The 72089-nt window shown below is 41.6% G+C and overlaps 1 protein-coding gene across 4 annotated transcripts; it reads left to right on the top strand.

The window, feature by feature from the left end:
- The first annotated feature begins 26407 nt into the window (after positions 1-26407).
- Positions 26408-65669, top strand: IL13RA2 (interleukin 13 receptor subunit alpha 2). 4 transcript variants are annotated; one of them, XM_045050945.1, is made up of 12 exons: positions 26422-26562; positions 42921-43021; positions 43853-43984; positions 47247-47370; positions 50131-50282; positions 51308-51461; positions 51975-52095; positions 55729-55913; positions 56831-56976; positions 59145-59289; positions 64464-64579; positions 65525-65669. In XM_045050945.1, exons 4-12 carry the CDS (start codon positions 47280-47282, stop codon positions 65573-65575), a joined length of 1161 nt encoding a protein of 386 aa, XP_044906880.1. In that variant the 5' UTR covers positions 26422-26562; positions 42921-43021; positions 43853-43984; positions 47247-47279; the 3' UTR covers positions 65576-65669. The 4 variants fall into 4 exon arrangements, with proteins under 4 accessions (XP_019679751.1, XP_019679753.1, XP_044906881.1 ...); XM_019824192.3 differs by lacking the exon at positions 42921-43021 and having other exon boundaries at positions 26408-26562; XM_019824194.3 differs by lacking the exons at positions 42921-43021; positions 43853-43984 and having other exon boundaries at positions 26408-26562.
- The last annotated feature ends 6420 nt before the right edge of the window (positions 65670-72089 follow it).

Below are 72089 nucleotides of genomic sequence, written 5' to 3'. Positions count from 1 at the left end.
TTCTAGTAGCTTTAATTACACATATTAATTAGAATTCTTAACACCTGGAAACCTTAATTTCAAGTGAAGCAAAGAAGTAAACAGTTACGAACTGTCTGTTATACCAGCATTCCTTAGATTGGGAAATTTATGAATGCATTTCATGATTTCTAGAAACATGTACTTCCTTGTAGTACAGGCTTTCATTGTGGTGCAACTTATGTTTACCAAGAAACTCAAATTTATCTTTAGTTTCCCTGCAGTAGGAAGCCAAATTAGGTAAAGTGTTCAGTAATTAGTGTTTCACTTTTTTTTATTGTTTAAAATTACCTAGTTTGTTTGTTTGTTTGTTTATTTATTTATTTATTTATTTATTCTTAAGTAAGCTCTAGACCCAACATGGAGCTTGAACTCATGACCCTGAGATTCAAGAGTCACATGCTCCACCAATTTAGCCAGCCAGACACTCCAATGTTTCACTTTTTTATGGTCTTTGGAAATGATCTCGATATTCAATCAGTTTCCATCATTTAACTTTGCAAAACTCTAAAGTTCCAAGTTACCAAAAAAGATTTTGGAAGCTTTCTTAAGCACATAGTCCATAAAACATAATTATTAATAAAAAAAAATCACCTAAAATCTTTTATCCCATTTACATCTGTTTAAATTACCTGTTCTTTTATTTTTTTCTTTTCTTTTCTTTTAATTAATTAATTTTTTAAATGTTTATTTTATTTATTTATTTATTTTTTATTTATTTATTTATTTTTGTTTTTTGAGAAAGAGAGAGACAGAGCACGAGCTGGGGAGAGGCAGAGACAGAGAGGGAGACACAGAATCTGAAACAGGCTCCAGGCTCTGAATGTCAGCACAGAGCCCGATGTGGGGCTTGAACTCGGGAACTGTGAGATCATGACCTGAGCCGAAGTCGGACGCTTAACCGACTGAGCTACCCAGGCACCCCTTGTTTATGCTAATGAAAGCTTATAGCATTTGTTTTATAATTCTAGCCTTGGGACAGGTATGATAATGCAAAGCTCACTACTTTGTAAAAGAGAAGTTGGATCCAAATTTTGTTTTTGCAATTGGAATAAGTTCACCTGCTCAGACGGCTGAAGTTTTTTACTAATATTTGTGAAGAAGACATTTACGATTTTTTATTGGCCCAATTTCCAAATAGTTCCTTTTTTCTCCTTCTCTTGAGAAACTTCTCCCTCCCATTTGTATTTTAAAGGATGGCTTTTAGATCCTGGAGATTATGGGGGGATGGGGGAGAAAATCTACATCACAAAGGTACAGGGAAGATATCCAAGTTTTCTCCAAGAGTTTTGGGGGCATATTTGCCTATTATCAGGGGTATAGGGTAATTATTATTAAAGTTTTTCCTTCTTTCCTTAAGTGCAGAATACTTCTGTTTCTAGTGTCCTGATCCTTTACGATACCTGTAAATATTTTGAGAGGAAAAGGTGAGATTTTGGGACTGGTAAGGATGGATGGACTTTAAATTTTTCCTAGAGCTGCATTTCTGGTTTGTCGAGATTTACAAGACAAGGACAGTTGTTCCCAATTCCGTAGAGAATTGAGTTGTGTCCTGAATCGTACCCCAAACACTGATTTACCCTTCCAACTACAGTTTCCTTAATTCGCTTCTTTATATCAGGGATATTTCGAGCTACTATAGAAATCAAAGGATTTCTATGTTCTAGACTTTCAGGATTTGATGTAGTATGCCTTTTTAAAAATCTGTGTAAAGCATTCAGCAAAGGCCTTTGTATGTTCTTCTTTCCAAGTGCGCATGTGAACCTTAGATCAACTCACCTTAGTTGGGGAAGCCTCTACCATTGTTCCTATCAGCCCCCTGAATATCCGCCTTCAGCTGAACCAGTTCCTGGACATTTGAAGGAGGGTCTGGGAGAAATCCTGGCCATCTGTTTTCTCTTGGGGGAGGGGTTTCCCTAGGGGGCCACCTTGCTTGTCTCATAACTATACTATAATCCTAGGTAAGAAGAATAGCCCTTTACAGGCAATCTAGGTGTGAATCTACGTCGGTGGGGTTGTGAATGGCCACTGGCCTTTCCAATTTCTCTCTAAATTTGGTATGATCTTCTGAAGGTGGAGGTAAAAGGGCTTTATAATTTACGGGATCTGCTGATGTCCAGGGGATGTGAATTCTTTGTGGTGGGTGTCTAGGATGCACTCATAAGGGACGTTGCATCGGAAGACCCGAAGCTGGCAGCACCTGATTACAGAGCCCCGGCAAGGAGGAGGAATCGTAAGGAGCAGCAAAACAATGCCTTCCTCCTGCCTCTGGTGCTTCTCCACTGGTTTCCTGGCTTTGAGTCTGTACGTGAGTGATCTGTATACTCTGGGCCTGGAGATCAGGCTGGAGTGCCCTCTGTAAATCTTACAGAGAGGGAAGTCAAACAGGCAGCTGGGAGTTTAAGGGATTTTCGGGGGGAAGCTGGAGGAATTTTGCGATTTCAGGGAATTTGCTGAGGCAATGGAGCTGGATTTTGAGAGGGGGGATTTTAGACCAGGGGCCCAGAGATCCCAAAGCGTCAGGGACAGGGAGTCGGGGATTTTAAAAGTGTAGCTAAGAGGGCAGAGAAGGAATTTACATTAGATGTGGACTTTAAGTTTTCTTCTAAGTCCAATTTCTATTCTTTCATCCTATTAAAGGAGTCCCTAAGGCTAGCTACTCCTTTGAATCCGCTTTTCAACTAGGTCTCTCCACAGGTCCCAATATGACAATTGTTTAGGATGAGAACTCTCTATTTTTTCTTTTTTTTTTTTAATTTTTTTTTAACGTTTTTATTTATTTTTGAGACAGAGAGAGACAGAGCATGAACGGGGGAGGGGCAGAGAGAGAGGGAGACACAGAATCGGAAACAGGCTCCAGGCTCCGAGCCATCAGCCCAGAGCCCAGAGCCCGACGCGGGGCTCGAACTCCCGGACCGCGAGATCGTGACCTGGCTGAAGTCGGACGCTTAACCGACTGCGCCACCCAGGCGCCCCAGCTATTTTTTCTTTTCTTTGCAATCTGGCCACTTCAAAGCATCCATCATCTGACAAGTATGATCTATTAATCTCAGTAGCAGGTCAAAACAATAAGTCTTTTTATGGTTGAACTGTGGATGGAAGAGACATTTCCAAAGGAGAGTGAAAAAGATGCAGTCCTCACAATTCAAAAATTTTAGTTCCAAAAAGAAAGAAAGAAAGAAAGAAAGAAAGAAAGAAAGAAAGAAAGAAAGAAAAGAGAGACAAAGACACACATTTAACCATAAACAGGGTGCAACCCACATTTCTGTCCAGCCATATCTTTTAAAAAATTTTTTTAAATGTTTATTTACTTTTGAGAGACAGAGTGTGAGTGGGGGAGAAGCAGAGAGAAAGAGGGAGACACAGAATCTGAAACAGGCTCTAGGCTCTGAGCTGTCAGCACAGAGCCCGACGCAGGGCTCGAACTCAGGACCAGTGAGATCATGACCTAGGCTGAAACTGGATGCTTAAACCAACTGAGCCACCCAGGCGCCCCTATCCAGCCATATCTAATTGCAAGTGGGATGTAACCCACATTTTCGTCTGGCCAAATTCTACAACAGAGAAAAAAGAAAACAGTGACTATCTCTGGGAAGAAAGGCACTAATAGAAAACAAATGTTCTCATAACAGACTTTTACGAAAGTTGCTAGACTCCAGGAACTGGTTCACCCAGCTTTTTTCTTCTGCTCATCTAAATTTACAAAAAGAAGAGAACTCTCATTACTCTCACTTCCATCAGAGATGGAAGTGCGGTCAGAGATCCATTGCGGTCAGAGATCTGGGCGACTGACATGATAATTCTTTTTTTTTAAGTTAATATTTTTGGGTTTTTTTTGTTTTTAATTAATTTATGAGAGAGAGAGAGAGAGCAGAGGAGGGGAGAGGGAGAGAGAGAATCCCAAACAGGCTCCACACATTCAGTGCAGAGCCCGACTTGTCTGCTGGCTTTTGTCATAGGTCCCAGGATCTCACAACTACAGCAGCCCTGGAAAGAGAAGTGTCAGACACTAAGGATTCCTTTGTGGTCACCAACTATAGGGGTGGAATAATTTTCCTTTCATCCCCTCTAGGTTCTTTGACTGGTCTAGTAATCAAATTGACAAAAGGTAGATTAACAGGAGAAAAACAAATGTCATACGTACGGGAGCCCCATAAAAATATAAGACCTAATGGGCAGCCTGGTAATTGAGGCTTGTAAGACATCCTGAGCTAAGGAAAGAAATAGGGGTCCCAGAATACTAAATAAGGAAGGCCATGCACAAGAAAGTGAGAGAGTTTTGGAAAACAAAGGTTGCCATGTTACGCAGATAAGTCTCTTAGGTAAAAAGATATCTCTGTTAATAATTCTCTTCCTGGTTCAGGCTCCCTTTCAAGTGTAAATTTAGGCATCTGATGGGGAGGTAGAAAAGGCTTTTCCTAAATCTGCTGTTTAAAAAAAAATCAACCTAAAATAAATCCTTATGCCAAAGAAGCCTATTTCAAAAATAAAATAAACATTAAAAAAATTTTGAACCATTCCCCCAACCCCTCCCTTCTGGTAACCATCACTTGGTTCTCTACAGTTAAGAGTCTGTTTCCTGGTTTGCTTCTCTCTCCACTTTTTTCTTCCTGTTGCTCATTTGTTTTGTTTTAAATTCCACATAATAAGTGACAGACATCATATGGTATTTGTTTTTCTTTGATTGACTTACTTTACCTAGCATAATACCCTCCAGCTCCATCCATGTCATTGCAAATGGTAAAATTTCATTCTCTTTTTTAATGTTTATTTATTTTTTGAGAGAGAGAGACAGAGTACAAGTGGGAGAGGGGCAGAGAGAGAGGGAGACACAGAATCCAAAGCAGGCTCCAGGCTCTGAGCTGTCAGCACAGAGCCTGGCACGGGGCTCCAACCCATGAATGGCGAGATCATGACCTGAGCTGAGGTCGGACACCCAACCGACTGAGCCACTCAGGTGCCCCAAAGATTTCATTCTTTTTGATGTCTGAGTAATATTCTGATATATATATATATATATATATATATATATATATATATATATATAATATAATGGATATATATAATATATATTTTTGTGTGTGTGTGTGTATATATATATATCCATCCTTTATCCATTCATCAGTTGATGACACTTGGGCTGTTTCCATAATTTGTCTACTGTTGATGATACTGCTATAAACATTGGGATGCATGTATCCCTTTGAATTATTATTTTTGTATTCTCGGGGTAGATACCTAGTAGTGCAATTGCTGGATCCTGGGGTAGTTCTATTTTTAACTTTTTGAGGAACCTTTGTACCGTTTTCCAGAATGGCGTCTCCAGTTTGCATTCACACCAACAATGCAAGAGAGTTCCCCTTTCTCTACATCCTTACCAACACCTGTTGTTTCTTGTTCATTTTAGCCATTCTGACAAGTGTGAGGTGATATCTCATTGTAGTTTTGATTTGCATTTCCCTGCTGATCAGTGATGTTGAGCATCTTTCCATGTCTGTTGGCCATCTGCATGTCTTCTTTGGAAAAATGTCTATTTGTGTCTTCTGCCCATTTTTAACTTGGATTATTTATTTTTTGAGCGTTGAGTTTGGTAAGTTCTTTATGTATTTGGGATCCTAACCCTTTATCAGATATGTCATTTGCAAATATCTTCACCCATTCTGTAGGTTGCCTTTTAGTTTTGTTTATTGTTTTGTTCACTGTGGCTGACCCATTTTTCCAACACCATTTGTTGAAGATACAGTCTTTTTCCCACTGGGTATTCCTTCCTGCTTGGTTAAAGATCAATAGGCCACATAATTTTGGGGTCATTTCTGGGTTTTCTGTTCTGTTCCCTTGATCAATGTGTCTATTTTTGTACCAGTACCATACTGTTTTAATTACTACAGCTTTGTAATATAACTTGAAGTCCAAAATTGCGATGCCTCCAGCATTGCTTTTCTTTTTCAAGATTGCTTTGGCTATTTGCAGTCTTTAGTGGTTCCATACAAATTTTAGAATTGTTCCATCTCTGAAGAATGTCAGTGGTGTTTTGGTGGGTATTGCACTAAATGTGTACTTTGCTTTGGGTAGTATAGACATGTTAACAATATTTGTTCTTCGAATCCATGAACATGGAATATCTTTCCATTTCTTTGTGTCATCTTCGTTTTTATAGTTTTCTGTGTATAGGTTTTTCACCTCTTTGATTAGGTTTATTCCTAGGTACCTTATTATTTTTGGCGCAGTTGTAAACAGGATTGATTCCTTAATTTCTCCTTCTGCTGCTTCATTATTGGTATATAGAAATGCAATTGATTTCTGTATGTTGATTTTGTATCCTGTGACTTTACTGAATTTGGGTATCAGTTCTAGTAGTTCCTTTTTGGTTTTTTTAACGTTTATTTCTTTTTGAGAGAGAGAGAGGAGAGAGTGTGAGTGGGAGAGGGACAGAGAGGGAGGGAGACACAGAATCCAAAGCAGACTCCCGGCTCTGAGCTGTCAGCACAGAGTCCGATGCAGGGCTCGAACTCACAGACTGCAAGATTGTGACCTGGGCCAAAGTCAGACGCTCAACTGACTGAGCCACCCAGGCACCTCTGTTCTAATAGTTTTTGTGTTTTCTATATAAAGTATCGTGGCATCTGCAAATAAAGTTTTATTTCTTCCTTCCCAATTTGGATGCCTTTTATTTCTTTTTGTTGTCTGATTGCTGTGGCCAGACCTTCCAGTACTATGTTCAATAAATGTGGTGAAAGTGGACACCCCTGTCTTGTTCCTGACTGTAGAGGAAAAGCTCTTAGTTTTCCCCCATTGAGAATGATATTACCTGTGAGTTTTTCCTAGATGGCCTTTATCATGTTAAAGTATGTTTCCTCTAAACTTTGTTGAGGGTTGTTATCATGAATGGATGTTCTACTTTGTCAAGGGTTTTTATCATGAATGGATGTTATACTTTGTCAAATGCTTTTTCTGCATCTATGAGATGATCATATGGTTCTTATCCTCTTTTTATTAATGTGATGCATGACACTGATTGATTTATGAGTATCAAACCATCCTTGTAAACCAGGAATTAATCGTACTTGAGCTTGGTGAATGATTTTTTAATGTATTATTAGATTTAGTTTGATAGTATTTTGTTGAAGATGTTTGCATCTAGATTCATCAGAGATATTGGCCTGTACCCTTTTTGTGTGTTGTTTTTATCTAGTTTTGGTATTAGGGTCATGCTGACCTCATAGAATGGACTTGGAGGTTTTCCTTCCATTTCTATTTTTTGGAATAGTTTGGGAAGTATTAACTCTTCTTTAAAAGTTTGGTAGAATTTACCCATGAAGTCATCTCCTCTGGTCTTCTGTTTGTTGAGAGTTTTTTGATTACTGATTCAATTTCTTTGCTGGTTATCAGTCTGTTCATGTTTTCTATTTTTCCCTGTTTCAGTTTTGGTAATTTATAGGTGTTTAGGAATTTATCCATTTCTTCCAGGTTGTCCAGTTTGTTGGCATATATTTTTTTTCATAATATTCTCTTATAGCAGTTTGTATTTCTGTGGCGTTGGTTGTTATTTCTCCTCTCTCATTTGTGATTTTATTTATTTGGGTATTTTCCCTTTTTGATAAGTCTGGCTAGAGGTTTCTCAATTTTATTAATTCTTTCAAAGGACCAGCTCCTGGTTTCATTGATCTATTCTATTGTTTATTCTTATTGTTTTTGTTTGTTTTGTTTTAGTTTCTATACCATTTGTTTCTGCTCTAATGTTTATTATTTCCTTCCTTTTGCTGGCTTTAGGCTCTGTTGGTTGTTCTTTTTTCTAGCTCCTGTGGGTGTAAGGTTAGGGTGTTTGTGATTTCTCTTGCTTCTTGAGGTAGGCCTGTATTGCCTAATTGTGACCTACATACTTCCCTCTTGTGACCGTTTCAGCTGCATCCCAAAGGTTTTGGATGGTTGTGTTTTCATCTTCATTTGTTTCCATGTATTTTATAAATTTCTTCTTTGATTTCCTGGTTGACCCTTCATTGTGTAGTAGCATGTTATTTAACCTGCATGCATCTGTGGTCTTTCCAGATTTTTTTCTTGTAGTTGATTTCTAGTTCCATAGCTTTGTGGTTAGAAAAGTTGCATGATATGACTTCAATATTCTTGTATTTTTTTTTTTTTAAGTAAGCTCTGCACCCTACCTGGGGCTTGAAGTCATGATATCAAGGTGACAAGTCACATGCTCTACTGATCGAGTCAATTAAGGTCTCCTTCTTGTATTTGTTGACGCCTGCTTTGTGGCCTAATGTGTGATCTGTTCTGAAGAATGTTCCATGTGCACTTGAAAAGAATGTATATTCTCCTGTTTTTGGATGGAATGTTCTGAATGTATCTGTTAAGTCCATCTGGTCCAGTGTGTCATTTCAAGCCATTGCTTCCTTGTTGATTTTCTGTTTAGATGATCTGTCCTTTGATGTAAGTGGGGATGTTAAAGTCCAATACTATTATTGCATTATTATTAATTAGTTCCTTTATGTTTGGTATTGCTTTAGTATTTGAGTGCCTTCATGTTGGGTGCATAAATATTTACAATTGTTATATCTTCTTGGTGGATTGTCCCCTTTTTTTATTATATAGTGCCCTTCTTTGTGTCTTGTTACAGTGTTTGTTTTAACATCTAGTTTGTCTGATGTAGGTATTGCTACTCCTGCTTTCTTTTGATATCCATTTGCATGATATATGTTTTTCCATCCCCTCACTTTCAATCTGCAGATATCTGTAGTTCTAAAATGATTCTTTTTAGGCAGCATATAGATGGGTCTTGTTTTTTTTTTTTTTTAATCCATTCTGATGCTCTCTGTCTTTTGATTGGAGCATTTAGTCCATTTACATTCATAGTAATTATTGATATGCGTGGACTTATTGCCATTTTCTTCCTGGTCTTTTGGTTGTTTCTGGAACTTTAATCTTTTCTTGTCTTTCTTTCATGTTTTGCTGATATTCTTTAGTGATATATTTGGATTTCTTTCTCTTTATTCTTTGCATGTTTATTACTGGTTTTTGATACATGGTTACCATTAGGTTTGTATGTAACCTGTTCTGCATATAGCAGTCTATATTAAGTTGATGGTCTTTACATTTGAACCATTCTTTTTTTTTTTTTAACATTTATTTATTTTTGAGACAGAGAGAGACAGAGCATGAATGGGGGAGGGGCAGAGAGAGAAGGAGACACAGAATCGGAAACAGGCTCCAGGCTCCGAGCCATCAGCCCAGAGCCTGACGCGGGGCTCGAACTCACAGACCGCGAGATCGTGACCTGGCTGAAGTCGGACGCTTAACCGACTGCGCCACCCAGGCGCCCAACATTTGAACCATTCTTTACTCCTCTCCTCCCCACATTTTAGATCTATGTTCTTATATTTTGTATCCTTTTCTGTGAGTTCCTTGACTGAAGTTTTTACAGAAACATTAATTTTTACTGCTTTTTTGTTTCCTGCCTTTATACTTTTACTTTTGTTCTCCCTTTTCCACTCAGCGAGTCCCCTTGAATATTTCTTTCAGGGCTGGTTTAGTGGTGGAGAACTCCTTTAGTTTTTGTGTGTCCAGGAAACTATCTCTCCTTCTGAATGATAGCTTTGCTGGATAGAGTATTCTTGGCGGTAGATTTTTCCATTCAGCGCTTTGAATATATCCTGCCACTCCCTTCTTGCTTGGAAAGTTTCTGGTAAGAAGTGTGCTGCTAGCCTTATGGGTTTTGTCCCCCTGCCTTTTCTCTCTTTTCTTCTTCTGGGACTCCTATATATGAATGTTTTTATGTTTGGTGGAGTCACTGAATTCCCTAAGTCTATTCTCATTTTGCCGAATTCTTTTATTTTTCTCTTTTGTTCGTCTTCATTGCTCTCCATTACTTTGTCATCTAGGTCATCAATTCATTCTTTGTCTTCTTCCAGCCTACTCTTCATTGCATCAAGCCTGTTCTCATTTATTGTTCTCATTTATTGCACTCTTCGTCTCTGATTCTTTCTTTCTTTCTTTATTTGAGAGAGAGACAGAGAGAGAGAGAGAGAGAGCAAATGCAAGTGAGTGAGAGGCAGAGAGAGAAGGAGAGAGAGAGAATCCCACACAGGCTCTGCGCTATCAGCACAGAGCCCGAAGCAGAGCCCCTGAAGTGGGGCTCGAACTTATCCAATGCAGGGTTCAAACTCACAAACCATGAGTTCATGACATGAGCTGAAGTAATATGCTTAACTGAATGAGCCACCCAGGCACCCCTGATACATTTTTTGAAACTCTTTTATCTGTTGTGGTAAGGGTCTCACTGATGTCTTGTGTCCTCAAGTCCGGTGAGTATCCTTATGACCGTTGCTTTAAATTCTCCATCAGTCATGTTACTTATGTCTATTTCACTTAGGTCTGTGGCTGTGACCTTATTTTGTTCTTTCATTTGGGGTAAATTTCTTGGTCTTCTCTTTTTGTCTAAGTCTCTGCCTGTTTCTCGGTGTTAGAAAAGCCCTTTATGTCTCCTCTTCCTGAAAGCAATGGCCTTATGGAGAAGAGGTCATGTAGTGCCCAGGGCCTGGTGCTTCAGGGATTGTCTCCCGTGTGTCTGTGTGAACTCTGCTGTTGTGTTCTGCCTGCTATACCCTTTAGGTCAGTTGTCTGAAGAGACTCTCCTTGCCTGGGTGGGCGGTGTTTGCTCCCTGGCCTGCATGTGATGAGTTTAACCTAGATATGATCTGGTCTGCTTTGGAAGAGACCTGTCACCACCTCCACTGGAACTGAGGCCCCGCAAATCTCTCTGGTGGGGAAATGCAGCGTGGGCTGGGGTTTGTGCTGGTCTTCTCAGTGAGGGGTCTTGCCCTGCTGGGACTGAGGCAAGTGTGACTGAAAAAGGCAGTTCCCCCAGAGTGCAAGGGGGTGGGGCTTAGTGTAAGCAAGTTAGGCAGCGAGTGTCTGTGCTGTGCTCCTTCCCACAGGTGGTTCTGTGTTTATGTTTAGGGGTGGAGGAGGGAAATGGCACCGGCCAACTCCTCTGTTCCTGGAGTAGTGTCATTGTGAATGCTGTCTGTCAGGGATACGCTCAGAGAAGAGCAAATAATCTCCCCACTGTGTGCCCCAGACATTCCTCAGATCACTGTTTCCACACCGTATGCTTCCAGGTTATTTGCCTGCCTTCTCTCCAAGAGCAGCCCAGTGCCTTCAGGGCTCTATCCTAGCCCACCCTACTGACCTTTAAAACTGTAGGCTTGGGGCACCTGGGTGGCTCAGTCGGTTGAGCGTCCGACTTCGGCTCAGGTCACGATCTCGCGGTCCGCGAGTTCCAGCCCCGCATCGGGCTCTGGGCTGACGGCTCAGAGCCCGGAGCCCGCTTCGGTTTTTGTGTCTCCCTCTCTCCCTCTGCCCCTCCCCCGTTCATGCTCTGTCTCTCTCTGTCTCAAAAATAAATAAACATTAAAAGAAAATTAAAAAAAAACAACAACTGTAGGCTTTGTGCCTCCCTGGTTGCAAGAACTCATGAAATTTAACCCCTATCGTTTTTCAAGCCAATAGCTATGTAGAAACATTCGTCTTGAGCATCCCCTGTGTGCTCCTCTCTCTCTGTCTCTCTCTGTCTCTCACTCTTCTCTGCTGTCATTTTCCTCCTCCCAAAAGAGGATGTTCTTTAAAGAGAAGGGACACAGGAAGCATACTCTGGTAGAGGGAGGCTCATACAGAAGATACGTGTTGTGATTTTACAGATGATGTTTCTCTTTTCGGACTCTTCCAGAAAAAAGGATGAGGAGAATGCAGAGGTACTAATTTACCATGTATGGAAATACAAATGGTTGTTATTATGGGAGTTCTCCTCATATTAAATATCATAGACAATAGTTCAGAAATGAAACGTGGCTTGTTAAGAAATTAAGTGTGGCACGGATTGGTCACGACAAGTCCCACTAAACCTTATGTGATAATAGCATTTTCATAGCTATTGGATTTTTTTTTTCTAAGGTGTCCACGTTAAGTAGTATCTATGTAGCTTGGAATTAGAGTCTGTCTGTGTCATTAAGTATTTGCATGGCATAGCCAGTATGAATTGTCAAGCAAGGTGGCAACATAAAAGACTCATGGCAATGTGGAATGCCAATATCACCGATCCATTAAATGAAGGAAAAAGCAGCCCAAATGTGTACGTAAGCCACTTTGTCCTAAAGGAAAGCCACGTTTGCTGGACCCATGTCAAGTTTTGCTTTCCCAGACAACTCAAGTCCTCCCTCATAGTTTTCCTCCCTCTGACCCATCTCTGGCCCCACCAGATAGGCACTGTATGTTAGACTCCAAGGACTCAGAGGTAAAGAATAGATTTCATTTCCTCAAGAAGCTAACTCTCTAGCTCAGGGAAGTAGAGAGATAAAGAGACAATCGTGATGCGTTCTACTTAATTCTATGATAGCAGCAGGAATTTTTCCATATGCGTCTGTGGAAACTCAGGCTATGTGTTTCAGTCACGGGATGATGTCTGAATGCAGTTTGGAATGATACATGGGAAGATCTCGTTATCTTCTCTTTGGATTATTGAAAGTATTCCCTAGCCGAATTTCTTGCCAACACGCTTGCCTTACTACATTTTGAGGGAGCTCCCAGTTCAAAGGCAACGAAGCATAAGAAATTAATGGTGTCATTGTGGAAATGCCAAATGCGTGGTGTGGTTTTCCCGAGAGGTGAAAGGATCCAAGTTGAGAAGATAAGCAGAGGTTGAAATCATGAGGTGCCTTGTATACCATGGCCCTGTAGCATTGACGTTGGAGAGACAGTAGAATATGTTGCAAGTGGAAGACTAACCCAGGCCAATTTGTATTTTGATCTTGTGACTGCTAAGTGAAGAAGGGGTTGGAGGGAGGCTCAGCATGGAGGCAGGAAGCCCAGTTTAGAGGCATCATGAAGAAGATAATGACATGTTCAGCTAGGGCAGTGGTGGTGGGAATAGATGGCTATGGACAGATCTGAGAAGTCGTTGGGAATTCCTATTGGCAAAATTTGGCGTTGGCTTGATTGTGGTGGATGAAATGAAGGGAGAGGACTAGGATTATCTTATCTGGCTTGAGCAACTGGATGGCAGTGCCGTTCTCTGAAATCTGGAAGAGAGGAAGAAGACCAGTTCTGGGTGGGCAAGGAAGATGATGAATTCAGACTTGGACATGTTGAGCTTGATTCACCTGTGAAATATCCAGGTGAACATTTCTAATATGAATTTGATATAATGGTATGGAGCTCAGGACAGTAGTTTGTACTCAGCCTTTCTCTGCCTCTTCTGAATGCCCTTAGAATCTGTCCTCAGTAATTTAGCCCTTGATTCCATACTGTCCCGGAGCCGTCCTTTATTTTCTCTCGTTTTCTTGTACTTCCCAGAGGCAAGTGTTATAGACCCACCTGTACCCTTTGCAGTGCTTACCTGCCTTTTGGGCTTGAGTGAGGACTGTGTAAAGGCTTCTGAAGATTTGCGTGGCTACCTCACCACTGAAGTTATTCAGGAAAAAAAAATGACACTTTAGTAATTATTAAAAGGTGCAATGGCTATTTAAGTCTTTATAAATACCTACAGATACCACAAATGAAATTTACATATGTGACCGATTTTACTTGAAAGATTTGTAAGATATTTCCATGACCCCTTTCCCCTAATTTAAGTGTTCCAACCCTTAGGAAGAAGAGAAAAGAACAGCTTTTCTACGTTGCCTTCCTTACAACCCTTTATTCTATCATCTGAGTCCCTGAGATTTTATAACCCATTCTGGCATACGGAATTGATAAAAAACAGGGAAGGGATCTGGTCATTGTTATTTCATGGTTGGGGATTTGCAATTATTTGTGGATATTGTATCTTGAGATGCTCTGTGCTTCATGTTTTCCAAGGGGGGGGAGTGCTCTGTTGTATCAACAGTAGAACCTAAGGGATTTCTGTTAAGCTATACAGATAATAGTTCCTTTAAAAAAAAAAAAAACGCAGGAGACTTAGGAACAGTTGCCAGGTAGTGAATGAGATCTTTGGTGGTTTAGCAATTTTTCTTTCCCATTTCCTTCCTGTTTGAAACTCTTTCATTATGTTTACCCTCCCTCTTCTAGAATTTTTTGCTTCATTTATGCATGCATCCACATATTCATGTACTCATTCCTTATACATCATTAAAGTTTATCAGTCCTACTCTTTGTACTTTGCAAAATACTCAAGATAAGAATTAATCATGCAGTACAATTGTGAAAAACTAACACTGCTTATTTCCCACACAGACCTGTTGAATACTTTATGTAAATACCAATGGGTTTTTTAGAGAAAACAATTCCTGCTTTGGGAGCTTGTCACAAAGGAGCGATGCTAATATTGGGACTTAAGAAACCCAGTAGGTGGCAAGGGGAAATATTGGCAAGTAAATGGACAGGTGGAGCTTTAGTCTTCTGATCAACACTTGCCGTCACCTAATTCACACATAGGCCTACTGTGTGCCAGGCACATAGTAAGTGCTTTATACCTATAAATTCGTTTAATTCTCTCACTACAATCCTATGATGTAATAAGCCCTATTACTATCCCCATTTTGAAGATGAGGAAACTAAGGCATAAAGATGTTTATTTAGTACATTTTCCAGGGTCACACAGCTAGTAAATGATGCGGAGATTCAAACCCAGGCAATCTGACTCCAGATTTAATGCTCTTAGACACGATATCGAGATATGGAACTAGTATGATCAATTTAGTATGTATATGTGCATTTCTCATAGCTCCTCTTTATCTTCTAAATATGTGTCGGGGCGCCTGGGTGGCGCAGTCGGTTAAGCGTCTGACTTCAGCCAGGTCACGATCTCGCGGTCTGTGAGTTCGAGCCCCGCGTCAGGCTCTGGGCTGATGGCTTGGAACCTGGAGCCTGTTTCCGATTCTGTGTCTCCCTCTCTCTCTGCCCCTCCCCCGTTCATGCTCTGTCTCTCTCTGTCCCAAAAATAAATAAAAAACGTTGAAAAAAAAATTAAAAAAAAATATGTGTCATATGTGTATGCTAGAAGGCAGCTCAGAACCAAGGAAAATGGTATGTAACTTGGCTCTCCACATTTAAACACTGCACACAACAAGTAATGGGGAATGTACCAAAAAGATCAGCCAAAACTAGCAGTAACAGGAAATCAGTGCAACAATTTGGTGATACAAGAAAGAGGAAGGATTTAAAAAAATATTTAGCTATTCAAATTTCTTTTTTCTTTTCTTTTTTTTTTTTTTAAGTAATCTCTCTGTCCGACTCGGGGCTCGAACTCACAACTCTGAGAGCAAGAAGGGCATGCTCTACCAACTGAACCAGCCAGGTGTTCCAAATTTCTTTTTTATTTCAATATAGTCGACACACAATGTCACGTTAGTTTCGGGTGTACAACATAGTGACTCAACAACTTCATACTTTATGCTACGCTCACCACAAGTGTAGCTATCATCTGTCCCCGTACAACGCTATTGCAATATCATTGACTATATTCCCTATGCTGTACCTTTTATTCCCATGACTTATTCATTCCATAACTGGAAGACAGTATCCCCCCTCGCCTTCACCCACTTTGACCATTCTCTATTCCCCTTCCCTCTGGCAACCATCAGTTTCTTCTCTATATTTAGAAGTCTGAATCTACCTTTTGTTTGTTTATTCATTTGTTTTGTTTTTTAGATTCCACATATGAGTGACATCATATGGTATTTGTCTTTCCTAGTCTGACTTAGTTTACCTAGCGGACTACCCTTAAGATCCGTCCATGTTGCCGCAAACAGCAAGATCTCGCGTCTTCTTTATCCATTCATCTATCGAAAGACGCTTAGGTTGCTTCCATATCTTGACTGTTGTAAATAATATTGCAACGAACATAGGAGTGCACATACCTTTTTGAGTTAATGTTTTTGTTTTCTTTGGGTAAATACCGAGTAACAGAATTATCGGATGATAAGGTATTTCTATTTCTAATTTTGTGAAGAACCTCCGTACTGTTTTCCACAGTGGCACGAATTCACATTCCAACCAACAGTGCATGAGCATTCCTTTTCCTCCACATCCTTGCCAATTCTTGATATTTCCTGTCTTTTAGGTTTTGAGCATTCTGTCAAGTATGAGCTGATATCTCATTTGTGGTTTTGACTTGTGTTTCCTTGATGATGAGTGGTGTTGAGCATTTTTTCATGTGTGTGTCAGACCTCTGTATGTCCTCTTTGGAAAAGTGTCTATTCAGGTATTCTGCCCATTTTAATTGAATTATTTGTTTGGGGGTGGGTGTTGAGTTGTATAAGTTCTTTATATATTTTGGATATTAACCCCTTGTCAGATATAAACGGTTGGGACTACAGCCAAATAAAGACCTTTTGCACAGCAAAGGAAACCATCGACAGAACAAAGAGCCTACTGAACACCAAAAAAATATTTTCAATAGCTCAATGAGGTATCATTGATATACAAAGAACTGCGCACATTTAATGTGTGCACTTTGCTGAGTTTGGGGGATTTTTTTAAAGGTGTCATTTGAGTACTGAAATTATGCGTCTTTAAACAGCTTCGTCTTCAGAGAAGTATTCAGCTATTGTCTTCTAGTTGTCGCGTGAGCACATTTTTAAATTGGTCTTCAAATGCCTTTGAAAAGGAATGAAGTGTGTTGTCTAGAAGTAAGAAAGTTTCATATTTTAATGTAGAGCCAGGCAATGAAACGTTCTAGAAAAGTAGATGTAAGGATGTTCTAGAAAATGTAGATGTTCTAGAAAATGTAAGGATGAATTTTACAAAGTGAATAAAGGACCATGTGGCTTTCAGAATGTAGCGTTAGCCTTGCTGAAACTTTGACTATTTAAAACAGCCTAGAATTGGTTAGAGGAATGAGCCTCAATGAGTGCTGACAGGTTACCATGTAAGATAATGCACTTTTGCAATGGAGGATGAAGGACAAAAAGGCGAAAACCAACAAACATGTGATTTAGTGATATTTGCTAATTGTCTCCATCAGTACACGTTCATTTTTCTTTAGTGGCGTGGTAATTCTCTAGAATTCCTCATTTTTGAGTGTTAGAACTACCTAGGCCTTAACCCGTTACACAACTCAAACAAATGATCACCAGGCAATCTCATTCAGTCTCAGGGATTTAAATACCATGTGTATACCATTAACTCTCCAATTTTATCTTCAGTACTAAACTCTCCCCTAAGTTCCAGACTCAGGTATCCAACTGTCTATTCTGTGTCTCGATTTGGAAGTTGAATGAGCAGCTCAAGCTTGTCATGTCCAAAACTGAATTCTTTATTCCCATACCATTCCTCCTTTCACAATATATTTAGAATATGGCACTTCTCACCGTCATAGCACATGCTGCCACCATCTCTTGGCTAATTAATTGCAAGAGCTTCCCAAGTCATCTCCCTGCTACCTTTTTGTACTCATGCATTTGATTATTTACCCAGCCAGAGTTATCTTTAAAACATAACGAATTGTATACATTTCCCTGGTCAAAACCTTCCAGGGGCTCCCTGTCCCACTCAGATCAAAAGCCATGGTCTTAAGTAGCCTTCGAGGCACACAAACTGTCCCCTTTACCTCTCTGACCTCTCCTCCAACTTTCTTCCTTGCACACTGTGCTCCAGCAACACAGGGCTCCTAGCAACGACCCACCAGTTACAGCCCCTCTTCAGGGCCACTGCACGAGCTGTTCTGTCTGCCTGAAACGCTCTCAGTTGTGTTCATGACCCCCCCATCCTTTTCTTCACGTTCTTCCTGTAGAGGACGTCCTAATCTTCCTGTCTAAAAGGGCGTCTTTCCCTCACTTTACCCATCACTATCTAGCATCCTACCCTGCTTGTTTAAACGGCTTCTATCATTATCTAACATATTTTGGCTTATTTGTCTGTGATCTCTCTCCATTACCGGGATGGCAGTGTCCCCATTACTTAGCACAGACTCAATAACCATTTGTTGGATAAATAACTGGCTGACTGATTCCATGAGTAACCTAGGGAAAAAGTAGGTCATCGTCTGAGGAAAGAAAGAAAACGTTTCTTCGAAGATATCCTCCCAATCTATAAAATCACTCACCAAATCATCTCAGTATTAGTGTAAAAGATCCAGCTGTTCTGTTTTTAGGCAATATAGCCCCTTTAAAGTCACATGTTAATATGCGGTGAATATGACCCATAAAATCTGTGGTTTTCTCCTTCATTAAATGTAAAGAATAAGAGACGAGATGGCTTGGAAACCCTATTTACTACTCTGCTTAAGCGTTTTAAAACCCATCTGCCTGCCACTAACAGAGTGACAACTTGAGAAAATTAATACGTGTTGTTGACCTTTATTTTTCCTGAAAGTATGATGTGCCCTGGCTGTTAGGAATTTTCTGCTGGTTGTCCGGTCTCCAGCTGGGACTTAACTTCCTAATTTTATTAAGCCTCAATCTGAGGACACACATGTGTACACCCTGGTTTCCTGCTAAAAGTTCATTAACAAGTTTATTATGTGTTTGTTCCCGTCTCAGCATTGTCAGCAGACAAGTCGGGAAAGATCATGATGTTACGGTAAAATTCTATATGATTGTTTCTCTGGATTCTTTTGATTGAAGAACTGTTTATTTTATTATACATTTACATGTTAAAGGGGTAAATGGGGAGAGTTGTTTTGTAACTTGTATTCTGGGGAAAAAATTTAGGTAGAAAAGACTCCTATTTGGAGAATAGCCTAGTCTGTTCTAAGGGATTGATAGAAGAAAGGCTTTTATCATATTTCATTAATTTTTTTCAAAGGATTCAAGTAAATTGAAGAGTGTTTAACACTAAAGAGTAATGTAGATGAGAAAACTGACTCTTATATAGGCTTATAAATGACCTTGATTAGATCATCTCTTCATTCAGGTCCTTGGTTTTCTTGGCTATAACAAGAGGGTGTTAGACTAGAGGTTTGTTTTTTTTTTTTAATTTTTAATGATTATTTATTTATTAACATTTATTTACTTTGAGAGACACAGAGCACAAGCAGGTGAGGGGCAGAGAGAGAGAGAGAGAGACATACAGAATCCAAAGCGGGCTCCAAGCTCTGAACACAGAGCCTGATGCGGAGCTCGAACCCACGAACCATGAGATCATGACCTGAGCTAAAGTTGGTCGTTTAACCAACTGAGTCACCCAGCTGCCTCTAGACTAGAGTGTTTAGATTTATTTCAGCATTACTAGTTTCAGTTTCTGTGAACATATGGATCTCAGAGAACAGGAATATCCACTGTCATGATATGATCAATAAATATGTTAGCTTGATAGTTGTTGAATCTGCATAATGGGTACATTTTTATTTCATTTAACTATTTCTACTTTTATATAGGGTTTTTTTTTTTTAGTGTTTACTTATTTATTTTGAGAGAAAGGGAGCGCAGGGGAGGGGCAGAGAGAGAGGATTGCGGAGACAGAGAGAATCCTAAGCAGGCTCTGCTCTGTCAGCACAGAGCCCCATGTGAGGCTCAAAACCACAAACCGTGGGATCATGACCTGAGCCTAAACCAAGCATCGGACGCTTAACCGACTGAGCCGCCCAGGCGTCCCAATGTGGTTATGCATATTCTTACACAATAGTAAACTTAGAGATGTGATTGATTAACAAAATGCTTGATAACAGATACTACATTCAAACGGGCAATGCTGTTTTTTTCCATCGTTCTCTGAAATACTTACACAAAATAGCAGACCTTCCTGTGATCATTCCAAGGCAGCTTTTTCAGTTTTTAGATAACTGTGCCAAGGTTCAGGCCAGATCAAAAAATTTCCCCAGGAACATATTTTCAAGGTAAGCGTTTTTTTACAAGCATGATATAATTTATATTGATTTGGCTCTCATAACATGTAATTTAGATTAGCTTAATTATCTGTAACTCATTCTTTCTTTCTTTCTTTCTTTCTTTCTTTATTTTTAATTTTTTTTAACGTTTATTTATTTTTGAGACAGAGAGAGACAGAGCATGAACGGGGGAGGGTCAGAGAGAGAGGGAGAGACAGAATCCGAAGCAGGCTCCAGGCTCCAAGCCGTCAGCCCAGAGCCCGACGCGGGGCTCGAACTCACGGACCGCGAAATCATGACCTGAGCTGAAGTCGGTCGCTCAACCGACTGAGCCACCCAGGCGCCCCAGAAAGTGTCTTTTAATGTTAAGCAATCCTGGGTTAAAATCCCTATTTCAGCTGTTTCCTAAATGGGAGATCTTACGAAAGGTTTTGTTTGTTTGTTTGTTTTTACTTTTTTGAACCTCAGTTATCATTTCTATAAAATGAGAGTATCAGTGGTAGCGTCTACATAATGGGGTCATCGTGCTGACTAAAAAACATGGGTCATCATGAAACATACAGCCTGACAAATTTAAACCAACGGTATCAGCTTGTTCTGTCATTATTAGTTTGGTCATTTAGTTCTCTGCATTATTAGAATGAAAGTTATATGTGGAGGAATTAAAAAAAAAACAAGGGAGGAAATACGGCTGTTTTGGTTACCTTTGCTAGTAGCATTCAATACATGTTTATTGAATATATGCTGTATTCTAGGAACTAGTTTTATAGAGGCAAGTAAGGCACACTTCCTACTCTGAAGAGAATTACATCCTAAGGAGAGAAACAGACATGTGAGAGCTTAGAGTCAGGGCCAAACTTAAAGGCATGACAGAGTGGACAAATATGCTGTGCTAAGATTCAAAGGGAAGTAAAAATAAACCCAAACCCAAACCCAAAACCTCTGGCCTGTCACGGGGTCTGAAACACCATTAGGATATTTTCCCTTTGGACTTTACCCATTCTTGGGTTTTTGGATTCCATGTGCAAACGGCTTTGGGAAGAATAACACTTGCACTTTTGTTTTTAAAATTTTTAAGTTTATTTATTTATTTCGAGAGAGATAGAGATAATGAGCAGGGGAGGGGCACACTGTCAGTGCGGAACCCGATGCCGGCCTTGAACTCACGAACCTTGAGATCATGACCTGAGCGGAAACCAAGAGGGGGAGGCTCGGCCGACCGAGCCACCCAGGCGCCCCTCACTTGCACTTTAATGAAGATTTATTTCTATATTATTTCAGATACAAGGTAAGTTGCTACAGGCAAGAGACCTCAAAATATTGTGGCTCAAGCAACAGACCAAAGGAGGTCAGGCAGCACCGCTGCGGGTAATCGAAGGCCCAGGATCCTTCTGCCTTGTTGCTTTGCCGTCTCCTAGTATGTTGACTTTGTGTGGTGACATACGGTCGAATGAAGGGAGAGAAGGAAGAGGGCAAGAGGTTTTCTTGTCAAACCATGAGCCACAGGTTGCACATATGACCGCTGCTTGCATACCATCGTCCGCATTTCTGTCAGATCTTCCTACAAAACCGCAAAGGAGTCTGGGACATACAGTCTTTGATGGGGAGGCTGTGTCCACAGCTAAAACTCAGGAGTGTCAGTTACTAAAAGGAAGGGTAGGAGAATGGACAGTGAGAAAAATTTGCAATCTCGGCCACGGTGTAGGACACGATTTTATCTTGATAAAGTTTCCCGACATGCCTAGGCCTTTCCAAATAGGTGGGCTATTTGGTGCATAAAGAAACAGTTATAAAGAAGGTTGACTTGTGGGGGGTGTTTTCTGATATCAAGCAATTACCCAGTCTCAGATTCTCTGACACCAGCTGGTATCCTACCATTCAATTCACTTCTGGCATTATACATGTAATTAGATTACACAACTGTACTACATTATACACGGAGTTAGCAAAGACCCCATAGGATAAGGGCCCAGTCCCACAAGACTGTCCCCACCTCAGATGCCGATGGAAAGTCTTAGTGCTTCTGACTAACCAGTTATAAGTTCAGGGGTTCTCGTGACCCCTCTCCCGTTTGATAATTCACGAGAGCAATTCACAGAACTCAGGAAAATACTCTACTTACTATTACAGGTTTATTACAAGGAATACAACTCAGGTGCAACCAAATGGAAAAGATGCTTAGGGCAAGTGGTGTGTGTGTGTGTGTGTGTGTGTGTGTGTGTGTGTGTAGGGGTGATGCATCTTGATTAGCTTCCATTCTCTCTCCAGGCATGTCCCCTTCCTAGGACCTCCCTGTGTTGTCCAACCTGGAAGGCCCGTGCACCTGGTCGTTTAGGGGTTTTTACGGAAGCTTCGTAACTAAGGCATGGACTTGGGTGCCCGGTCTACCTAGATTTTATTTCTCTCGAAGTTTTGACTTCTGGAAAGTAACGTAACCAATTGAAACTTGAATGATAGCCATTTTCAAAGCTGAAATGGTATCTTCTTAGCTACCTCAGGGGGATAAATGGATAAAATTAAATAATCCGTATGTTGCTGCTAGAGAGGCAAGGGATAGCGCTTGCCTACCTTAGGTCCATCCTGGCTGATTACATTCATTTGCCATTGGTGATTGAACTCAACTTCCAGTTCCTTTCCCCTTCCAGAACGTTGGGAGGGGGGTGGGACTGAGAGTTCCAACCCTGTAGTCACATGGTTGATGCCCCTGGCAACTGACCCTCAAGCTGAAGCTATCTGGGGACTCAGCATAAACTCAGGTAGAGTGGAAAGGGGCTCATTATGAATCCAAAAGACACTTCTGTCACTCAGGAATTTCTAAGGGTTTTAGGAGCTCAGTGCCAGGAACTGGAGACAAAGACCAAATATTTTTTTTTTTATTATACCACAATTTGACATCAGGAGCAAGAGTGACCCCCTCCCCCCAAACCATTTCCACCTGACGATACCCTTTTCATCACAAAGTGGGTAGAATGAGTTGTTCTCTGAGCTCCGTTAGATGCCAGTGATTCTGTCGATCCTGTCATAGTATACTGTTCTTATCACACTGTACTGTAATTATCCAGTAGTTTCTAGCTTCTCTAGCTCCAACTGGCGTTGAGCTACCTGTGACAGTGTCTGACTCACCTTTGTACCCCGAGCATCTAACACAGTGCTTGGCACATTGCTGTGCTGTAAACTGTTGCATGAATGTGAGCGAAGGGAAGGCAGTCTAACACTGCTGACCTGTGTTGAAGCCTGTTTGGAGTTAATCCGGGGACTGGACCATGATGTCGTTAGCTGTATTTCTCAGCTCACGTGGATTTCCTGAGAATCTTGGCTCTGGTATTCTGCCGTTCAATCTATTGTAGTCTGGAGGGGAATTCAGAATTCATCAATTAGTTGGTTTCAGAATAAAAAGCCTGGAATTCAGGGAAAGCAGGCCGTCTAGATTCCTTCTGTCTCACAGAAGGTGTTCTTTATAAGACACCGCTTTTCTGTATAACAAGCCAAGTCTAACAAGTAACTTTTCAGGTTAGTCTTCTGGGGGTGTTACGAGGAAAAAGAAAGCTCTCAGAACATTGTGAGTTTGACATTTGCCTGAACGTTTAAAAACTATTCTCAAATCCAGTAATTTTGTTAAGAACCCTGTGTGTGTGTGTGTGTGTGTGTGTGTGTGTGTGTACGTGTCCATACACACACAATAGTCAGTGGTTACTTTATTTTTATTGTGTGATATTTATTTTATTTGTTTTTGCTTATTTAATGTATTCTAGACTTCCAAAGGAAATAACACTTTGGGGCATTAAATACTGACTCTGCTGATTGCTTCGTTTGAACAGCAGGTCAGGAATACCCGTTTTCCTGTTTTGATGGCCAACAGAATAGGAGTTATTATAGCTTTGCACGGTGAAAGAGATATGATGATCCCAGCCAGCCAACTAGTTTGGCTACTGAGGAACCAGAGAGAATCCTAGCAGCCATATGACTGTGTGTATTTCTCTTGAATTTTTGACTTCTAGAAAGTAGCAACCGATTGAAACTTGGGTGGTGTTTGTTTGTAAAACTGAAATAGTATCTACTTGGCCATCTCAGAGGGACAATGGAGAAAATAAAGTAATACTCATGTTCCTGCTGGGAAGGCCGGGGAGAGCACTTTCGTACCCTAGGCCTCTCCTAGCTTCACTTCATGGTATCAGCCTAGGAAGCCTCAGTTCGGACGCTAGCCTTGGCCCAGTGAAAACCATTCTTTTTTAGCAGGTAGAAGTCGGAAAATAGCCTAGTGGGTGCTATGCCTCTGGAATTGATTTGGGCCCCTGGGAAACTGTAAGCATCAGGCTTTAGCTTTTGTTTCTTACCCCACCATCTGCTGTGGGCTGTTTAATTGGACTTTGGCTCCCATCTGGAAGCTTAATGCTCTGTGTCTCTGCTGAAATTCGAGCCCAGGCCTAAATCTTTTTGCCTGGTTTCTGTTGGCCCCCTTCCAGAACTGACTGGCCTGCATCACATGTTGGTTTATACTCTCTCTTGATTTTGGACTAACTTCCAACTAGGGAGGGACTGCTCCAGTTAGACTTATCCAGCCTCCTTTCTCTGCACCGATGAGGTTTACTCCCCAGTTCTCTTGTTTAGCAGTTGCAACATGCCTTGTATCTGGGGTAGAGGAATGAGTGCTAAGAGACAAGCACACAATCATCATTGGCAACTTCTACTGATGTCACTAGAGAGCCATCAAATAGGACTTTTAGTATATTAAAATAAATTGTCTTTGTAATGTCTTTCTCTTCCCACCAAGAAGCAAAGTTTAGCCTAGGCTTTCACTGATTAAGCTATAAAATCAGAGTAGAAGTTCCTGTCTAATGAAATGTAACGGCTGAGGCATGGTGCATGATTGTTTCCAACCGTAGTTTATTTTATTTATTTATTTTTTAAATGTCCAACTGGGGCACCTGGGTGGCTCAATCGGTTGAGCGTCCGACTCTTGGGTTCAGCCCAGGTCATAATCTTGCGGCTCCGTGGGTTCGAGCCCCCCAGGTCTATGCTGACAATGCAAAACCTGTTTGGCATTCTCTCTCTGCCTCTCTCTCTCTCTGCCCTCCCCAACTGGTGCTGGCTCTGTGTCTTTCAGAGTAAATAAACCTAAAAAAATTTTTTCCAACTGTCTTTTGTTAACTATATTTAGCTTATGGTTTGCATGTCTATAAATAAATATACTGTATCATTCCAAGGTATGATTATACTTGTACTTCTTGGAATTGTACCTCTCCATTAAAACTATATAGTATAATGAAATGTCTGCAAGGACCAGAAGTTTTGGGGAAAACAGGAAGCTTGAGGAAAACTTCATGGAGAGTTTTTTGAATAGAAGATGATAAATAAGTTAATTGGAATTGCAATCACAGGAAAAGGAAAGATTTTGAATCATGGTGTTTTTCCTACCATCGTGTCAGCAAATTCTGATTATAAGATTCCTCATGTAGGCCTAATAAATAATTTCTAAAAATATGATTGTGAAAGAGACAAACTAGCTGTATTCTGAAACAAGGCTCAATTTCTTCCCACCTTCCAATTTCAATTTAGGGTGAAGCATTAACTATGCAGTGAAGAATAATAAAAAAAAAAAAATCTTCGAGTAAAACATAAAGTTAGTAATGGAAGGAAGGCTGTATCCATGGTCTTAATTCAGACCGTTTGACTTTTATTTGTTTGTTTGCATATTTAGGGTACAATATATCTTTGGTAACAGAGAGACTGTATCAGGTCTGAACCTGTGTTCCAAACCAAGGAAGACACTTTTTTTTTTTTTTAACCAGTGTAATATCAGGTGATATATGGACTGGATTCAGTTTCAATTTACTTGTATTTTGGAATAAATGCCTGACATCCTGTCATATGGTTTAGAAAAGCATCAAAACTGTTCCAGCTTCTTATAGCTTTGCATGGTTCCCGGACATGGAAATTACTCCGTGGAGACTTGAAGGTTGAGGGGCAATTTGGTGGCGATCTGAGTTTTTTTACTTAATTTTATCTGGGCTGAAAGAAAATCCTGTTTGGTTATGTAAGGAAATGTTTGATAAGCTTTCAATGGGAAACACCCATATACATGAGGATGACTGAATTTTAATGCCAACACCAAGGATGTCAGACCTCATTTGCTCTAACTGCTAATTTTACATTTAAGGCAGTTTTTGCTTGCATTTGAAGGTTAGACTAGATGACCTCTGAGGTTCCATTTAATACATTGTTTGAAATTGAGACCTAAGGAATTTAAGGAAATTGCCCAGGGTCACCTAGCTGATTGTGGGAGGGAGAGAGCCTAGAGTAGGAAACAGGTTTCCAGACTCTTTGTCCGTTTATGACTCTTTTCATGCTTGAGGTATTTGAAACTCAAAACGGTGAAGTACTTTGGATAGTATACGCTGAGGAAACAGCGTAGACCTGGCAGTCACATAATTACCTTTGGATTATCTTTTAATTCCCAATGTGGTGAGTCACATAGTAAAATAACATTGGCATCCTGAAATGCCATAGCAGGAACTAATTAAAAAGGGGGAAAAAAATCACTCTGATGAATTTCGTGATTTCCTCCGAATCTTTTGACACATGTAACCTTGAATGCTGATCTGCTTTGAATGCAAATTTTCTCATGACAGTACATTTGGTAGATAAACCAGAGCTCCTCCTACATAAAGACTTCAGTTCTAAGGTCATTTAAAACCCATTAAGCTAAGAAGCTATTCATTGAGACAGATTTCAGTGGTATTTCAGAAGAATGTGATTATAACTGGACACATTATTCATTCACAGTAAGTCTGGAACTTAAGTTTGGGAGAGGGTGTGTGGGGATGAGAGGTAACTTACTTTAACTAATTAGTTCTTTTTAAATAAATAAATAATTTTTAGATAAAAAAAACTGGGCTCATAAATCTTTTCATGGCAAAAATAATTTGACTTGATATATATTGATTTGAGGAAATGCTGCATTTTTCGCATGAAGCAAATAGGTGCTGCATAATCAGTATGATAACATTTTTGCTTTTAGTTAATTTGTAGTTATTTCCTTATTGGCCTTTATCTCCTACAAAAATCATATTGCCTGTAAGCAAACCTGGTCCTTTGGAAATGGTAAGGATAATTGCATTGTAGAGTTAAGAGGTTTTCTGAAATTATTATTTATGTGGGTTTTTTTTTTCCCTATAGATGAGAATTCACTACTTTGCAGCAACTTTTCTCTCTTGAGCTCAGAAATAACCACAGAGCTCCTCTAAAAGGAACGACTTAGTATATTTTTATATGATGTTTTGATTTAATTTATGGAACATGTGTATCCTCTATATGTGATGTTTTCATTTATTTGGATATTATGGTTACATACATACAGTTATGAAAATATAAATTCCAATTTTCACTGCTTTTGGTCTGAAATGAACTAACATCCTATACATTTGATGCTTGTTTTCTTCTGAAAAAATAGTTAACAAGTAAATCTGACCATCACTTTTGCACACTGCACTCTCTTTGGATAGCTCCAGATTCGTGTTCTTTGTTTAATATGTAAGAGGGTATATCAAACCAGGACATGAATACAGGAAATTTACCAGTTGTTTTTGATACAAATTTTATTAAAATATGAAATGTTTTCGGGGCGCCTGGGTGGCGCAGTCGGTTAAGCGTCCGACTTCAGCCAGGTCACGATCTCGCGGTCTGTGAGTTCGAGCCCCGCGTCGGGCTCTGGGCTGATGGCTCGGAGCCTGGAGCCTGTTTCCGATTCTGTGTCTCCCTCTCTCTCTGCCCCTCCCCCGTTCATGCTCTGTCTCTCTCTGTCCCAAAAATAAATAAAAAACGTTGAAAAAAAATTAAAAAAAATATGAAATGTTTTAGAGAGTTTAAGACTTAAGCAAGCTGCATAGAATTATTATTGTTATTATTATTATTATTATTATGAACAGAGAATAATAAACTAAGGACTAAGAGCTTTTCATCTTAGTTTCTTTATCTGTGAAATGAGCCAAGTGCCCTAAGTGCCCTGACTAGGGCTAATGTAATGAAAGGGAATAGAAATGTTAAAAATGATCATTTAAACAATAGGGTTCAACAAAAGGAGCGGGGGGTGGGGTGGGTTTGCTTGTTCCTTTTTCATGTGTTTTTCAGGGTGTCTTCAAGGAATTGCTGGGAGGTGGCTCCTGGATGTGGAAGAAGGGGAAGGCAACTAGTAACAATTGAGTCATTATGCCCACTGTGCTGCAGACATTTACATGTACTATCTCATTTCATCATTTCCTAAACCTTATGGTGGCAAGTATCATTGCCTTCATTTGATAAGATAAGAAACTTGGGGCATAGAGAGCTCTGAAGTGTCTTGCCCAGATCTGTGTGGCTGCAGTCCCAGCGTCACTGCTGAAGCAACGCCGAGAAGATACGCTCTTTGGGATTATGTCTTCCATTCTCGCTGTGTAATCAAGCCTTATGCTGGTGAGATGGATAGTGTACAGGGCTGTAGAATAGGTCAGCAAGTGCCTATGGGGTGTGATTTAGGAGACTGTCAACAGGTGCCAGCTCACAAATATTTTCCTCGCTGGCCTGTCTCCGTCCCTTCGCCTGAGATTTTACCGCCAAAGTCATTACTTGGGACGTGGAAGCGTTTTGTTTACTTGTTTTGTTTTTCTTTGCCAGTGGGGACGCTGGGGAGACTTTCAAATGCACATATCCCTAGGCAGGTTCACAGATTGAATCTTTTATCACTTAATACCTCAGCAGGCAGCATGGAATAGGAGAAAGAACGCAGAGTTTGGAGCCAGGAAGACCTGCAACTGAATTCTGTTTCTGGCACATCCTCGCTGTTTAACTGGCACGTGATAGTGCATCTTTCAGAGCCTCCCTTTCTTCTCGAGGAAAACAGAGATAATCATGCGTATGCATAGGCCCTTTGCCTGGTAACCGTAACGTATGGAACATCGGGTATGGGCTGCCGTAATAGAGTGGGAAGAGCACTGGAACGGAAGGCAGGAGCCTTGGTGTCCTGCCATATCCGTTTCGTTTATTCCGGTAGATATTTACTGAGCATCTACTATGTGCCACGCACTGTGCTAGGCACTGAGGATACAGCATAAACCGTTTGAAGTCCCTGCCTCCTTAGAGCTTAAGTTCTAGTTCGTTGCTCACCCAACTATACCTGCATCCCGGTCACGTAGCGCAAAATACATGTGACCCCTGACCTCTCACTGAGTTTATGGTCTAACCGAGTAGAAGTGAATCCACTTATCCCACAATTTAGTCCAAGACCTATAGAACCTATACAACTAGGCTCCAATAAAAAGCGATTTATACATAGGACTGTCTTTACCAAAGTCACTAACTGCTTCTTATGTCCAAGTACAAGAGGCACATTGCCGTTCTTGTCTTACTAACCGCCCCTCCCCCCCGCCCCCACGCCATCCCTTTTGGCTTCGGAGCACTTGGCTTTTGAATACTTTTTTCCTTGAGATCTCCTACTTCACTAGTCTTCCTCGACGCCACTTGCTGTCAGTCCCCTTTATTACCACCAGTATTATTAACTCCAGACTCTTTTAACATCGCTCGGAAAACATGCCTGTGTACCTCTTACCCTGCAGCCCAAACAAACCGCCCGGACAGGTCTGGATTCGTTACGCTTTCTCACTTCCCTCCTTTGGCTTAATCAATTTCCGCTGAGGAGGAGTCCCTCCCTCATATTCCCTGCGCCGGCAAACACCTACTCCTTATCTATGAGATAGTTGAGGTACTACTTGCTGTAAGGACTCTTACTGGACCGCTACGGAGCAGATTAGGCACCTGTCCTCGGTGCTTCTAGGTGCTTGCCTCTCAGAACGTACCACACCTTATTATAATCGAAGTTACTGCGAAATTCGTCTGCAATTTCAGTATGGAAGAAATTTCACATTTCTTTTTTTTTTTTTCAATATATGAAATTTATTGTCAATTTGGTTTCCATACAACACCCAGTGCTCATCCCAACAGGTGCCCTCCTCAATGCCCATCACCCACTTTCCCCTCCCTCCCACCCCCCATCAACCCTCAGTTTGTTCTCAGTTTTTAACAATCTCTTATGCTTTGGCTCTCTTCCACTCTAACCTCTTTTTTTTTTTCCTTCCCCTCCCCCATGGGTTTCTGTTAAGTTTCTCAGGATCCACATAAGAGTGAAACCATATAGTATCTGTCTTTCTCTGTATGGCTTATTTCACTTAGCCTAACATTCTCCAGTTCCATCCACGTTGCTACAAAAGGCCAGATTTCATTCTTTCTCATTGCCACGTAGTACTCCATTGTGTATATAAACCACAATGTCTTTATCCATTCATCAGTTGATGGACATTTAGGTTCTTTCCATAATTTGGCTATGGTTGAGAGTGCTGCTATAAACATTGGGGTACAAGTGCCCCTATGCATCAGCACTCCTGTATCCCTTGAGTAAATTCCTAGCAGTGCTACTGCTGGGTCATAGGGTAGGTCTATTTTTAATTTTCTGAGGAACCTCCACACTGTCTTCCAGAGCGGCTGCACCAGTTTGCATTCCCAGCAACAGTGCAAGAGGGTTCCCGTTTCTCCACATCCTCGCCAGCATCTAAAGTCTCCTGATTTGTTCATTTTAGCCACTCTGACCGGCATAAGGTGGTTATTGTTGAGAGTGCTGCTATTTCAAAGTGTTCTTTAGGCTGCCTTGTATTCAGCATTCTGCCGGGAAAGTAAGATATGCAATTTCAGTTAATATTTGAGCATCCTGCTGGGTGACACAAATATTCTGAGGTCTTAGGCCACACCGAAGAGTAGGGAGGCCCTTTTGGTTGTTGATCTTTACTTCTCTGTCAACTCTCTGATATACCATTTTGTCTCCACCGGGGGCGGCCCTTTTACGTTTGCTGCTGCTACTGCTTCTAGACAAAGCTTGGGGGACTGGGTCATTGCTGAGATGAGGTCCCCTGGGTCTAGGGCCCAGCCCACTCATTAAAATACCTCTGAACTTTTGCCCCTTCCTAGGCTGCTACCATCCAATGTTGAGCTGTTCCCCCTGCTACTTCTAACCCCTGCCACACCCCTGACTTACTTTTGTCTAAGCTATATGTCCCTTTCCCTCCTGAGTGCCCTAAAAGGAAGTTCATCTGTCTTCTTGAGACCTGCATCCGTGCTCCTAAGCATAACCTCTCCCTTGAGCTTGGGTTTTGGCAATACAAAAGCTAGGAAGGTAAGTCTGTGCACAACTTCTGCTTTTAGTCTTGGCCATGGGGGGGAGGGATCCCCTTAAGCAAGGGAAAGAAGAGGAAAAAAGCCTGGTTTATCTCCTTGAAATGGGAGGGAGAAGCAAAAAAAAAAAAAAAAAAAAAAAAAAAAAACAACTTTGAGCAAAACACAGACAGTTACATTTGTCTGTTTCTTTTTCTTTTCTTTTTTTAAAAAATATTTTTAAATATTTATTTATTTTTGAGAGAGAAAGACAGAGCACGAGCAGGGAGAGGCAGAGAGAGAGGGAGACACAGGATTTGAAGCAGGCCCCAGGCTCAGAGCTGTCAGCACAGAGCCTGATGCGGGGCTCGAACTCACAGACCACGAGGTTATGACCTGAGCTGAAGTCAGACTGAGCCACCCAGGCGCCCCTATTTTTATTTTTTAATTCTTTTAATGTTTACTTATTTATATTGGAGACAGAGAGAGTGCAAGAGAGCAAGAGAGCATGCACAAGCAGGGGAAGGGGCAGAGAGACAGGGAGACACAGAATCCAAAGTAGGCTCCAGGCTCTGAGCTGTCAGCACAGAGCCCAACGCGGGGCTTGAACTCATGAACCGCGAGATCCTGACCTGAGACCAAGTCAGACACTTCAGCGGCTGAGCCACCCAGGCGTCCTTCTACTTGTCTGTTTATGAGTCTCTTCCCGTCATTAAATTGCAAGTGCCTTTGCAGAATTTCATTTCCTAATATTTCAGTAAAGAGTGTAGATGTAACTCACAGTCTAGTCTAGGAGAAGGAGTACTCAGAAAGCATACGGAGGGAAGTGCTGCTATCTGAGCTAAATCTCAGTGACGAGGAGGAATCCGTGAGTAGGCTGCATAAACCAGTATTGGTATCAGGGGACCTGCATGGACGAAAGTTTAGAGAGATAAGACAAGACCCTACTTTTTAAGATCTACATGCAGGAAATGACACTTAAAGTGCTGGTAAGGTCCAGATAATGAAAAGTGTTGATTGCCATGCTAAAGAATTGGTACTTTATTTTATGACAGGCAGTACAACATAGAGGTTGGGGCACAAATTCTGGAATGACTCTTGCCTGGCTTTGAATCTGGCCCCATCACTTATCAGCTATGAGATCCTGTGATAATCATTTACCTTCTCTGGATCTCGGTTGCCTTATTGCTGTGGTGAGGACTAAGTGAATTAATACAGTGAAAAGCTTTCAAAAGCACTGGCACACTGTGAGTCCGTTGAATTGTGAGCTATTACTATAAATTATTCTCTAGGACAACGGGAAGCGAGTGAAGGAGTTTAAGTGGACATATTTGCGTTCTGAAAAGGTCACACTGACTACTGCATGGAAAATGACACGAATCTGTCTTGTTAGAAGATGGAAATACATCAGGAGATGTGAAGGGCTAGGATGAGTCGTGGGAATGAAGATGGAGTGATAATGGATGGATCCCCAAGGTATTTAGGGAATGGAATCTTTAGGATATTGTGTGTGTGCGTGTACGAAATGGTGGTTGACGATAAATGAGAAAAAGGAATCTGGAATGACTCCTATGTTTCCATTTAGGACACCGCTCGGGAAGTCATGCTACCATTTGGTACTAGAAATAGAGGAAAGGAAAGAGATGATAAGTTACATTAATGCTTTGAGTATTCCTAGTCCCCGTGTGTATTCATGTTCTTTGAAACAGAGAAAAGTGAATTACGTTGTCCATCAGTGTTTTGAAATCATCTATGGAAGGATTCTCTGGACATTTTAAGATAATCTGCATAAGTGGGATTCATCACTGTTCCAGGGAAGATATACTTTCTTCTGCTGTTCTTTGATAAGTGCTAGTTTGTTACTTACATAGCTCAAAAACATTATTTCTTTATTTTTTTTTTTTAGAGAGAAGCGCGCATGTGCAAGTTGGGGAGGGGCAGAGGGTGGTAGAGAATGCTAAGTAGGCTTCACGCTCGGGGTGGAGCCCGACGTGGGGCCTGATCTCACAACCGTGAGATCATGACCTGAGATCATGAAATCAAGAGTTGGACACTTAACCAACTGCCTCTCAAGAATATTATTGAGAAGAATCCTTTGGTGACCAAAGATGCTAAAGTATCAAGGTCCCATGATAGAGCACTGGTAAGTGTATTTTGGATCAGGAGTCTGTCAGCTTTCCCAAACAAAAGTCTTAAAGCCATAGCGGTTCATTCATTTATTCATTCACCAAACACTTGTTGCCTGCTCTGTGATGGGCCTTGTGTTAATATAAAAGCAGAAGCGGGGCGCCTGGGTGGCTCAGTCGGTTAAGCGTCTGACTTCAGCTCAGGTCACGATCTCGCGGTTCGTGAGTTCGAGCCCCGCGTCGGGCTCTGGGCTGATGGCTCGGAGCCTGGAGCCTGCTTCCGATTCTGTGTCTCCCTCTCTCTCTGCCCCTCCCCCATTCATGCTCTGTCTCTCTCTGTCCCAAAAATAAATAAACGTTAAAAAAAATAAAATAAAATAAAAGCAGAAGCAGTTCCTCCTGTCACGGGCCTCACAGTTGACCATGAGTGATAGAGAGATGAGTATTCCAGGCAGATATGGTGAGAGTGGTGAGAAGTAGTCAGACGCCACAGTATTTAGGACCCTGAGGACCAAGTAAACAATTTTTATCTTTATCCCAAGATAACGAGGAAGCCCTGAAGAATTTTTAGCAGGACAGTTGCATAGTCAGATTTGCACTTAGAAAACAGAAGAAAGGCAGTGTGGAAATAGAGCAGGGCCAGAGTAAATTCGAGGAGATGTATTAACAAGCCATTGTAGGGGCTCCTGGCTGGCTTAGTCCGTAAAAGCATGAGACTCTTGATCTTGGGGTCATGAGTTCAAGCCCCATGTTGGGCCTAGAAATTACTTTAAGAAATGTTTGTTAGTGTCCATAAGTGATAGTTAAAAGTTGAATATAGATTTTTTTTTTTTTAAAGAAGCTATTGTAACAGTCTAGGCAAATTATGGTGGTGATTTGGACTAGCCTGGGAGGGATATGGATGGGTATGAGGAGTTTCAAGGGAGGTTTGAAAAATGGATTGAATCCCATTGCAGACTGGACGTAGGAGATACAGTATCAGGTGTTTAGGGCGGCAGTTTCTTTGGTTTCTGGCTTGTACTGTTGAATGGACATCACTGCCAACTAGCTAGTTCGGATGAGAGATAAATGTCTGAAAGCCATTGTCGTATGGATGGTAATGGAAGATGTGGAAATAGATAGTAGATAAAATCACCCAGAGAGAACACATTGTCCGAAGAAATGAGGGCCTCAAAGAACTCTGACGTGAAATATTAGGACACTAGAACGCTCTTGTCAGAAAAGCCAAGGGAGTAGTGTTTCAGGGATGGTGATAAACAGGTGAATGCCACCAAGAGAGAAAGAAGATTGGAATAAAAAGTATTGATTGGATTCAGTAACCAGGAAGTCATTAGTTATTCTAGCGGGACCTGTTTTAAGAGAGTCATGGATTGGTGGCGGGACGAAGGAAGAAACTAGAAGGAAACGGAATGATAAAGAGTGAGTGGGGGTGTGGAGAAAGTACCAAGTATAGACAACTCTTTCTAGAAATTTGGCTGTGAGGAACGATTGGAGCAGTAGTAGCTGGAGGCAAATATGTGGGCAAGGTAGTTTATGTTTTTTAAGCTTAGGGAGTAAAGAGCATGTTTGAATGCGAATGGGATGTATCTGACTGAGAGGTATATCTGCACCTACGTTGAAGATATTAAAGAGAGAAGGAAAGCATTGAATTGTAAGGTTCTGATAACGTGGGCAGGGTATGTGTTTTAGCTTAGATGGGTGTAGGACCTATACTTCGTTTATTATAGCAGGAGGGAAGGAAGAAAGGATGCGGGAAATGCGTGGAATCATGAAGATGACCGAGTTTGCGTCTGACAGCTTAATTTCGTTTTTAAAGAGACCAGGTCATATGCTGAGGTTGGAGGAGAAGGGATAAAAGAATGAAAGACATCAGAAGAAGGTTTTCATTGTTGTCAGTACTGGAATAAAGTTGAACAGAGACCTGTAATGGTGTTTTTGAGCGGTACTGTGGATTGATTTAAAATGGAATGTTAGGAATTTATCATGAAACTAATCTACTGTGGGACTTCTTCCATCAGCACCCACCTGCGCAGTGACAGGCACAGAGGAAACCTGAGAGTTGAGTTCATTCAGATTTGGGATTTTGTTAGGAAGTTACGATAAAAAGCAGAGAGGCAAGTTTAGTTTTGGGTGTGGAAGCTAATCTAGATCGCATAAAGAAAGGGAAAAAAGGGGGTGCCTGGGTGGCTCGGTCCGTTGAGTGCTCAGATCATGATCTCACGGTCCATGAGTTCGAGCCCCGTGTCGGGCTCTGTGCTGACAGCTCAGAGCCCGGAGCCTGCTTCGGATTCTGTGTCTCCCTCTCTCTCTGCCCCTCCCCCGCTCGCACTGTCTGTCTGTCTGTCTGTCTCTCTCAAAGATAGAGAAGTAAACATTAAAAAAATTTAAAAAAAAAGAAAGAAGAGGCAAAATCTGACGGATGAATTTGGAAAAAAGCAGTCAAGTCTTCGCAAAGCAGAAAAATGATCAGAGTGGCAGTACTTAAAAACATAAGCTCAAAAGAAATGGAATTATGGGAAAATCATTTTATTTCTCTGGCCTCTATTTTCTCATTTATATATAAGCCATGGTAGAAGCCGTGTGTGTGTGTGTGTGTGTGTGCGCGCGCGTGTGTAAATTTGTACACATATCTCATTGCCTTTTGGTAGTAAGTATCAATAGAATCAGGTCGGCCTCGTTGCTCCCAAAGAGCATCCCACCCACTTCTAAGGAATGAAGTGGAATTGGGGGGGTCGGAGGTATTAGTCATTCTAACTTTCCCTTGGATGCTCAGGCAAAGGAAGACAAAGCCATGTTTTAAAAGGCGTGATTCTATTAGAGGTACTTTTTCTTTTCCCTAGGCACGTTTGGCTTTGCTCACCCAGCAGCGATTAATCTCTGATTGTGGAATCAGCCTTGTGCTTCGTCTAGCACTTTTGCAGGAAGAACAGCGCACGCTGTTGATAGAGCTGGTACTGATTTATCGAGAGGCCGCTTGAACTCCAGGGCATCTTGATAACAACCAAAGCATGTGGGATGAACTGTCAATATCTGGGAAAGGGGAAGTTACATGTGATTAAAACTATGTGAGTGCTTCAGCAGAACCTCCAGAGGGCCTTGGAGAGTCCTCGACGACTTAGATCCTCTTGTGGATGACTCGTGTGTGTGTGTGTGTGTGTGTGTGTGTGTGTGTGTGTGTGTTTGGTGAAAAGTTTCTGCTGTGGCGTTTTGTGGCTGTAATATTTGCAAGTGGGGTGGTTCAGTATGTTCTCCCCTCCCCTGCCCAAAGTATCTGTTTGGAGGCTTCAGTCAAAGGAAGTGCGGCATAAGCTTAATTGTGGCCCTTTACAGGAACGAGCTTCTGACTCAGGCTACGTAGAAAATGAGGGGTTGGACCATAATAATGCAAAGTTCTTTTATTTCTTGGAAATTTGTGCTTGAAGGGTTATGAACTTTTAAAGTATTTTAATACACAATGCTAAATACTTCTCTAGTTAGGTTATGGGTTTTGCTTAAATAAGAAAGTGGTTTATTTTGCTCTCACATGACTGTCTTGAGGTAGCTAATCCAAGGCTGCAGAAAGAATATGCAACTTTATTGCATGAGGTCAAGAGCCCTGGGCTACTCTGAACTTGTTGTTCTGCCACACCTAGGGTGTTTCCCTCATCTACTTGTTCAAAGGTGGCTCACTGCCAAGACCATATTCTAAGCAGCAGAATGGGGAAAGGAGAAAAGGTCCATTCTCGGGGGTCGCCGGGGTGGCTCAGTCGGTTGAGCGTCCGACTTCGGCTCGGGTCATGATCTCACTGTTGGTGAGTTCGAGCCCCGTATGGGGCTCTGTGCTGTCAGCTCAGAGCCTGGAGCCTGCTTCGGATTCTGTGTCTCCCTCTCTCTGTCCCTCCCCCACTCACGCTCTGTCTCTCAAAAAATGAATAAACGTTAAAAAAAAATGTAATGAAAAGGTCCATTATTTTTATTTTATTTTATTTTTTTATTTGTTTGCTATTTATTTGTTTGTTTGAGACAGAGAATGAGAGAGAGAGAGAGAGAGAGAGAGAAGGGGCAAAGGGAAAGAGAGAGAATCTTAAGCAGGCTCCACACTCCACGCAGAGCCCGACACAGGGCTTCATCTCCCATCTATGACCTCAGATCATGACCTAAGCCAAAATCAAGAGTCAGACACTTAGCAGACTGAACCACCCAGGCGCTCCAAGGACCATCCTTTCTAAAGGCATGACCCAGAGATTGGAGATAACACTTCCGTTTATATCTTTTGGGTCAGAACTTAAGCACATGTCACGTAGCTGAAAAGATGTTCAGAAATGTTGGTCTTCGTTTTGTGTAGACACAAACTGCGTTAAAAATTCTCTGTGCTCTGCCTGTTCATCCCTCTCCCTCACTCCAACCCCTGGCAACCTTTGGTCATTTTATTATCTTCATGCTTTTGCCTTTTCCAGAATGTCATATAGCTGGAAGCATATAGTATGTAGCCTTTTCAGATTGGCTTCTTTCACTAGGTAATAGGTGTTTAAAGCTCCTCCATGTCTTTAAAAAAAATTTTTTTTAATGTTTATTCATTTTTGAGAGAGAGAGAGAGAGACAGAGTGTGAGTGGGGGAGGGGCAGAAAGAGGAGGCAGGCTCCAGGTTCCTAGCTGTCAGCACAGAGCACGATGCGGGACTCGAACCCACGAACCATGAGATCATGACCCGAACTGAACTCAAGAGTCGGATACTTAACCAACTGAGCCACCCAAGAGCCCCCCCCCCCCCATGTCTTTTCATGGCTTGATAACTCATTTCTTTTTAGCACTGAATAATATTCCATTGTCTGTCTGGATGTACTATAATTTATGGATCTATTCACCTCCTGAAAGACATCTTGGGTTGCTTCCAAGTGTTGGCAATCATGAATGAAACTGCTAAACACATCCACGCTCGGATTTTTGTGTAGACGTAGCTTTTGACTTCTTTGGGTAAATACCAACAGGCACGATTGCTAGGTGGTATCGTAAGAATATATTTAGCTTTGAAGAATTCGCCACACTGTCTTCCCAAGTGGCTGTGCTGTTTCGCATTCCCACCAGCGATGAATGATCGTTCCCGCCGCTTCACATCCCCTTTATCATTTGTTGTTGGTGGTGTTCCAGATTTTGGCCACTCTACTCGGAGTGTAGTGAGTAACTGTGTTTCTGACTGCTCCTTGAGTAGGCTCGAGCGTAGGGAACAGTGCGTTTTGCTTGTTTTCGTATCTGTAGCCTTGAGTGCAAAATGGATGCTCAGGAAATGTCTGGGAAATGAAGATCTGGATGGATGCCTATGACCGTGTCAGCATCCATACAGCCATCAGACAGGTTAGAAAAATAGAGACTCGGAGATTCCGTTTTGATGAGAAGACTCTAAAGTCACTTAGGAAACGTGGTCTAACCCAGGTTCAAAAGCAGCTATCGAAAACAGTGAGAGGGGCGCCTGAGTGGGTCCGTCAGGTAAAGCGTCTGACTCTTGATTTCGGCTCAAGTCATGATCTCGTGGTTTGTGAGTTTGAGCCCCGTGTCCGGCTCGGCACTGACAGCGTGGAGCCTGCTTGAGATTCTCTCTCTCTGCCCCTCCTCCACTCATGCTCTCTCTGTCTCAAAATGAAAAGCAAAGCAAAACAAAACAAAAAAAAAACAGTGAGAAAGTGGGTAGGTAGGTAGATCTATCACTTGGGATTATGAAGTGGATTTAGTTAGAGCTTTTAGGCAGATGATTATAAAGAACCAGTAGTCTTAAAATAGGAAATTCATTTTTAGGAAGGGCAATAAGCCCACTGGAAAACAATCTCTGCCTGCATACAAGTACAAAAATAACTCTTTTTTTGTCATATGCAGTTAAAAATTTTTTTTTAACGTTTTTTCATTTTTTTTTTAATTTTTTTTTCAACGTTTATTTATTTTCGGGACAGAGAGAGACAGAGCATGAACGGGGGAGGGGCAGAGAGAGAGGGAGACACAGAATCGGAAACAGGCTCCAGGCTCCGAGCCACCAGCCCAGAGCCTGACGCGGGGCTCGATCTCCCGGACCGCGAGATCGTGACCTGGCTGAAGTCGGACGCTCAACCGACTGCGCCACCCAGGCGCCCCACGTTTTTTCATTTTTGAGAGAGAGAGAGAGAGAGAGAGAGGGAGAGAGACATGGAGCACGAGTGGGAGAGGGGCAGAGAGAGAGGGAAAAACAGAATCCGAAGCGGGCTCGAGGCTCTGAGCTGTCAGCACAGAGTCTGACCCGGGGCTCAAACTCACAGGCCAAGAGATCATGACCTGAGCCACAGTCTGAAGCTTAACCAACTGAGCCACCCAGGTGCCCCTGTCATAAGCACTTTTAAAAAGTAAGCTTACAAGGTTCCAAAACCGGTTTAATCTTCAAGTGACCATGGGAAGTATTATTCTGAAGCTGAAGAGCTAATGAAAGTGTATTGAGAAGAGAGAATGTTCCGGTGTTTTAAAAATGAAAGGCAGGAAAAATAAAAGAAGATAAAAACAGAGAGGGAGGCAAACCATAAGAGACTCTTAAGTATAGAGAACAAACTGAGGGTTGATGGAGGGGAGGGGGGTGGGGGGGATGGGCTAGATGGGGGATGGGCATTAAGGAGGGTACTTGTTGGGACGAGCACTGGGTGTCCTAGGTAAGTGACGAATCAGTACAGTCTCCTGAAACCCAATATTACATCATATGTTAACTACCTTGAATTTAAGTCAAAATTTGGAAAAAAAAAAAATGGAGCACCTGTGTCCCTTTATAGCAAACCCCTCAGCAGAGTTGTCTATACTCATGGTTTCCATTTGCCCATCTATCCTTTTGTGAACCCACTTTAATCTGAGATTTGCTCCAGATACTCCACTTTTCCCCTTATCAGGGTCCCCAGTTTCTTCCCATTTTCCCAATCTATTAGACCATTCTCAGGCCTCATCTTATTTGTCCTGTCAGCAGCTTTTGACATTGTCTATCACTCTATCCTTGAACCCTTTTCCTTACATGGTTTCTGGGGCACCAAAACCTCTAGAGGTTTTCCTCTTACCTCCCTGGCCTCGCCTTAGTCTCCCTTGTTGGTATATCCTCATTGTTTGACCTCTGTATATTAGAGTGTCCCAGATCTCAGGCCTTGGTTCTCTTTTCTTTATTTCCTCTACTTTATAGTATACCCTAGAGGACTTCAATTGTTCATGTGGCTTTAATACTATCTATATACTGGTGACTGTCAAATATATATCTGTCGCTCTGGTCTTTCCCTGAATTTCCAGAGTCAGATGTCCAACCGCCTATTCATCTTCTCCCCTTGGGTGTTGAGTTAGGCAGCTTGAACTGAACCATCCAAAGCTGAACTCTTGTCCATCATCCCCAGGCCCCATCAACGATGATCCTGTTGCCCATGACAAAAATAGAGGCGTCCTCTGATACTCTACACTCAGTCCATCGGTAGATCCCATCAGGGTCTCCACTGCCTTCAGCTTGATCCATGTCACCGTCAGCTCTAACCTGCATTATTGCTCCTACCTCTTCCTTCCGTACAGAGCAGCCTGTGAAAATGTAAGTTACATCATGTGACCATACTCACGGCTGTGCAACTGCCTCCCCCTTTACTAAAATAAATGGGAAATTCGGTACCATGGTCTGCCTATCTTTATGAGATCATTTAACCTTTTCTCTTTTCTGTCCTACTGGGCTTGCTATTTCTAGAACTGCGACGCTGATTCCCACCTCAGGGCTTTCGATTGTGCTATTCCTTCTGCCTGGAAGATTCGTCTCCTGTGTCTTTACCTGATTCATTTCCTCACTTCATGGAAGTCCTTCATGCCACCCTATTTAAAAGGAGTCCTCATTACTCTCTTTCAAATTATCCTGCTTTATTTTTCTTGATAGAAATTATAACGATCTGATATGTTTATCGTCTGTCTCCCACACCAGAAAGTTAGTTCCAAAAGGGCAGGTGTTTTTGTCTTATTCCCTGTTGTATCCCTCATGCCTGGAAGATTGCCTGGCATGTGGTAGGCTTCCAAAACTAATTGGTAAATAATGAATACACAATAGAAATATTTATACGTTTTCGTTAACATTCTTTTCTATAATTAATGGTACTATACACAGTATAATATCGTATTTTCATGTATTTACAATTGAAGCCTCACGAACATGAAGGAACATACTGGTAGAATAATCTTGAAGTCACATAAAACCTGCTATTATTGTACAATTGTACATTTTGTATTCTGTTTTTACTTAATTCGAGGGGGTGGGGCACACTCTATTATTTACTTTTGAAATTGTTACGCGAAGTGAATGTTTTGAGTACACAGTGTTTGCTTGCTGACACGTATTTGGGAGCATCTGGGAATGAGAAGGGTGTTGAACAAAAGAGATTGTTTTCCTAGTTCCAGAGAAGTGGTGCCTTTCAAGATAACTGCTTTGCTCTACAGTATGACTTCACTTGAATAGCATGTAAGGTATATTTCATAATAGCAATTTGACCAGTTCTAAAAAGTGGATGAAGTGGGGGAGTTTTTTAAAGGGTTGCAAAAGCCTGTTGGTGGTTTGGTGGGTGGGATTATGAACTAATAAAGCTCTGATCAGCTCAGATGAGGGACTAATTCTGAAATGTGTAAACTGCTTCGTGAATTAACACTGTGAACCTGGCGGTTGCCGTTGTAGCTCAAAAGCGAATTCACTGGTTTTGAGGGTGCTTTAGGAAACTTGTTAGCTGGGTGAACTCAGGATGTCTTATAGGAAACCATCTAAAAAAAAGAACGGGGTGGGGGGGATCCCTGGGTGGCTCCGTTGATTAAGTGTCTGACTTTGGCTCAGGTCATGATCTCACGGTCCGTGGGTTCGAGCCCCGCGTCGGGCTCTGCGCTGACAGCTCAGAGCCCGGAGCCTGCTTCCGATTCTGCGTCTCCCTCTGTCTCTGCCCCTCCCCCAACTCACTCTCGGTCTCTTTCTCTCTCTCTCTCTCTCAAAAATAAATAAACATTGAAAAAAATGTAAAAGAAAAATGAGGGAGTAAGATGACTGACCTATGTTTTACAAGATTCATTGAACATATTTCATAAATATCAATATGCAATGTCATGTTATACAGAACCAGTTGTTAAAGTGATATTTGTTGAAGAGAGATCCTACCTCTCCTTCCTTGGTCTACAGCGATTGTTGTCATTCAGCATGTGTCTAACGTTTCTGTGTGTTTCTGCGGGAAATGAATCACACTTGACGAGTGGCAAGAACGATGAATCTGTCTGAAGAACAGATTATTTGCTAGTTATTATCTAAATCAGATTTGACTCACCACTCGTTCCTATGTGACTGTACTGTTACCGAGCCGTGTATTTGTATTGATCTCAGCGTGTTGTCAGGCCTCGGGGTCTGGCGGGTTCCAGAGGTGCCGATTATGATGCTGAGTCATGGCCATATGCCAGAAGCTATGAATAGACCTTTGTACATGTTGGATAGTCTCCTTGAAACAAGATTCATTATTCAGGAAGCTAGTGCTTTTGAGTCACATCCTGAAACCATGGATGGATACGCAGCGGATTAACTGATACGAGAGGAAATTGGTCCCTCCACCTTTCCATTTTTCTCTCCTCAAGCTCTACTTCTCTAGAGATGTTGCCTTTTTCTTTTTTCTCCCAGCCCTATTCTTACTGCTCTGGCTGTTTCTCTAGACACTTTAAATAATGTGAATGGAAGGTTTCAAGTTTTATAACGCTGATTTTTTTCAGTCTGACGGCAACATAAATAACATGGCCATACTTTTTTGTACGTGTTTTTTTTTTTTTTTTTAAGAAGTCATCTGAGGGACATTGTCAAACTCCATTCATTATTTTCTAATCAATAGGTATTTGTCTCTGTAACGTGGTTGCTGCCTTGACAAACACAAGGACGCCCTGCGGTCATTTCATATGCTTTGGAATAATCTTTTTGTATTTCTTTGTCAAGGTAGGAAAGGAACTTTTCTGCAAAGCCATATTATGCGAGTGACTACCTTCTCAGCCTTGCCACATTTTTCTGTCCCTTACTTCTTTTCCCTTGCCTTTCAACACAGATTCGTACCAGCTGGTGGGACCTCTCTAAGCCCCAGTTTTATTGATTGTAAATATTTAATACCAACCTTATACACCTGCAGGGGTGTTGAAATCATTCAGTACATTCTTTGTAAGCTGTGAAAAGAGAGGCGAATGCCTGAAATGAATTATTATGAAGACACCTATCAGTAAACGCAATTGACGTATGAACAGGGGTGGGGGAAGTTGGAGGTTAATAATAAGTGTCTACTTACCAACAGGTGGACGGGTCAATTTTGCTGAATTAGTAGGGGCAAATGTGTAGGGTTGCAACAAGTTATTTTCAAATTTTTGACTAGTAGCCTGGTGCTCCGAAGCACACAGAGCATGCTCAGAGCATACATTCACCTACATTGTCTCATTTAATCTTCAGCCCAAGTCTTCCAGGCTGCATCCTCACCCCCACTTTATAGACGGAAACGGAATTATAATTTCCCTCCAAGAGCATTAGTGGTCGAGGCAGGGCCGAAATGCAGTTTGATACACCATTGTGCCTTTTAATACAACAGGTTCCTCAGCTACGTATCTATTTGTTTATCCAAAGATCAATTAGTCCTGTCAGCTTTTACATACAATGCTGTGATTCTGAATTTGTTTTAGTTGCTTTTTGCCCCGCCCATAACCTCCCCCGTCTTGTGACTTGTAGAATCTGTATTCTGGCCTGCTGGCAATTTCAGGAGCACCTATCTATTTTTTTTTTTTCCAGTGTGCTTGATTATAAGACAGGAAGGGAAGTATTAGAGATTCTAATTAATGTCTCCAAAGTGGAGAAGAGAAAAAAAAGAAGACCTGTGATAATTGCCTATGATAACTCATTTCTTGAGAAACCAGACAATTGGTAAGTACCTGGAGTTTCTCCAGTTATGCCAAGATTATCCCAGCCAGCTCCTAGAACAAGGGGATTATGAAGCACGGCTTTGAAGAGATGGGAAGTGAGGCTGAAAACAGGAAATAGTTTAGGCAGTCATGTTGTGTGAAACTGAGTGGGTAGAAACAGGAAGCTGCCATCCACACTGATCTTAGGAACGGAAAATGCCTAGCATACTGGTTATCATCAAGGGCTTTGGGTACTAGACTGGATTCAGATCCAAGCTTCACCATTTTCGGTCTCTGTGACTCGCAGGGAATTGTTTAATTTCTCTGTGTCTCAGCGTCTAGTCTTTAAAATGGGGAAGAAAAGAGTACATCCATCCAATGCTGACTATGAGTATTCTATGATATAATGTACGTAGAATGCTTAGCACAAGGCGGTGCCCGGGATGCTGTGAACGCTGAATAAGTACTAGAAGGATTGTTGCTCTCATAGATACTGCGACATGTCACTTGTGCCTTGTATCTTCGACAAGGTTTACCTGGAATAGTATGCGGCAGAACAAAGGTGCTCAGTGAAAGGTTGTTGGAGTATTACTCTGCCAAAAATGTTGTAATGGTAAAACTGTGTGGTGGGTTGATGGTTTGGGTGGTGAGAGTACGTTGACCAAGGTTCAGGGGAGGCTTCTGGTAAGATGGGTAGGTGTAGGACAGCTTCCTTATAAAAAGAAAATTTATTTTCGAGTCAGTGAGAAGGGCTCATGAGAGCTGGTTTTCAGTCCTAGCTCTGCCACCAACAAGGTGTGTGAGTTTGGACAATTCACCTTTCTCCCGTGGTATTTCCTCCTTTTTAAAAAACAACGAGTTGAGACGAGATGCGTGGCTGCTAACTGTGGGCTGGGAGTGGAGAGTATATCAGAAACGATTTTTAAACTTTGTGTGTCTGCATCTTCATCCCCCATCTTCCCTTTGTCTTCAGGTCCCTTCCTCGCTTGTGGAAAATTCTGTCTTTCCCGGTAACCACATAGTATATAAAGTACCTCACTACACAAGCGGCAATCTTGTAACCCAGAAGCCAAGCAAAGAGTTGTCTTCATGTTCGTTTGTGTGAGAAAGTCTGAGTGGGACCGTAACTGTAAATGCATTGGGCTGATCTAGGAAGTGCTATTTAATAGCCCGAGTCAAATTTCGGCAGCCTATAAAAAGGGTAGAAGCAAGGGATTTTTAAAAAAAAAAAACGTTTATTTATTTATTTATTTATTTATTTATTTCCGGGGGGGGGGAGGGGCAAAGAGAGAAGGGACAGAGGATCTGAAGCCAGCTCTGCACTGACAGCAGAGAGCCTGATGCGAGGCTTGAGCTCACGAACCATGAGATCATGACCTGAGCCCAAATCAAGAGTCGGACACTTCACTGACTGAGCCACCCAGGCTCCCCCAAACGAGGGATTTTTAACTCTTGCCGTTTGTACTTCACATGACCCCGGGCTATGAAATACGTAAGGACAGCCTGATTCGGGGGAGAGAACTTTAAGACGTCTCTGGGAGCAGTTTAAGGGGGGGGTCTGATCGTCGTAGTCCTTATTGGTAATAGGAAAGGATTTCCCTTCGTCAGACCGATTGCTGCCTTGGATGCAAAAGTAACCAGTGTGTTCACCTCAATCCATGAGAGCAGCTCTGTGGAAGGTCCGTTGACCACACCTACCTACTACGTACAGGTGCTTCAGAGGACAGCGGAGGGTTTGCACGTGGGGAAGGGGGAGTTGAAGAGAGAGGTTGATCGGACCCCAGGAAGAGAAATGCTGTTCTGTTATGCTTTTATGAAACCTAGAAAAAATAGCATGGTATTGTGATTCAGCCCCGCTAGCTAATTGAAGGAAGACTTAAATACTGGAGTCCCAGAGGAAAAGCGTGCATGATGGTTAAACTTGTGGGATCCAGCATAAGAGGGGTGGAAATACACTGGATTAGGAATCATAGTTCTGTCCTACTTCAGCCCTGCTACTAACTTGCTCTGTAATCTTGAGCAAGTCTGAGTTTTACTTCCCAATATGTAAACGTGACTGGGCTAATGTCTCCAATATACATGCTGGCTTTAATAGTTTGGTCCCAAGATTCTATGATGTAATAATGGAAACTTACCAACATTAGAACATTACAGATCGGCCAGGTAGGTTGAAGAGGGTGGTACAGGAGAGAGGGTCTCTCCTACTTGGTGAATTTATACCGGAGAAAAAAAAAGGTAATCCCTGAATGTTGGAATAGCGATCTTTACTCCTTAACTTCCTGTGAAATTGTTGGTTCCAGGAATATAGACGCAAGGAGAGGTACAGAGCTGGGAGTAGCGATTTTTCTTTGAAAGGAGAGTGGTTTTTGATCAAGTAGGTATGTGGAGACACGAATCCTTTCAATTCTGATCAATCAATATCCTTCAAGAAAGTAAAGATTGTTAGGTTGTATTCTATGACAGTGAAGTGTTGTTTTAAGAAAGGGGTGAAAAGTGAGATTTGCCTTTTAGAGAGGTCATTCTTGCTGTGCGTGGTATGGAGAATGGTTTGGAGGCAGGAAAGACTGGATGATGAGATCCTGACGATAAGATCCTCATCGTGGAAGGGGCAGTGATAATGGAGAGGCTATATGGGAGAGGGAGGAGTTGAGAAAAATGCCCAGGTTTCTGGTCGGGGCAACTGTGAAGATGTTTCCAGGAAAGAGGAGAGGACAGTGATTTAATATTTATGAAGAAATGGAGCAAAGAGGTATCCGAGGCTTTGGTGTAGTCTCTATGCTTTCTTAGCTGTCAGATAACTTTCAAATACTTTTTAAATCTCAAAAAAGAGTATATGTATCAGTGTATTTTCTTTGTTGCTAGGATAGAGGATTGCTATGGAGATCGATGATCTCATAATTCCCACCGTGAGCCAGTGACACTCTGGTGGGTCTGGCTCAGTCAGTCTTCAGGCTGAAGGCTATTTGAAGTCATCTTATCCTGGTTCTAGCATGCCATGTACGGGAAGGTCTCCTTAGGTGGGGTGGGTATGAAGGGATATGGGGGGTTTGGGGTACATTCGTTTTGCCTTTTTCATACTCTTGTAGAAAAACGAGACTAGAATCCTCCCTTTCCAGTCTTTCGGTTCCAAACTTGATTTTTTTGGTTTCCACGTTCAAAGGGGCAGTTTTTTCCAAATCCTGGGAGAAAGCGCACAGGAGTTTCCGAATGCATTTTTAATTACATTGAGTCATTTGGTTGTTTGAAGTAAGACAAAGTTAAAATGTTGTATTTTTCCTTCTCAGAGTGGCTATTTCAAGGTATTGAATCTTGGAGAAATGGCTTTCGTTCATTTGGACGTCCTATGCTTCTATAGCCTACTCATTTGCACAGCATTTAGTTCTGTGTCTTCAAATGCTGAGATAAAAGGTAAAGCAACAACGGAGTAGTTTTAAAATTTGGGGTATTAACTGTCTTTTCTTTTTTTTTTCTTTAAAAAAAAATTTTTTTTTAATGTTAATTTATTTTTGAGACACAGAGACAGAGCACGAACGGGGGAGGGGCAGAGAGAGAGGGAGACACAGAATCGGAAGCAGGCTCCAGGCCGTCAGCCCAGAGCCGGACGCAGGGCTCGAACTCACGGACCGCGAGATCGTGACCTGAGCGGAAGTCGGACGCTTAACCGACTGAGCCACCCAGGCGCCCCTTAACTGTCTTTTCAACCTACCCTGTTAAAATGCGTAATAAGTAGATGGGTTGTTACTGGAAATATTTCAGGAAGTCCATACACAAAAGATGTTCCCACTAGCCAGCCTCACATATGAGGTAACTAATGATAACGAACAGTTTGCAGAGTGACAGCCAAGCTAAAAGACACTTTCCATACCTTTGTGTATAGTCTTCTAAGAAATAAGATGCCTCATTGCCTGTTACTCAGCTAACTGGAAAACTTTCTTTATTTGCTATCCTTAACTTTTAAGGCAATTAGATAAATACGAAAAATATACAGAGACTCAAGTAAAAGTTAAAAATGACCACAGAATTGCTAAATCATGTCTACTGAAGTTTTCTTATTGCAGAAGATAATCAGAACAATGTATTTCACAAAGATTTCTACCCGTAAGAGTTGAAGCAGTGGGATTGTCATTTCAACCTCAGTAGAAGACCTTCTTTATTGGTACACGGGCGTCCCAATATCAAAGTATAATTTGTGCCACAGTTTTTTTTTGTGTGTGGGTTCTTCACCTCAATAAGTATTAAGAAATCCAGCATCAAAATAAATGGGCCGAAATGAATTTATTAGCAGAAAGGCAACATGAGGGTGGCACTGTAGTGCTATTAGATTTGCTAGTAATAGAAAAGTTTATAGAATTGTTTGCTTTTTATCGTTTAAATTAAAAAAATTTTTTTTAACATTTATTCACCTTTGAGAGACAGAGAGAGACAGAGCGTGAGTGGGGGAGGAGCAGAGAGAGAGGCAGACACCGAATCCGAAAAAGTCTCCAGGCTCCGAGCTGTCAGCACAGAGCCGGATGTGGGACCCGAACTCACTGACCGTGAGATCGTGGCCTGAGCCGAAGTCTGACGCTCAACGGACTGAGCCACCCAGGCGCCCCTTAAAATTTTTTTTAATGTTTATTTTTGAGAGAGAGAAAGAGATAGAGAGAGAGAGAGAGAGAGAGAGCATGAGCGGGGGAGGGGGCGACAGAGAGAGGGAAACACAGAATCCAGGCGCTCCTGTTTGTTTGCTTTTTAAGTCACCAGATGGGGGCGCCTGGGTGGCTCAGGTCATGATCTGACGGTTCGTGAGTTCGAGCCCCGTGTCGGGCTCTGTGCTGACAGCTTGGAACTTGGAACCTGGAGCCTGCTCCGGATTCTGTGTCTCCCTCTCTCTCCGCCCCTTCCCCACCGGCTCTATGTCTCTCAAAAATGAATAAACATTAAAAAGCTTTTTTTTTAATCACTAGATGGAGGAGCTATTGCCTTGCACTGTTCCTTACCTCCCCCACCCCCAAATAAAACGGGCTTTTTCCTAATGCCACTCTGCTCAGCTGCCTGACAGTTTTTCTTAAGTCCATCCAGAGAATGGCCCTGGTTGGCCATACTCTAGGAATAGCTCTGAACTTTAGTTAGCTAGAGGGTTCAGTTAACCAGAATTGAACAACAAGATCTGCTTGTTAATAATTCTTCAGGCATTTAGCCATAGTAGTCATATTTTACGTTTTCTATCCCTTTTGCCAGGATGTTATATGTATATAATAAACACTGAATTAATACTGATTGGCTCTTGCTATTAGGTTTACATAATCAAGTGCTCCCATCCTAGGGCAAATTCTGGTCTACATAACCACAGAGATAACTCCATGTTGAATTTCTTGTATCTATGAAAACTTAGTACCGCGCTAGGCAAAGTCATGTTTGCATATAGCAGTAATCTAGACTTTTTAACAGCTTTATTGATATGATTCACATAACATAAAACCCAGCCTTTTAAAGAATACTGTTCAGGGGCGCCTGGGTGACTCAGTCGGTTGAGCATCCGACTTCCGCTCGGGTCGTGAACTCGCTGCTTCATGAGTTCACGCCCCGCGTCGGGCTCTGCGCTGACAGCTCAGAGCCTGGAGCCCGCTTCGGATTCTGTGTCTCCCTCTCTCTCTGTCTCTCCCCCACTCATGCTCTGTCTCTCTCTGTCTCAAACATAAAGATAAACATTAAAAATTTTTTTTAAAGTGTACCGTTCAGTGGTCTGTAGCATATCCACAGAGTTGTGTAACAGCCCCAACTCCTCAGTTCCAGAATATTTCTATTTCTCCAAAAAAAAAAAAAAATCAAATCTTTAATCAGCAGTCATCTGTTATTCTTCCCTTCCTCCAGCCCCCCGCAACCACGAATTGACTTTTGTCTCAATGGATTTGCCTCATCTGGGTATTTCATGTAAATTGGTCTCATGTGATTCTTTTGTGACTGGCGTCTTTCATTTAGCTTAATGTTTTTGAGGTTCTTGCATGCTGTAGCTCGTATCACTACCTCACTCTTCCTTACGGCTGATGATATTCCATTGTATCGATGTACTACAGTTTAGTTCTCCATTCACCAGCCGATGGACATAGGGAAGTAATCGAGACTTAGCAATTTTTGTCGTAAGAGACAGGACAAAAAAGTAAAAATGTTTTATGGATTTTCTTTCAGTTAATCCTCCTCAGGATTTTGAGATAGTAGACCCAGGATACTTAGGTTATCTCTGTTTGCAATGGCAACCTCCACTGTTTCTGGATAAGTTTGAGGAATGCACAGTAGAATATGAATTAAAATACCGAAACATTGATAGTGAAGACTGGAAGGTAAGTAAAGCACACACTTGCGATATCTTGCAATAGCAGTGCGATTATTAGGAGCTTTCTTGTGATTTTCAATGTCCCTGTCCATGCTAATTCCTGTCTCTCCGTAGCTATTATTAAGAAATAAGAAGGTGCCGTGCCCGCTGCTATCTCCTGCGTCCTGCCACATCTATTTGCATCCTCCCCAGTATTAAGACTACCATTAGAAGTCCAGGGGAAACAAAATACGTGATCCCACCCATGGAATATGGACTTGAATAATACACATTTTATTGTATTTTCCCGTTACTTATATGCTTCTATACGGGTCTTATGTATGCTACTGGACTGTGAGCTTTCTCTTTGTAAAAATTAAGCCTCATTTATCTTTGTACTGGCCCCATAGAACACGGCACAGTCCTTTGCATATATTATAGTAAGTGTTCAGTGAACATTTATTGACTTATTAACTACATAGTCAAGCATGCTCAAAGATTTTTGTTTTGCGAAGCATACTGTTACCTTCCTAATTCAGCTAGGCAGTTTCAAGAGACCATTCAAATCAAACATTTATGGAGGATCCTTTCGTACCACGCACTTGGCTATGTATCGTGAGCACAAGGATAATTGACATGATTGTAGTCCAGTTGCCTCCCAGATTTCACTGTATATGATTCCTGAAGTGTTCATGTGATATTTGAAATGTGATAAGTCATCTGTCATGTAATATGCATATGGTATCTGAAAATTCTCTTGATTTCAACTTCATTATAGGTCAGGTTCCTGCCGTAGAGTCTCTTTTTCAGAATTTTTGGGGGTTATTTTGAATAATATATTAAGATTCAAATGATCTCACCGCATGATATAATATGCACAAATGAGCTCTGCCAGGATTGTATCTAGGGCTTTGTATCAGATAATCATGAGGAATTTCTTAGACACTCAGAACCGCCCCCCCCCCCGCCCGTGACTTCTTAGCCGTAATAATGTGGCTCACGATGCTGTCTCTGCTTATAAGCTTGACTTTGTCTCATCTTCTTATCAAACAGACCATCATTACCAAGAATCTACATTACAACGACGGGTTTGATCTTAACAAAGGCGTTGAAGCAAAGATACACACGCTTCTGCCCCCGCACTGCACAAATGGATCAGAAGTTCAAAGTTTATGGTCAGAAGCTACTTACTGGAAATCACCCCAAGGTTAAAACAAAGCTCTCCTTTCATATTGAATACTGCCAGAACGATCCATATGGGAACTAGGGCCCCTTAACTCTTATATATCAGACTGTATGTAGAAGTGAATGTGTGGCAACAAATAGAATTCTTTTTAGGAGTGGGTGGCTGGCCTTTTTGAATCCTTTACATCAGCAAACCCATCGTGTTAGGTTAATATAGTTCCCAGTTTGGGAGTCATATTAGTAAATATGCATGTGAGTGTTTACTCAACTGCTCAGAGCATCATAGAAATATTCATTTAGTGCTTTTGCATATGCTTACGCTAGTATCGTTAAATGAGCCCTCAAAGGGTTTTGATTTTGCATGCCCCACTTACAATGAAGTGATTTCTAACAACTTCCTTTTGGTATAGTTCTGATTATGTTGACTGCTAAATGAAAAGGAGGGGTCAAAAGAAATGAATTAAAATTGCATAGTGACTTCCCAAATGAGTCATCACCGTGCCTTTCAAGCATTGACAGTTCATTCATTCCTTAGGAAGTCAGGAAACCAAGATTCAGGAAATGGATTGTGTGTATTACAACTGGGAGTATTTACTCTGCTCCTGGAAACCTGGTCTGGGTGTCCATTTTCATACCAGTTATCAATTGTTTTACTGGTAAGTATTTTTATAATAAGAATCCCATATTAAGAAAATATCTATAAAAACAAATCTGCTGTATGAGTAGTATTTTCACTAAATGAAATACAGTATTCTTCAGAGCTGCATTTACGATGAAGGTTGTTTACAATTATTTGGAGTTTTCGACAGGAAGAAGTAGGTTCAGGCTGTCGCTACTGGAAAGGCACTCTCTGGGTGATAGAAAGATGGCAACGTTGTTCCTGTGCCGGATTAAATTTTGTGTTCTTCAGATACATAGGATTATAGCCCCAAAACTTTCGGCATATTTTATACTCGCGCCTTTTAAAAAGCAGGCACCTGTTACAACTGGATCCTTTTTCTGATTTCTCTTTTTTAATGACCACTGAGGCTTGGAAACTTACAGCCGTCTTGAATCTCCCATCTCCTCCATTGCTTCATTGTTTCACGGTAACATTGAACCGTGCGTTCTGACACTCCTTTTTAAGGTCGCACATCTCTTCCTGTCCTATTCGTTCTGCACGCCGTAGCCAGATTTTTCTTCCTATCTTCCTATTTTCATATGCCACTCTTTTGCTCCAAAACTTCGAGTGGCTACTCATTACCTCCCGGATAAAAATCTAAGGTGGCTTTCAAATTTCTGCCTCTCTGTATCACTGCTTTCCCAACATGACCTTTTCTTGTCACCAGGGTGAATGTTCCACCCCATTTAGACCCATCTCTACATTTTTTTTTCTCACCCGTGTTATGATCTTTTATGCCGCTGTGTGCATTGCTATCTGGAATGTCCTCTGGCTTTCTCACCAACTCTTACCTGTCTTTCAAAGCCCATCTGGTATTCAATTTCATTAACCCTTTATTGATCATATCAACTTCTGTTCAGCTTTTTTCTGAACTATTACATATTATAGCTCTCAATTACTTGTCTGGATGGCATTTAAATTTTTGTCACGTATTGTGCGCTTTGTCTCCTCCCTTAAATTAAAAAATACTTTTTTAATGTTTTATTTTTGAGAGAGAGAGAGAGAGCACGAGCAGGGGAAGGGTGAATGAGAGAGGGACACAGAATTGGAAGCAGGCTCCAGGCTCTGAGCTGTCAGCACAGAGCCTGATGCAGGGCTTGATCTCACAAACCGTGAGACCGTGACCTGAGCTGAAGTCAGGTGCTTTACCGACAGAGCCATCCAGGCGCCCCTGCTCCCTTAAATTTTTAAGAGATTGGTGGGCAGGAACTGTTTCTTACATTTCTCTTAACTATCTCTGCTGTGCTATGGCCCATAGTAGATTATCACAAAATATTCATTAAATGAATGAAACAAATGATGAGGGTATTCGTACACTGATAAGTATGTATTGGAATTTATGCATTTATTAAATAACAGTAAAAAGCAAGAGAGGACAAAGTGTAACTCTTTGTGAGTTTCAGGCCCAAATTATATTGGCTTTTTTCTTCAGAAAAATGATAATATGTAAGTGATAGGTATAAGCTATTAAGCATCCTGAGAAGTGGGTTCTAATCCCTGCTCTGGCATCATTTAACTTAGTGGTCTTGGGCAAGCAGTCTTCCCTTTTTGGGGGTCTCAGTTTTTTCATCTGGAATCAGAGGGGTCAATTTCTATGGTCTAATTTGTTTTGTCATTAATTCAGCAAATATAAAGAAGTTGTTAAATGCCAGCACTGTTCTGGATAAAAAGGCTGAAAGTGCGAATAAGCAAAGTCCCTGCCCTCTTCCGCATTATCCGCATTTTACTGGTGAGGGAGAAATACTGACATCTTAGAAGCTGGAAAATAAGGATACCAGCAGGCTTCCCACTGGCACAACATAAATCTGGGTCAAGTCAAGCCTAGAACTCAAGTCTCCCAAACTCTAATCAGGTGAACTAATCAACTAGTTAGTTCTGTCCAAAGTAAATACTTGGCTAGTTGAAAAGGCAAGTTTCGGGGCGCCTGGGTGGCTCAGTCGGTTAAGCAGCCGACTTCGGCTCGGGTCACGATCTCGCGGTCCGTGAGTTCGAGCCCCGCGTCGGGCTCTGTGCTGACAGCTCAGAGCCTGGAGCCTGCTTCCGATTCTGTGTCTCCCTCTCCCTCTGCCTCTGCCCCTCCCCCGCTTATTCTCTCTCCCTCCCTCTCTCTCTCTCAAAAATAAATAAAAGCATTAAAAAAAAATTTTAGGGGCGCCTCGGTGGCTCAGTCGGTTGGGTGGCCAACTTCGGCTCAGGTCATGATCTCTCGGTCCCTGAGTTCGAGCCCCGCGTCAGGCTCTGTGCTGACAGCTCAGAGCCTGGAGCCTGTTTTGGATTCTGTGTCTCCCTCTCTCTGACCCTCCCCCATTCGTGCTCTGTCTCTCTCTGTCTCAAAAATAAATAAACGTTAAAAAAAATTAAAAAAAAAAAAAGAAAAGGCACGTTTCAGCTTATTATAGAATGCTCATATTTTCTTTTCTTTCTCTACAGCCGGTATATCGCTATCAGCTATTGTATTAAAAAATAAAGTATATTTTCACTATCATAAAACGTTCTCCCCCACCATGAAAATAAGTAACAACTTGGGGTAACAGACAAACAACAGCAACAAACTAAATACTTGGCATAAAGTGAATTCAGTAGGGTCTGGATATTTGAAATCAGCACCTTACCAACTGCTAGATTGACTTAATCTCAAAAGGGATTTTGACTGCTTTTACAGATGTCACAGTTTGCATTGCAAGCTGTTCTTTAGGAAACTAAACCAGGCATTTGTTGCTTTGAAAATCAGTAGGGAAATCCCCCCTAATTCCTGTTAGCCTTATTACTGGAAAGAGGTTAACTTTCAATGATATGGCAGCATTTCTTGGCTGAGAGGATGGGAAATTAGATATTTACTTGCCAGACACCTCTTCTTTCTCTTTTTGTGATTAAAAACATTTGTAAACATATTTATTTATTTGTTTTTGAGAGAAGGCTTAAGTAGAGGAGGGGCAGAGAGAGAGAGAGAGAGACACAGAATGTGAAGCAGGCTCCAGGCTCTGCACTTTGAGGGCAGAGCCTGACGCGGGGCTCAAACTCACGAACCATGAGATCATGACCTGAACTGAAGTCGGATGCTTAACCGACTGAGCCACCCAGGCGCCCCTCTTCTTTTTCATTTTGACCCCTCTGTTGACTTTGCTGAGGTTTATCTCTTGATGTGCATTGTCTCCTCAAAGGAATTTCATTCATTTTACTAAATATAACAGTATTTTGTAAGTCTCCTTTTAAATCTGCTTTCTTCTAATATAAGTTCTCCGGTACAATAGAAAAAAGGCAGTATCGTCCAGGATTACGTACGTAAACTCCAGGTTTTTAAAATAGAAATCTTACTCTTTGATTCACAAATCCCGTGGGCAAGTCAACATAACCTAAGTGCGTGAGTAAGAATCCTTGCCTTGTCTTTGAGATTTTGTTAAAACCCCCACCAGATTGTAATCTCTGCGAAATTATGGACTATGCCTGCTTTCCTTACTATTGTATCCCTAGCATATGACATAGGATTTGTCATAGAGTTGGTGCTCGATCAATATGGCATGTCATTACATGACTTTATTCACTTGGTATCTTAAGATAATTGAAAATTGAATACCACAATACTGTAAGATACTGGAAAACACAGTTCTCAACAATACTTCTTTTACAGGTATGACGGCTTGGACCATGCCACACAGTGTCCTGATTACATCAAGGTTGATGGACAAAATATTGGATGCAGGTTTCCCCATTTGGAGGCATCAGACTATAAAGATTTCTACATCTGTGTTAATGGATCATCAGACTCTTATCCCATCAGACCCAGCTATTTTATTTTTCAGCTTCAAAATATAGGTGAGTTAAACAACTTTAAAATGTTTCTAGCTCGGTCCATTTACAACCACATGGCAGAGAAAAGATGGAGACAGAGATATAGGGAAACTTATGGAAATGCAAAGCCAGAAAAAGGAGGGCCAAATTGAGCCTATGAAGAACCTCTTATGAAATATAGAAGCACAGGGGTAAGGAATTGAATGAAGAATAATTGTTTTAGAATTTTTATTTCAAATTTAGTGTATTTCCCGGCTTCCAAAAGTCGGTCTCCTGTACAGTATTTTTGTCTAGTGTTAATGATGAAGGATTTCACACGTCAGTAGGCGAATAGTTGTATATTCTGAGTCTGAATTCCTAGTTCTGACAGTTACGAGAATGACAGGTTCTAGAGTTAGTCATGCCTGGCTATGAATCTTGGATTTACCACTTTCTAGCTATATGACTTTGGGCAAGTTACTTTTAGCATCTGTTTCAATCTCCTTATCGGTAAAATGAGGATAATAGAGGACACTTCATAGGTTTATTGTGAGACATGAGTGAGTTTACCCCTGGTTCAGCGCCTGACACATCATACGCTCTAAATAAGAGTTAGCTATTCATGAAAACAGTAGCAGTAATGGTTGTGGTAGTTGTTTCTAATGCTACCAAATGGAAAAAAATGACTGTAATGCTTTGGATCGTCTAACTTTTCTCTTGGACTTTAATTAATTTGCCAATATGCGACTTATCAAAAAATTAGTTTCCAAAAGAGCCACGTTTCTCAATACATTGGTCTTGGTTGGCAAGCAGGTTTGATATGAATTCACATTATAGAGATTGGTCTTGAGCCACTTGATTTATCTTAGAGGCTTCCGTCACTAGGTGTCCCAAGCTTTTGATAAGAGCGACCGCTCAACTTAGTAACCTCCATGTTGAAACGGTTTCCTTTTGCTTTTCAGTTAAACCTTTGCCGCCAGACTACCTTAGTCTTACTGTGAAGAACTCAGAGGAAGTTAACCTGAAATGGAGCATGCCTCAAGGGCCCATTCCGGCGAAATGCTTTATTTATGAAATTGAATTCACCGAAGATGATACAACTTGGGTGGTATGAACATTGCGTTTATTTGTGAAAATCAGAAACGTAGCCTTTATTTACTTATTTACTGATTTATTTAGTTAGAGGGAGCGAGAGCACGAGTTGGGGAGGGGCAGAAGGAGAAGGAGAGAGAGAATCCTAAGCAGGCTCCGCCCCCCCCAGTGCAGAGCCCATCTCAGGGCTCATTCACAACTGTGAGATCATGACCTGAGCTGAGAGCAAGAGTCGGACGCTTAACTGACTGCGCCACCCGGTCACCCTGCCCTTTATTTTTATTTATTTATTTATTTATTTATTTTCAACGTTTATTTATTTTTGGGACAGAGAGAGACAGAGCATGAACGGGGGAGGGGCAGAGAGAGAGGGAGACACAGAATCGGAAACAGGCTCCAGGCTCCGAGCCATCAGCCCAGAGCCTGACGCGGGGCTCGAACTCACGGACCGCGAGATCGTGACCTGGCTGAAGTCGGACACTTAACCGACTGCGCCACCCAGGCGCCCCTGCCCTTTATTTTTTTGATTTTATTTTTATAAGCATAGCCCTTTGCACAAAACAGCAAACATGTGAACCCATAGGAGGTTCACAGAGGAGGTTGCCAGCCACACGAAGAATAGAATATGACATGTGTCTTGATTTTCAGAAAACCGTATAATTTGGCGGACAAAAGAAAGATGTTTGCTTGCAGTCTGAAAGCATGATCAGTCATACCAATTTTATTTTATTTATTTTTTTCAATATATGAAATTTATTGTCAGATTGGTTTGCATACAACACCCAGGGCTCTTCCCAACAGGTGCCCTCCTCAATACCCATCACCCACCCTCCCCTCCCTCCCACCCTCCATCAACCCTCAGTTTGTTCTCAGTTTTTAAGAGTCTCTGATGCTTTGGCTCTCTCACACTCTAACCTTTTTTTTTTTCTTCCCCTCCCCCATGGGTTTCTGTTAAGTTTCTCAGGATCCACCTAAGAGTGAAAACATATGGTATCTGTCTTTCTCTATAAGTCATACCAATTTTAAAGCTCTATTAGGGTTTCAGAGATAATCGAGTCACTTGTTTCCAATATCGTGCCAATAAATCAAAATTGCCGAAGGCAGTTGTTGGGTGGGTTATGAGAAGGCCTTAGGTGAAATGAAAACAAAACAAAAAAACACGCACATAAAAACTACTCCTTGAGGAACAAGCATCAGGTCAGAAGTAGACCCTGGCAGGGCTGTCTGAATTGCTTGCTGTGCAGAAGAGGGGCTAACTGGGAAAACAGGCAGTGGTTGCAAGACCAATCACCCCCGGCACCAACGAGGTGATGCTGCCTTCAGCCCCACGTCGTCATGTTAATTTTATTCACTGGTTTCCAACTCAGAGAGTGGTGGAGACCGAAAGGGAGTCATTAGTTCTAATCAGTTCGTTGCATATACAGATGAATTGATTTACGTGTCCCAAGGAAGCGGACTGACTTACAATCAAATCACGCAGCTCTTCCCGGTCGACTACATGATGCCGGGTTCCCAAGAAAAGTTACAACAAAAGACAAGCTCTTATGTTGGATGAGGAACACTGTTCAGCCCTTTGAAATGCCGAAACGGAAGTAATTTCCTCAGCGATTTGTTTCTTCCTTTGAGATCGTCCAGCCATGTGCATTCTCATATCGGAAGAAGTAATTTCACGCGAAGCCCTGAGCTCTGTCACACACGTTGTATGGCAGTTAACCAAAATTAAGAGTCAGGAGGGGGAAAGAAAACTTGATGTGTATGAACTCTGTAGTTTCCATAGAGATAACATTCACATGATGGACTCTCTTTTTGCTAACTCAGTGTGTGTAGCATTTGCCAGTTGATGGAACCTGAGAGACTTGACACGAATCTGAATACTGGCTCTCAGAAACACCAATGCTATCTAGGCATTTTGCCCTGTCGCACATGCCCTTCACTACAGGTGATTCATTATCCCTGTAGAAAAAATTTAAATTAGAGGTAAGGAAGGGGGGAAAATGAAAAAAGAAAAAAGAAAACCACCACAGGGAGAGATAATCAGTGTTAAGACTCTGGTATGTACCCCTCCAGTCATTTGACGCGTATGTTTTACGGAACAAAATCCACGATGAGAGAGACAGATCAGATGGGCTCTATCTAGTGGCAATCAGATCCCGTGATGGCATCTTACTGTTACTTGGCTTTCAGACTACCACCGTCGAAAATGAGATACGCGTCGCAAGAATATCAAATGAAAGCCAACAATTATGCTTTTTGGTAAGAAGCAAAGTCAACATCTATTGTTCGGATGACGGAATCTGGAGTGAGTGGAGTGACGAACAGTGCTGGAAAGGTAGGAGAATAAGAGCAGTGACTACGAGACTGTAGCTCTTTGCGAGCGAGTTAATTTTCTTATGGTCTATTTTGTAATCGTGGAAATCAAAACGCTCTTGCATATAGTCTACAAACAGAGAAGATAAACGAGCAAGCACCTCAAACACAGGCTTACGGAAAAATCTCATATTCAGTTTTAACTAGGAGTAAACTAGTTTAAGAATCTTGGGGCGCCTGGGTGGCGCAGTCGGTTAAGCGTCCGACTTCAGCCAGGTCACGATCTCGCGGTCTGGGAGTTCGAGCCCCGAGTCGGGCTCTGGGCTGATGGCTCGGAGCCTGGAGCCTGCTTCCGATTCTGTGTCTCCCTCTCTCTCTGCCCCTCCCCCGTTCATGCTCTGTCTCTCTCTGTCCCAAAAATAAATAAACGTTGAAAAAAAAATTTAAAAAAAATTAATATTTATTTATTTTTGAGAGAGAGACAAAGTGTGAGCAGGGGAGGAGCAGAGAGAGAGGGAGACACAGAATCCGAAACGGGCTCCAGGCCCCGAGCTGTCAGCGCAGAGCCCGACGAGGGGCTCGAACTCACGAACCGTGAGATCGTGACCTGAGTTGAAATCAAGAGCACGCTTGTTTTTGAGTGTCTAGTGCCTGATGAGTATTTTTCCGATTAACATGTCATCATTGGTAAAAGCATATGTCATTCACTTCCACTTCTGACTTAAAGTGACTTATGATAAAAAAGACATATTCAAATTAAATAACAAGATAAGCTAAAAAGCCTTGGGACTGGCGCAAGATGTTATCGTGTTTGACAGTATACTAGCTTTATCAACAGAAGTTACTAACAATTGTCGAAAGGTGAAGGAAATTAACTCAGCATCGCTCTTTTAGATATATAGCTATGTAAATACATGTATAGATGTAGATACAGACAGATACTGGCATCTATCAATCATTCATATTTTTATATTGTACCATTATAATAGAGTCCCTGTTAGACTGTTATCTCCCCTATCATATTGATATCATTGTTCTCTTTCATTCATCAAATCTTTATAAAGCACCTAATATGTGTCAGACTTTTTCAGGCTTTTGACATATAGCAGTAAAAATCCCTGTCCTTACAGAATTGATATTTTGTTCTCATATTGGCTAGAGAGAAGCAATGAAGAAGCCAACTGTATCATATAATTACTAAGGGCTATGAAGAAAAAACAGGTAGAAAGGGAGAACTCAATTAACCAAGAGATGTGTGGAATCCGAAAGAACACGTACGGGTTCCGTTACTCATTTTTGTCACTGGCATAAGACATCTGGAGACTGTGGAACTGGCATTGAGAAAATCATGTCCTGAATTATATCTTATCCTTAGTCAATGCATAGTTTAAAGTGGGTATGGTGAGTTTTTAGTCGCATCCTCAAAATAATACATCCTTTAATGTGTATTCTATACAATCTTAGTGCAATATTGATGACCCATCAACTCCGGGAGGGGTCCATACGGGAACCCTGCTTCAAGGATAGATGTAAGGGCATTCGAGTTGATGTTGAAGAAGTTGCATAGGGCCTTTGTAAAGTCTGTATAAAACTTTTAGGCAAAGGCCTTCTTTCTCAGTGTACAGTTTAACCTTGGACCGATTCACCTTTGTTGCCAGGTGGCGGGGGGAGAAGCCTCTCCTGTGGCTTCTGTCAGCCCCTGAACATTGGCCTTCAGCTGATCATTTGTGGGAAGGCCTAAGGGAAATTCTGGCCATCTGTTTCCTCTGGGGTGAGGGGTGTGGTTTTCTCAGGGAGCCATGGGATTTGTCTTTTAACTGCAAGATACCTATGGGTAGGAAGAACACCCCTTGGGATCTAATAAGGTCCTCGTGAGTGGGAGGGTGAATGGCCACGAATCTTTCCAGCTCCTCTCTAAAATGGTATGATCCTCATAAAGTGGAGGTGAAGAGGCTTTATAATTTCAAAGATGTGCTTCTGTTCACGGGACATGAATTCTTTGTGGCGGGGGTCCAGGATATACCTGAAAAGGACATTGTATAGGAATACCTGAAGCCCTGGTAAGTAGGAGGAGTTATAAGGGATAGCCAAGTGAGCCCCACCACCCTTCTTGGGTGCCTCTGCTAAAATCACTTCCTAGCTTTCAGCATTTATACAGGTCACCGGTATACCCTGGGACTGGAGATCAGGCCAGAGTGCTCTCTGTAAATGTTATAGGAAAAGCGAAGCTAAGATAGGCAGACGGAGCTGGATTTTGAAAAGGGGAATTTACACTGGATGTTGACTTTAATGTTTGTTTTGATTTATGTTCCTTCATCTCCTTAAGGGAGTCCCTAAGGCTAGCCATTATATTCCTTTGTGTCCCATTTTTAGTTTAGTTTGTCCACAGACATCAATAGGACGAGTGGTCTCTAAAAAAAAAAAAAAAACAAATGTCAATCTAGGAGTCCCGATTCAAAAGATCCATTGTCTGGCCATTGATAAGTAGGACCTATTAATCTGAATAGTGACTCAAACCAGTACGTTTCTCTAGGCTTAACCACAGACACAAGAGATATCCCAGAGGAGAGTGCAAAAGATGCAGCCCTCACAAGATCCAGCATAAGAAAACAAAGACCTTTATCATCATAGTGAGACAATGAAGGTTGAGGTGACAAACGGCCCCTTATGGACTGGGACCCCTTCTACCAAAATTCCCCTGAGAGCTGGCAGGGTCAGACAAAGAAACCTCACTGTAGACCTAGTTGAGCCCAAGTTTTGGTTTGTAAGTTGGACCCAGTCCTGACCACCGTCAGCTCAGAGCCACAGCCCGCTTGTCCGCCTGCCAAAGGCACACTGGTACCTGCCCCCTTTGGTTAGCAGAACATTCTCACTGGTCATAAAGCCACACTCTCAAGGCCTGGAAAATGACAAAGGGGAACAGGAAAAGGATCAACAAAAAACACAAGCACTAATACCAAATCTTTACCAAAGGTACTATACCCAAGGAGCTAGTTCCATAAATATTTTCTCCTGCCAATCTAAATTTAGAAAAAGAAAAGGACTCTTCCCCACTCTTGCTCTCATCAGATCCTGCAGGCAGAGATCCAGGAGACTGACATGCTAAGAATTCTAACCGGCCAGTTAAAGATTAGCCTGCTGAATAAGCTAACTGTTGTGGAGGAAAAATGTTCCTTCTACTCTTCTAGGTTCTTTGGCTGCTCTAGTAATTAAATCGACATTAAACAGGTTAATAAAACAAATCAATTTTTTCTTTTTTTTTAAGGTTTATTTATTTGGAGAGAGAGAGAAAGAGCCTGAGCGGCGGGGGTTGGGGGGGGGGTGTAGAGAAAGATGGAGAGAGAGAATCCCAAGCAGGCTCCTTGCTGTCAGTGCAGAGCCTGACGTGAGGCTCGAACTCACAAACTGTGAGATCATGACCTGAGCCGAAATCAAGAGTTGGACTCTGAACCAACTGAGCTACCCAGGTGTCCCCCAAAAGACAAATTTAATTGCATAGGTATAGGAGCCCCATAGAAATGTGAGACCCGAAGGCAAGTAGGGCAGTTGAGGCTTATATGCCATCATGAGCTAAGCAATGGGATCAGGGCCTGGGACTTCAAAGGCGGAGGAGAGTAATTCACAGCATAACAAGAAGAGATGTTTGGTACAGTAGTAGTACCCCCCTTACCCATAAGAGATACATTCTAAGACCCCCTGTGGTGCCTAAAACCATGGAGCGTACTGAACCCTATATGAACTGTTTTTTCCTGTATAATCTATGAGAAAGTTTATGAATTAGCCACAGTAAGAGATTAACAGCAATAACAAAATAGGACAGCTGTAACAATACACGTACTATAATAATGGGGTATTTCAAAATACCTTATACTGTACTCACTCTTCTTCTTGGGATGGTGTGAAATGAATGCAAAAATGCCTAAGTGATGAGATGAACTGAGATAAATGATGTAGGCGTTATGGCATAGCATCAGGCTACTGTTGACCCGATGATACATCAGAAGGAGGATCGTCTGTTTCTGCACTGCAGTTAACCACGGGTAAAAGCAAAAGCATGGACAAGGACAGGGGGTTGAGGCACTACTGTAATTAGATGTTTTGCCCTTTCACAGAGATAGGTTATTCAAATAGAGGTTGGCTCTCGTAATAGCTCTCTCTCAGAGCCAGCCCCCCCATCTAAATTCGTTTATGTAGTTAAGGGAGAGGTAAATGTTTTTCTTGAGTCTGGTGGGTCTTGATTGCCTTCAGCTCAAAATAATCCCCATGCCAAAGTGGCATATTTTCTGGTGATGTAGTCCGCTTTCCGTCACCAGCTCTTGCTTGCTGCGGCATTATATGATACAATATAAACCTTTGACGTATTAAGAGTTAAGGGATAGGGGCGCCTGGGTGGCTCAGTCGGTTGGGCGTCCGACTTCGGCTCAGGTCATGAGCTCGCGGTCCGTGAGATCGAGCCCCGCGTCGGGCTCTGTGCTGACAGCTCAGAGCCTGGAGCCTGTTTCAGATGCTGTGTCTCCCTCCCTCTCTGACCTGCCCCCATTCATGCTCTGTCTCTGTCTCAAAAATGAATAAACGTTAAAAAAAATTAAAAAAAAAAAAGAGTTAAGGGATACACAAGACCTCTTTCTGTAATCACTTAGCTAATATGTTATCCTTTTTTTTTTTTCAACGTTTATTTATTTTTGGGACAGAGAGAGACAGAGCATGAACGGGGGAGGGGCAGAGAGAGAGGGAGACACAGAATCGGAAACAGGCTCCAGGCTCTGAGCCATCAGCCCAGAGCCCGACGCAGGGCTCGAACTCACGGACCGCGAGATCGTGACCTGGCTGAAGTCGGACGCTTAACCGACTGCGCCACCCAGGCGCCCCTGTTATCCTTTTTTGATGAAATTTTCTCAGGTCAAATTTTAAACAAAATCCTCTCAGAAAAGAAGAATTGAGCTTTGGGGAGTTGTTTTGCTGAGTGAAATGAAGGGATGTTACAGTATAGTGAAGTGATTGTTCTGTATAAAAAGTGCACAGATGAAAGGAATGCTATACACAGATAGAACCGTGGTATCTATCCACCAGGAAATAAGGCAGAAGTTGCCAACTTTAAGGCATTTCTTCACTAGTTACTGGTTTATAAAATAATTAACTTTGAAAAATAACTGTAAACTCTAACTGAGCCTCTTTTCTTGTGATTTTTAATCCCAGATGACATATGGAAGGAAACCTTGGTATTTTTCTTGACACCATTTGCTTTTGTCTCATTGTTTGTTTTGTTAGTAACTTGTCTGCTTTTGTACAAGCAAAAAGCTGTACTGAAAACGGTAAGTTGTGTAACATAATGTTTAGCCTGAGATAGTAGATAGCCTTTCAGACTGATTGACAGTTGACTTCTGGGAGAGAATTTGGCAACCTAAGTGTAGACAGTGGCTTTAAAACTCAGGGAATAGTGACCTGTAGCTGACAAGCAAGAGTCAAGCTTTTAGTTTGGACCCATTGCTATTTAATATCATTCAGCGTTTCTTCTCTGTGGTCCACAGACCGCACGGACATTTAGTCTGCATTTAGAACTGATGGACCTATATTTTATAATGTTTCCTGTACACCGTGGGTGTACAATTGAGGTAGTATGGATTATGATGATTGTCTGCAGAAAATACAATAATTTAAAAACTCAACGCTATTAAGCTAAATTTGGCGGTAGGTTTACTTTTGTTGAAATATAGGAACAATGGCTCAGAACATGAAACGCTGTTTACTTCTAGATTAGGGAACAATACGAGGAAAGAGTTACAGGAGAAAAGCAGGATTGGGAGGAAGAAAAGAGTTACTTAAACTGGATGGAGACTGAAATAGATTACTAGTCTGTTGCAGGCCGATTTCACAAAAATTGAAAAAAAAGTTGCCCGCCCTCAAGGAGTTCATACTCTAGTTGGGGGAGAATAGACTCCATAAAAAATATAACTTGCACTGTGAGTTGTTTTTAGATGATTCCTATTTGAGTTGTATGGAGACTATGATAGAATTTCAGAAGATGAAGGTCACTACGGGTTGGTGGGCTTTAAGGAGAAATTGTGACTTGGAGAAAAATCTCTTAATGCCAAGTCTTTTAAAGATAAAGGGAAATTTGAATGTGTATGAAATATTTCACTTTATTTCTCTGCTGAATGCTTTTTTTAAATCTGTTTCTCTGAGGTACTAGTCTGAATTAAAACAGTTTATGTTATTAATGACTATTTGTTAGTAACGGAGTTCTTCCTTAATTTCAGATCTTTCAGAGGAAACAAGAAGTCTTTTCTCATCAAGACACATTCTGTTGACTGAATAACTTTCAGTCTTATGGCGAAATGTTCAATGAGTCTTATTAAATGGAATGTTTTCTCCAAAAAATTTAATAAACCTACCTTAAAAGCATTGTTGTATTTAAGTAACTTTAGAATACTCAAATCCTGCAGTACATTTCCTGGATTCTATTAATAGGTTTTTTTCCTTATTAATCCCTGGTCAGAGCGATACACATAGATAAGTCAAGGGTTGGGTCAGATCTACTCACTGATATATTAATAAAACAATGTGATTTTATAACTTGTACTAAGCCAGAGATATTATTAAATCTTGGAAGATGAGATTCTAATTTTAAAAAAAATTAATTTTTTAATGTTTATTTATTTTTGAGAGATAGAGAGAGATAGTGCAAGCAGGGGAGGGGCAGAGAGAGGGAGACAAAGAATCTAAAGCAGGTTCCAGGCTCTGAACTGTTAGCACAGAGCCCGACGTGGGGCTCGAGCTCACAAAGCGTGAGACTATGACCTGAGCTGAAGTCGGACACTTAACCAACTGAGCCACCAGCACTCTTCTAATTTTTTTTTTAAACTGTACTTGTGATGAATGTATTCATCATAAGTAAGATTGTTTGGCTTTAAGAGTAACCTGTGGAGGGGCGCCTGGCAGGTCATGATCTCGCGGTCCGTGAGTTCGAGCCCCGTGTCGGGCTCTGCGCTGACAGCTCAGAGCCTGGAGCCTGTTTCGGATTCTGTGTCTCCCTCTCTCTCTGACCCTCCCCTGTTCATGCTCTGTCTCTGTCTCAAAAATAAATAAATGTTAAAAAAAAAAAGAGTAACCTGTGGAGTGGATTAATAAGAAGCAAGAAGTTTTCAACACATTCATAGTCTAAATGTGTGCTTTACATTTCGCGAAAAAGGTAGAAAGAATGCAATGCATAAAAGGCTGAAAATAATGAAACAAACAGAAAGATCAGATTTGAAAAGTTCAGATGTCACAAATATGCAGTAAAAGCTTCAGAGTTTCCTGTGCTAGTTGGCAGACAGCATTTCCTACTTTCTGACGGTGTGATTCTTTTCTTTCTTTCTTTTTTTTTTTTTTAAAGTTCAGGCACTAAAAGGCAGAAGCCTTTGAAATCACTCAGAGGTGTTTTAAAAGTACATCCACCTTTCAGACTAATTGACAGTTGACTTCTGGGAGAGAATGGGGCAACCCAAGTGTAGACAGTGGCTTTAACACTTAGGGAATAATGACCTATAGTTGACGAGCAAGAGTCAAGCTTTTAGTATCATTCAGCGTTTCTTCTCTGTGGTCCACAGACCAATAGAGTGGGCATCTCCGGGAGCTTATTAGAAATGCAGAATCTCAGACCTTAACCCAAATCTGCTCAACTGGCAACCTGCATTTTAAGAACATCTCCAGGTGGTTCATTTGCACATTCAATTTGAAAAGCACTGATACATAGGAGCATTTTAGAACGAAAGAGATTAAAATAAGGTAATGGAGAGGTAGGCCCATGAGCAGGGCAACCATAGCTTTGACTCTTATTGGTAGTGACCATTTCTCTCTAAAAGGGGGAAGAGAACTAAAACTGAAGTGGAAACCAGGATGCCTCTCGTCATCTCGCGATAGGATACATCACCACTTCCCTAAGTAGACCTATCCTTGCTAAACATTAAAACCCCCATGGTAATAGGAATTCAGATGTAATATGATTAGCAAATTGTTAAATTCTCAATGAGTTTTGAAGAAGGAGTCCCATATTTTATGTTTCACTGTGCCCTGTTAATTATATATCCACTCCTGATAGCCAGCATCAGTTCTGATTAGTCTGCTCGGCTGTACCATAAACACATCCATATCCCAGTTCATGACTATGATTTCTCTCCAAGAGGGGTTGGCCACCAGCATTACTTATCCTTCCCAGTTCTGTGTTGCAGAAGCTCTGTTCCTGGCAAGGGACGTTCGAGGCTCCCTCCCTCCACCTACCTCCCACTCCCAGGCACAGCAAGCTGAGATTACTGAAGATTCCAGGAATCTTCGCCCCAGCTTCCATGGAAGGCAGAGGTCCTATGCTCGGAGGGACAAACCAAGAAGACAAAGGATACCCCTCCCCTTCCTGCCCCCAAGTCTGGAGCTTTGCATGCGAGGGGTCGTACTGCAAGAGTAAAGGTTCCTGCCCCCATCTCTGGAGCAGTAGCAAAGAGGTTCACATAGGGGGAGCGTCAGGCCATAAGAACAGGGAGCTCAGTAGCTCTCCCTAAAGGGGCCGACTTTATTTGGAACAGAGACTGGAAAAGTCTGTTTAAGGACAGAGCTACATAGGAGTAACATTTCTATCTCTCACTGTCATTAAGCTGCTATAAATTTGAAGTAGATCTGACCGGTTAAGATGTATACTGAAAGCTCTAGTGTAACCAGGAGAATAAATTTGAAAAATAGTGAACAATCATTAAAGTCACTGAAATACTACACTGAAAATACTCACAAATGAAGGCAATAAAGAAAACATGAGTGGGGTGCCTGGGTGGCTCAGTCGGTTGGGCGTCCGACTTCGGCTCAGGTCATGAGCTCGCGGTCCGTGAGTTCGAGCCCCGCGTCGGGCTCTGTGCTGACAGCTCAGAGCCTGGAGCCTGTTTCGGATTCCGTGTCTCCCTCTCTCTCTGCCCCTCCCCTGCTCATGCGCTGTCTCTCTCTGTCAAAAATAAATAAATATTAAAAAAAATTAAAAAAAAAAGAAAAAATGAGAAAATAACATGAGTCACAGGAAAAGCAAAAAGTAAATGGCAGTGATAACAACTGTTGTAGCAATAACGTTGTGAATTAATTAATCAAAAAGCAGACATTTTGAGACTGGGTTTTAAAAAAAAGATCCAACAAGGGGTGCCTGGGTGGCTCAGTCGGTTAAGCATCCGACTTCAGCTCAGGTCATGATCTCACGGTCTGTGAGTTCCAACCCCGCATCGGGCTCTGTGCTGACAGCTCAGAGCCTGGAGCCTGCTTCCGATTCTGTGTCTCCCTCTCTCTCTGCCCCTCCCCTGCTCATGCTCCGTCTCTCTGTCTCTCAAAAATAAATAAACGTTAAAAAATGTTTTTAAAAAGATCCAACGATATGCTATTAACGGGAGACAGATTTTAGATTTAAAGATACGGACAGGGTTTTAAGTGAAATGACTGAAAAAGATATACCACAGAATTGGCTATACTACTATCAAACAGAAGGAATTTTAATTTTAAAATGTGACTAAGGGACAAAGACCTTTTATAATGATAAAAGAGTGACTCCATGAGGAATCCATAACAATTATATATGCACCTAAGAAGACTGTCCAAAATTACATGGAGAGAAAAATGGATAGAATTGGAGAAGTAGACAACTCAATAATAATAGTTAGACTCCAATAACTCATTTTCAGTAATAGAACAAGTGGGCAGCAGATCGACTAGGACACATAGAACTTGAACATCATATAGACGAGCTAGACCTAACAGATATCTAAAGAACAACTTATGCAACATTATCCAGGATATGACATACACCAAAACTAGACAAAAGGAAGGAGGTGCTTGAGCTTCATTGGTGGATATTGCCAATCAAAGATGAATGGAATTTCAGGTAGGGAACTTATATGTGAATTATGGGGTATAGAGAAATAATTTACGAGTTGATAGTTTTTTCCCAGGAAGTTACCCAATAATTGCATCACAATTTATTGAACCAACTATTTTCTCCCAATGTGAAGTGACCCTTTCCACCTTTGCCATATATTTAATTTGTGTGTGTGTGTGTGTGTGTGTGTGTGTGTGTGTGTGTGTATCTTATTCTGTTCAGGCTGCCCTAACTGTAGCAGGATTCTCACACAGAGTCGTGACCCCGAGGCTTTTCTTTCCAGGAAGCAACTTTATTCGTGTCGGCACCGCTCAGTTGGGTTGGTACCTGAAGAACTGAGCCCCGACCGCCACGTGGCATAGTTTTCTTAAATACCTTTCCTATTTCTTTGTCTCCCATATACGGTGACACGCAAACATGCAGTCTGATTCAGTGGTCTCATCTTACAAGGTCGCGAGGGATGTTGTCACATGCACGTACAGCCAGGTTGCCTTGGCGTTTTGTTTTGTTTTATTTCGTTTTCTCTTCTTAGGGAGGGGACCCTCCCACATAACAAAATAGCACACAGTGGGTAGCTAGTATATAACAGAAATGTATTTCTCATAGTTCTGCAAGCTAGAGGTCCAGGATTATGGCCAAGAGAGGGCTCTCTTCCAGGTTGCAGACTTCACTTACATGCTTACATGGTGAAAGGGACTAGCGAGTTCCTTTGGATCTCTTTTACAAGGGCATTAATCCCAATCATGAGGGCTCCGCTCTTCCGACCTAAGCATCTCCCAAAGGTCCCACCTCATAGCATCGCACTGAGCATTAGCATTTCAACATTAATTGGGGGGAGGGGACAAAAATATTCCGACAAAACTACTGTGTATGTGTGTGAATGTGTAGTTGAGTTTATTTTGGGACTTTCTTTTCTTTCCCAGTGAACTAAGTCTACTCATGTATACCGGTACTAATCATGCCCAGTACTTCTATTTAATTATGTAGCCTAATATTATGCGTTAATATCCACTAAGGACAATCGTCCTGTCTCATCAGTCTTCTTTTTCAGAAACTTCCTGACTCTCCTTACGTCTTTGTGTTTCACTATATGTTTTGGAATTAGCTTGCTTTATTGTCCTCAATCATATTGGTGTTTTTATTGAGATCACATAATTACAAACTAATTAGGGGAGAATTGTTAACTTTACAAGATGGAATCTTCCTGTCCAAGAAAATGGATACCTTTCCGTTTTGTCAGTTAATATATTGTATTTTTCAGTAGCATTACAAAATTATCTTCTTTTTTTTTAAGTTTATTTATTTTGAGAGAGAGAGAGAGAGAGAGGGAGAGAACCAGTGGGGGAGGGGCAGAGAGGGGGGTTAAGAGATCCGAAGTAGGCTCTGTGCTGACAGCAAAGAGCCCGATGTGGGACTTGAAGTCGTGAACCATGACGTCATGACCTGAGCCAAAGTTGGATGCTTAACCTACTGAGCCACCCAGGTGCCCCATCTTCTTTCTTTTTAAAATGTATTTATTTTGAGAGAGAGAGGAGAGAGACCAAGAGCAGGGGAGGAACAGAGAGAGAGGAAGAGGGAGAATCCCCAGTAGGTTTCACACTGTCAGTGCAGAGCCCGACGTGGGGCTCAAACTCACGAACCATGAAATCATCACCTGAGCCAAAATAGAGTCAGAGGCTTAACCGACTGAGCCACCCAGGTGCCCCCCAAATTGTCTTCAAATAGATGTTGCATGTTTCCTGTTAAATTTATTTCTTTTATTCTTTTTATATTTATTTGGCTTTTTAAGTTATTATTTTAATTCCAGTTAACATACAGTTTTATATTAGTTTTAGGTGTACAATATAGTGTTTCAACAGTTCCATACATCACTCTATGCGCATCACAAGCGCACTCCTTAATCCCTGTCACCTATTTAACCCATCCCCTCCCATCTTCCCTCTGGTAATCATCAATTTGTTCTCTATAATTAAGAGTCTATTGGGGCGCCTGGGTGGCGCAGTCGGTTAAGCGGCCGACTTCAGCCAGGTCACGATCTCGCGGTCCGTGAGTTCGAGCCCCGCGTCGGGCTCTGGGCTGATGGCTCAGAGCCTGGAGCCTGTTTCCGATTCTGTGTCTCCCTCTCTCTATGCCCCTCCCCCGTTCATGCTCTGTCTCTCTCTGTCCCAAAAATAAATAAAAAATGTTGAAAAAAAAGAGTCTATTTCTTCATTTGTCTCTCTCTCTCTCTCTCTCTTTTTTTCTCATTGTCCATTTGTTTTGTTTCTCATATTCCACATATGAGTGCAATCATATAGTATTTGCATTTCTCTGACTTATTTCACTTAGCATTAATATTCTCTCTCTCCATCCACATCATTGCAAGTGGCAGATGTCTTTCTTTTTTATGGCTGGATAATATTCCATTCTATATAAATACCACCTTTTCTTTACCTTTCATCTATTGATGGACACATGGGCTGCTTCCATATCCTGGCTCTTATAAATAATGTTGCTACAAATATAGAGGTGCTTGTATCCCTTTGAATTAGTGTTGTTTTATTATTTGGGTAAACACCTAGTAGTGCAATTGCTGGATTGTAGGGTAGTTCTCTTCTTAACTTTTTGAAGAACTTCCATACTGTTTTCCTGAGTGGCTGCACCAGTTTTCATTCCCACCAACAGTGCAAGACGATTCTCCTTTGTCCACATCGTCACCAACATCTATTGTTTCTTGTGTTGTTGATTTTAGCCATGAAGGTAGGTGTGAGGTAATATGCCATTGTAGTTCTGATTTGTATTTCACTGATGATAAGTGAGGTTAAACATCTTTCCGTGTGTCTGTTGGCCATCTGGATGTCTTCCTGGGAGAAATGCCTGTCCATGTCTTCTGCCCATTTTTAACTGGATTATTTGTTTTGCGGGTGTTCAGTTGTATAATTCTTTATGTATTTTGGATATGA

This window comes from Felis catus, chromosome X (assembly GCF_018350175.1).
Source record: "Felis catus isolate Fca126 chromosome X, F.catus_Fca126_mat1.0, whole genome shotgun sequence".
NCBI lineage: Eukaryota > Metazoa > Chordata > Mammalia > Carnivora > Felidae > Felis > Felis catus.
Note: the sequence above shows the minus strand (reverse complement) of the source record. Positions and strands in the feature narration are given on the sequence as shown.

What these genes read in the sequence shown, in the direction of transcription:
- IL13RA2 (XM_019824194.3), top strand. Translation starts at nt 47,280, where the DNA reads ATGGCTTTCGTTCATTTGGACGTCCTATGCTTCTATAGCCTACTCATT. An exon ending in TTCAAATGCTGAGATAAAAG is followed by an intron (nt 47,371 to 50,130) that starts GTAAAGCAACAA and finishes ATTTTCTTTCAG; the next exon opens with TTAATCCTCCTCAGGATTTT. An exon ending in AAAAAGCTGTACTGAAAACG is followed by an intron (nt 64,580 to 65,524) that starts GTAAGTTGTGTA and finishes CCTTAATTTCAG; the next exon opens with ATCTTTCAGAGGAAACAAGA.